The sequence below is a fragment of the Grus americana genome, chromosome 1 (genome assembly GCF_028858705.1).
Source record: "Grus americana isolate bGruAme1 chromosome 1, bGruAme1.mat, whole genome shotgun sequence".
Lineage (NCBI taxonomy): Eukaryota > Metazoa > Chordata > Aves > Gruiformes > Gruidae > Grus > Grus americana.
Window position 1 is genome coordinate 42,880,938 of NC_072852.1, and position 72,089 is coordinate 42,953,026.

The following is a 72,089-nucleotide window of genomic DNA, read 5'->3' on the forward strand; positions in this document are numbered from 1 at the left end:
CATTAGGCCAAGACCCCACAAGTAACTGAGCCCCATCGTGAGGTCCCAGGCAGCTCCCAGGTCATTTGGGTGTCAGGACACATTGAAGGTGTTCAGCTCTCAGCAGGACCAAAGTCACCATCTTCTGCTCTGCCCATCTTCAGCACGGAAGGCACAAAGCAGCGTGTAACAGCTGTGAGGCGTTTCCAGGGTCCTTACTTCACACAGCAAAAATCCCCCAGTGGAAAGAGAGAAAAAACATTATCAAACACCCATAATACTGTTTATAATTTTATAAATTCAAAATAAACTTTTTTTTTTCTTTTAAAGACTTGACAGTCTTCACAACAGTTGACTTAAAAATATGAGTAGGTGAGGGAAGTCATGTAGGCACTTTCTGGGAAGGACTGAGAGGTTCCTGCTCAGAAACAGGCAAAGTAGTAAAGGTTTTGGTTTAGTTCTGAATTGGGTTCAGTTACACAGAAAATTGTTCCATTTCAGCTGTGCTGTGAATTCAATGAAATCGCAAGAAACTTCTCTGGTCTAGATTTCATTTCAGAGGGGAAAGACCACCTTTAGATTGATCATCTTTCATATTTTATTTTGCTCAGAAAACATAGGCATTATTCCATCTTCTTATTACTCCCCCCCCCCCATTTCACTAGCAAAAATGAAAGACCAGAATGTCAGCGTTATCCTAGTCACACACCATTGCTACTGGCACAGATTATGGTCAGAGGTCCTACTTCTGGAAAATGAACTACCTTGGTTTTCTAAACAGAAAAAGACAAGCAGCCATTATTTTTACAAAAGGTTAAAATCTGGTTTAGTCTGAAAAAAAATCTGTTTATTTCAATGGATTTTGAATCAACCCCAGATTTTACCTCTGTACCTCACCCTGGTCCTCAACGTTCAGCATTCTTCCTATCCTACTTTGGATCAGAGAAAACTTTTGAGAAAACCCTATTAAGATAATATTACCCACTAGGAAAACAATGGCCCAGTTTCTAGGACCATTGCATATGTACCACGAATACGTGAGCAGCCTTATTTTATATCCTTAGTCAAAACTTAGAGCAGAGAAATATATTTTCAATGCACCTTTATAAAGATATTGCCATTGATGCCAGAGCAGAAACAACAACAAATTATTGAATTCTTGTTTTACTACATTTATGCTCTTACAGAGATAGTTATTTATCACTGTTATTAAAAGCTCATAAGGGACATCTCTAAAAGCTGTAAGCAACAGTGGGGCCTTGAATAGACAATAAATCCACAGATGCTTAATTGGCTTTTCAAAGCCGCCAAGCACCAGCGCTTGGGAGAGGTCAGCTCTTTAAGCCATCATTTGTGTACCAAATATTAAGTTCAAATGCCTGCATTTCGGATGTTTACTATTGAAAAGAGAACTTGGACTTGTTACAGCAATAGCCTTCTTACGGAAGAGGTTACTGACATCTCTCCAGCAAAGGCAAACAGCACCGCTAAGTCCAGGTCAATACACACACTGTGCCACTAAACTCAACACACTTTTTGAAGGTGCTTAAAAAAATGAGGACCTTCTGCGATACAAATACACCTCAGGGGAGCTCAAGTCATCCGGATGGCTGCAGTGCTGCGGAGACCTCAAAGCAGCAGAAGTCATCACACATTTTTCTTTTCATACTTCACTTCTTTTCACGCAAAGCTAGAAGGGAACGGATCGGCAGATACACCGAATGGTGGAAGTGTTCTTTCTGGACTACTTTCAGGTTACTGGAAATTCAATCACAGTGCTTCAGATACATAAAAAAAAAAAAAAGAGTAACAAGGTACATTTAATGCGTCAGTTTAGATTCCTAATGTCACACAGAGCGAGGCACTCGGGGCTAAAGATTACAAGCCTGAAGTCTCTGTCCCAAAGATCTGTTGTATGTGGACTGTGATGCCAAGCAGAGTATCACTGAAATTAGCAGGACTGTGTGTGGGCACTCACACGTCACGCAGAGCAAGGAGCAAGACTGGGGAGTCCGAGTCTCGTAATTGTGCTATGTATAAAGATTAATTGGAGCATCTAAGTGGGTCTTTCCTTTGGAAGGGGCCTACACAAGTTCAAAGTGCTCCTCTTAGGCCCTTAGATTAAGCTTAAGACATCGAAAAAGCTTAGATCAGGCTTTAATCATAACAGATAGCCCACCAAACAACCATTCCTGCAACATATCGAGAACTCTTTCAATAGATACCTCTTTATTTGAAATGGAATGCATCTTGAAAAATATGAAAAATAAATCACATCTCTCAGAAATCATTTATGAGTCATATTTACACACAATTTTTTTGACGACACTGATATTTCTGCTCACAATAGGATATGCTAGAAAACATTTGGTACATCACTGCAGCTATAATTCAGAAGCTGGCATTTGCATATCATGAACCTTAAAGAAGAGAAATTACTTCAGGATGTCACAGAGACAACATCCACTTGATCTTCCTTTTCCCCCAATTTCTAAATTTTCTTGGTCACCACAGCTTGAATTTTCTTGCTGAATCTGCCCCTTAATTAAAAAAAAAGACATGCAATTTTGACCTCTTTATGAACTTACTGTCCACACTTTCGCTATCTGTACCAAGCATTTGCCTGTGTGTATTTTACTGGCATTTTTTGTTTATTCTCTAATGAATTTACTTTAGACATATGCTGTTGGCCTTTTTTTTTTTTTTTTGTACGGGGAAGGACAACCTGATTTCTTTTCTTGCAGAGCTCCAATAAGATAGAGCATGATCTGCTGGACCTATTCACATAGCCATTGCCTACAAGGCAGCGACAAACAGTATTTAACCAAGTAGCTCCAACAAAGACTCTGCAGTAGCAGAGAGGGAAGCCAAAAAAAGCCCAGAACCACCTCATTTATAACATCAAACAATTTCTTGGTCTAAAAATTACTATCAGTCAAAAAATACCCCGTGGAATTTAGAGCGTGAGAAAGTTGTCGGATAGTCCACGTCAGACAATTTAGCCTTATTTACACTGACATGGCATGAGCCACACGGCCCGACTGTCCCCAGGGGACCCCAGACAATTTGTTCGCAATTCAGTTTGCAAGAGACAGTCCGGAGGCACAAAAGGGAGGTTGGACCCTTACACCCATCCCACCAACTCAGGCTGCAAACACAGGAACGGCTCAAGGTGGATTTTGTGACATGACCATCTCTCACACGAAGAGTTCGGCTGACACCAACATTTTTAAAAAGGTAACACAGCAGGCAACGACAACAGGCAAAATTTTGTTGAACTACATTAACCCAAATGGTTTTGAGAGCATTCTTCAGACCAACTTAAACCAAGAAACGTAACATTGACCTGGAACCGGTGAAAAAGAGCAGCAAATTCAAAATAAAAGCTGTTTTCTTAAACCTTAATATCAATAATATCATTAAAATTGTCACCTTTTTTTTTCAAATTACAAATACTTCCAGAAGAGCAGTAAAATTTCAGCTTTAGACCAGATCCATAGACTTTTGTGGCATTCAGGGACTTCCATTCTCTGAGGACAGGAATATCCACCTCTCCTAGAGAAATATGTGTGTCTCCAATCACACAGGAATTAATTTTCATCAATTACATTTATCCTTCAGTAGGCTAAAAATTTTAGTAGATGAGATATCAGCGATATGTCTGTATATCTGAAAAGGTGGATTAGTTACTCAGTAAACTGTAATTAACGACTCTAAAGAGAGGAGCCAAATTACAAATTACAGCCCATTTTGTGAGTCTTTGACTAGCTCATTAGAGAATCCCCTTGCAGCTCTAACATCCAAGCGTTAGCAGAATGATAATGGCAGATGTACAGAGATGTGGAAATTGGCTATTATGATTGCCAAGACAGCGAATCTAATCCTAGAAGATGCAGGGCACCTTCGATTTCAATTAGTCTCAAAGTAATAACTTTGTTAGGACGGCTGTAATCTACCAGCCCAAGCTCATCACGCAACCTTGTCAAGGGCCAGATCAGAAAGAAGTGCTCAGGAGCAACCACAGAGGACCGGGCTTTAATTCTGCACCATGATGTGTTTTGCACGTCTAAGTATGTAACCCCAACACCTGGGACCAAGGAGTAAAAGAAGAGGGTTAAAACAGATCTCTCCTTACAGGACCGAGCTTAAGCTTAGGGTGCAGAGTAAGTGAAAAAGGGACTGTCATGAGCAGCAGCTGATTCTGCGATTTTTCTTTGAGTATCACATCAATCTTTTGCTTTAAACAGAAACAGCTTGAACCAAGAATGTGGGGCTTTTACAGTCAAGCTACGCCTCAGTTACACAAACAGAAAAGTCCTGGATGTGTGGCTTTAAAAGATTTTGTTTACATTCATGGAACTCATAAAAGGGGCCAAAAGTCGTTTTGCTCACCACGCTAGTTAAAATAAATAGCTCCACGGCGGCAACATTTTACCTTGAACCGGAGATAACGGGCCACATCGCTCCGTCCCGCTTACAACCTCCCCACTCCATTCAAAGGGGAGAACCCGGGCGGTAGCAGCACACAACGTGAAATCACCCATCGCCCGAAGGGCCCTGCCCCAGACAGCGTGCCGGCCCGCGCCCGGCTCCCTCCTGTGCGCCGGGGCAAACGGCTCCAACCAGCTCTCACCAGCATCCTCGGCCAAACTCCCACTGGCTTTTAAGAGGCAGGGGAAGACACACCAGCTGTGCAATTAGCCCTTTGTTTTCCAACTTCATGGCTTCGTCAACATTTTTAGAGGCGAGATCGTACGCCTCTCTCAACATCTGACAGTGCTAAACACCAAAATTAATCTAGTTTATCTCAGCTACAGAGCAACTTTCAGCTTATGAAAACTGTGACCAAAATAATCTGTTTGCACACTAAGACGTAGATAAGATAAGATGGCTTTTAAACTAGGGGCTACTTTAATGCAAGACATTTAAAAACCATCATGAAAATTCAACACCGGTCGAGAGCCCAGACTGCTTACAAACCAACCGTGCAGAGGGAGCCCTGAACTCGGACACTAAGAAGCGTTCAGAAGTGCTTCTCAGCTCCGGCCCTCCAGCCTAGAAGGAACAAGCACATCAAATGGGTAACTGGAACCCAACTGCGACTCCCGCATCACAAAAGTTGGTAAGATTCTCCTCCGCTCATCCATTAAACAGATGTGTTTTAATCTCAGAATGACAATCGACCTTACTTTTTTGAATAACCAAGCATGAATAAATTTTATCATTTCCCACCACACATAATATTTTAAAAGAATAGCATTTAAAACCCAGATTATAATTATTATTCTCAGTAGAGAAAAGAGTTTTCGTACGCAGTATGGGTTTCAGCCAAATTCCAAACCACGCATCCCGCTTTCCGCGTTAGTGTAATACAACGTATTTCGAGTAAAAATTAAAAACCCTTTTGTCAAATTGCACACAGCCAAACAACCCAGACCTTTTTAGTTCCTTTAGGGAGCTAACATACACGTTGTTTTTTCCTTTGCTTTTTTGGATACGGCCTACATTCAGAAATGTCTTGCAAATGAGCCTTTAAAAAAAAAAAAGAACAAAACAAAAACCCCAAACAAACAGCCCTAATAAATAAAATAAAATACATTAAAATAAAGTTACAGTACATCATGACTCCTAGAAGTCCCATCACACCAAAGGATCCTTTCCAAGGTTCATAAATAATAGATTTGAAATGCTTCTCGGCACCGAGGGCGGCAAAGCAGCAGCAGCAGCTAGCTGGGGTTCAGGTTGTTGAGCCGCTTCTCTCCAGTCTACCTGCATCTCTGGCGTTTGCCCAGTTTTTGATCATCTGAAGTACGTCCGCAACGAACGCGCTCAGTCCCGCTTCCCCGAAGCGCTTCGTTAACTTAACCTGCAATAAGACAGCACAGCACAAAGGGGCAACCGGTGAGCCGAAGAAGCGGCGCCCGGAGCAGGTTCTCCGCGCCGGGAGCCGCGCTGCGGGACCGGACCGCCGCCAGCCCGGGGCACCCGCGGGGCTCGGCCGCGCCAGGGGGCAGGAGCGGGTCCCGGGGGCCCTACCTGCGCTAGGCGGAGTTGGAGGCGCTGCGGAGGCGCGGGCCGTGGGGCTGCGCCAGGTGCTGCTGCTTCTGGCGGGTGGAGCGGACGGCGAGGATGGCCTGGCGGTTCTTGTACTGCACCATCTGCAGCGTGATCGCCGCGTTCCAGCCCTGCTCCTGCGCGCACCGAAAGTCGATCTCCTTCCCCTCGGCCATCACCACCGTGAAGTACACGTACTTGCCCTTCCGCTCCACGCAGTCCACCGTCTTCATGTTGGAGAAGTGCAGCTCCTTGATCTTGGCCGCCGGCTCGGCCGGCAGCGACGGCGGCGGCTGCTGCTGCTGCGGCGGCGGTTGCTGCTTGGGGGGGATGAGGAGCAGCCCCTCCTCGGTGAGGATGCAGCGCTTCTTCTTCCAGAGCTGCAGGAGCCCGTCGCTCCTCTTCTCCAGCACTCCCTCCTTCACCGCCTTGCAGCCGCTCTCCAGCATCCTTCTCGCATGGGCCGGCGGGGCCAGGAGCCTCCGCCCGCAGGGGCTGGGGTCGGGGGGCAGCCGGCACCAGCCGATGACTCGCCGCCCCGCGCCGGCTCCGAGGCGGAGGGCCGGGAGCGCCCCGACCCGCAGGAAGCGGAGCGGCTGCCGCCCGTGCCGCGGCGTGGCGGGCGGCGGGCGCGCTGCCGGTGCGGGCGGCTGTGGCGGTGGGCTTTTCCCTCCCCTCGGCTTTTGAACGCGCCTTTCCCACCCCAGAGTGACACCCAGCGGAAAAGGCGGCTCCGCCCGCCGGCAGCGGGGAAGCCCAGCGCCGACGACGGCGCGGCAGCGGTGAGGTGCGGGGCGGTTGCCCCGCCCGGCCCGGCCCGCCCGCGGAGCGGGGGCCTGCGCTCCCCGGCGGCAGCTCGCCCGGCGCGGCCCGGCCCGGCCCGTCCTCCCCCCCGCTCAGCAGCGGGCAGCAGGGGCAGCACCGCCAGCCTCCTGCCCCGCACCCCTCCTCCTGAAGCGCGACGGCAAGGACAGAGCACGAAGAGGGTGCGGGAAGGGTTTCCCCGCTGTATTGAACTACCGGGAGGCTAATACAGGGATTAAGGTAACAATTCAAATGCGCGGTTGCGCTCGTTTGCTTTCACCGGGGTATTCCAGCGGTATTTGTTTGGAACAAATTTCCTCAGCCTTTCCCCGTAGGGAACAACAGCAAAGGGCTCCCTTCTGTGTGTTTTTAGCTCAAGTCCAATAAAACCGGTGCCAATTTTCAGCAACACCCTGATATTTAAACGATCGTCGCTCCATTAAACAAAGGGAACAGCCTGACACACAAGCTAGTACAACAGCTTTATCCCTACGCTTCAGCACTGCTCTTGACTGTGCTGGGGAGAAGCAGCTTCTACTGTGTGTAAAATACATCTTTACTCTATGCAGCAGTTTCGATTAACATCTAAAGAAAACAAGTATCCTTATCACTTCCCCAAGAAAACACTAGAACCTCAGTACCTGGAAATCCAACAGCTAGGACCATTTTTCTTGTTACTCTGCTTTGTTGCCACATATTTGCTTATTGTTTGAATTCTCCCCCCCCCGAGGTTAAGCTTTTGAATTCATTTATATGAGTAGAAAAGTGACCTAAGGTTAATATTAAAATATTTATTTTTAAGTCCTTTGATGTATTAGCTGTAAATCAAAAGCCCACATAACTGAATTTGGCTGACAATGCCAGTATCAGCTTAATGCTGGAAATTTCATATTATGTTTGAGAGCACTGGGTTTTTTTTTTAAACATGTATTTAACATGGCCATAAAAAAACCTCTCCTCACAGTAATCTTGGCAGCTGAGAAGCAGGTCATACTACAGCTAGGTCAGCAGGAACACATGAGGAAAAAAATAATCAGATAAACTACATTAAAGCTAACATCAATACTCTGATAACATTTGAAAAAGGATTTCTTCTTATAATGTTATACTCCAAGTTCAAAGTTAATTTTGATAAATTGTTGAGGTGTGAACAATTAGGGTAATAAAAGCAACTTGCTAGCAACAAACTGAACAAAAAAAAGGAAATTAGTATCTTAAACATCCATTTACCTAAGGAATAGTCCCTTCTCCTTAGAGCTTAATATATATGCTGTAAGATACATCTCATTCTCACAACCATCTTATACCTATTTTAAGAGAGGCATACACTAGTTTCCAAGAAATGTGAACACCATTCATGATTGTCTCAATCTCCAGTGCATTGCCATTTGAACCAGCCTTAGACTTAGGAAGGAGTCCCATGTTATTCTGTAACAAGTATGCATGAATGTCCCTGTCGTCCCCCACACCCCGAAACACTGCACTGTAACACTTAAGGACATTAACACATAATCTGTAGATCAATGTGAGCTTTTTCGCTTGTTCTCAGTGCTAATAGCAATATATAATTAATCAAAGGAAAAAGCGAGATGTGTGTGGAAGGCAAAAGATTTTCATCAAATCTAAATTCATTCTACTTCAGCTTTCCATGGCATAAAGTACTCTGAAGTGTTGAATGTCAGATTTTTAACCCGACTATACATTAGCAGAGTATGTCCACTGGTATTTAGAGACTCACAACAACAGCTGTTTATTGCCAGTGAAATTCACCTAAGCATGTGATCAGAAATAAACATGCAAAAGATCCATTTAAATTTGTACTCTGTAAGCCAACAAATATTAACAGCCATTTAAAATACACTACATTTGACCAAAACCACCAGATCAGTCAAAACCTAGGAGACTAGAAGAAGATGAAGTACCAACGGTTTCATGGTAAAAGACCACAATATCCCAATTTGATTGTGCAGAATTTGGCAGTAAAGGATTACAAGCTTCATTTTCTTAGATGGAAGTAAAAACTGAACTTCCAGAAATGGAATGCATTAGTATTTTGAAAAACCACATTCACCGCAGTTAAGCACACTACATATCCCACTGAGATTTTACTTTCCTTTATGTATTTAAACCATTGCAATTATATCAAATGTTCCATGTCCACTACCTTTACTGAAGTTTCACTGAATACTATGGAGGTTCCGCAATCTGTTCCTCCTGAAATATCTGATGTGCAGATGCCTCCTACTGTCAAACTGGAAATACTGCAACCTGAAAAAACCACTAAATCTGACCCTTGAAAGTCTCTACATCTAAGATCACTTATTCCTCATTGATTTTTTTCCTTTTCCATGGACAAAGTTGATACTGGTGACAGAAATGTTTGTTTCTAAATACACTGGTCTCCTATATCATAAGCTTTCTAACTTAGACTCAAGTAGTTGAAATTTTGTGTATGTAACCTTAATTAAAGAGCTGTTATGGTAAGAGTAATTAAAGTGGTGTTCTTAAACCCTGAGGCAAGTTACACATTGCTTTGGGAAGCCACCATAAAAGAATAAAAAGCCCATAATTTTACCGGTGTTCTCCTAGGCAATAAATCTGCAGACAGCAGCTTGACACCGGCCATCAACTATGAGTTTCAAAGCAATGCTAAACCTATCTGAGTGACAGCCCTTAAACATCATCATTTCTTACATTACTATGAAGTGGCTAAACCAGAAAGGGTTAAGGAAACCTAAAGGAAATATGAGCTGGTCATTGCTAAACAGATTGGGGGGGAGAGAAAAAACAGAGTCAAGGATTGAGAAACACGTGACAAAGATGTGTTGCAGTATGTAATTAAAGCAATTAGACAATAACTGATTACTTCTGAAAGTATTTTCCTGACCTCTACCATCTCCCAGTAACGTCACTGGAACTTGCTGCTAACCAAACACTGAAGCACTGAACTGATCTGAGGGCAGGCTTTTCCTTTTACAAATTCCATCTTCACGAATACAGGTATACGCTCCGCAGTAAACTAGGCATAGTGGTAGATTTACCATATCAATCACATTCCCTGGGCCTTAGCATTCCCTATAACCCATGGCAGTACCAAATGAAGAAACTGTGTGCAATGCACAGACTATTGGCATCACAGCTGCTCCAGCCCAGCTGTTCTAAAGTCCCCTGCACTTCAGAAATAGCAGTCTTCTAAAATATTAAAAAGCACTTAAGCACACATTGTAGAGCAAAGCCAGCCTGTATAAGGTTTTAAATGACCTGATGTTTCTTAGATTTGATCACCTGGTGCTGAGTAAAACATGCTCTAAGCTCAGAACATACTGACTACTCATCAACTGCAGGGTCAACATGCATTTGGGCAGATACAACACTTGAGCGTATAGCAGAGCTCACAACAGCTCAGTTCAGAAGCTAAGCCCCCTCTGCAGCTGGGGGGACAACTTTTGTCAACTGACCACATTTTAGATACCTGGGCAAACAACAAGAGCCCTTCTGCCACACCCCCACACATGGTATACACTAAGCAGACCTAAATGTGGAATAGCTTATCTTTTGCTCAATGTGCTCTGCCTTGCTCTGATTTTCCTACAAAAGCTGAGACACAGGCAGAAGATTACTAGGTCTGAGCAGAAGTCTAACAGGAGGATTTAAAAAGTGATGGGACAATCTTGTCCAACATGCCATGCAGACAAACTTCCAACTCCTCTTGATAGCATATAGAAGTAAAACTTAGTATTTCCGGTAGATAGATTTATGTTCCCTTTAGGTAAGCATTAGCAATTAGAAGTCATTACTTGAACACCCTCTTGAAAACTTGCAAGGAACCAGTGCATCTCAAACAGAAGCGAGCAGTTAAGAAATTAAACTAAAGGTGTGGTACCAACTTCTGACCTGTCATCTATTTGTATATAAATTCCTTATCAATTTCTGAATCAGGTCTACAACAGTGGGCCTGAAAACACAGGGAAAATTTAAGTACCAGCTTGAAGGCAAAGATGAACAAATGCGATTCCTACAGTTTTCTGCTGGGTTTGTTTGGGTTTTTTTTTTTTTCATTGAACAAGTAAAAACATGTCAAATTACAGTATCTGCTATATAGCTTGGGAAATATCAGTTCCAAGAATCCAACTAAGAATCCAGGAATCTTAGCTGTAGGAGACATTACTAAGACATGTTGCTATGCCTAGTGTTTAAATAATCCAAGGTAGCATTTCTAACTGCACCTGACATCACCCTTCTCCACAAAGTAAAGCTTAAGAATGCTAACCTGAAAACAGTATCCTGAAATATAGCAGACAAGATTTAATTTAACATTAACCAGTTATACCAGAAAGGGAAACTCTTCAGTGCTAATGTAATCTAATCAACATTTGCTGAAAGTGCAGGATTACCAAGAAGCATCCCTCTCCATCAAGCATAAGCTCTGAGCCCCCTTCCCCCTTATCCAGTCTCAGTTAATTCTCCTATCTCTTTCCTTACCAACCCCCCATTTTTCCCCCAAGATAATTCTCCCTTCAACACAGCAACCAAAACTGGACAGAAGACACCATTTACACAGATCTTAAATTTTGGTGCAGTACTGCAACAACTGACCAAGAAACCTTACTTCAGTGACACATTTTCCTAGCCTGAACTTGTTAACAAGGTAACTTCTCCTCAAATATTAAGTGAGGTGTTTCTCTACTGCTGGTATAAATCAATCAGAAGTGAAAAGAATGAGTCACAATACTCCAGTCAATGGTGAAAGTTTAATGTTCCTGCTACATACTGCCTTTCAGAATTGCTAAACAGAAGTGTCATTGATCACAAAACTACGTTAAGCACCAAAACAGTTTTTATTTAACCGATGCCATAAGAACTGGCACCTCAATTTGTATGATTATATCCTTCCTTTTGCTGCAGTCTGGAGAGCACAAGAACTGCTGATTTAGAACTAGCAAATCATTCTAGAGAAGCTTACTCAAAATCTGTTGACAGAAATGGATTCATGGTTCCGGATCTTGCAGGCTGCAGGTGAGTTTTGATATCTACCAACTCCTCTTTTCAAATATTGTATCCCATTGTATGACATGAAGATATTAAATGAGAAAGCAATTGAAACACAAGCCAAATTTAAGAACAGTAACTTCCAAAATTCATCAGACAACTTTTAAGAGGGCTTTCTCTTTTTAAGATAACAGTTGCCAGATGCTGTTAGTAAAAATGGGCTAGATCTAAGTAAGGACTTCAGAGACTTCTCATCTCCAAAAGTATGAGCCACAAAGCCCTGTATTAATGACTGCTCACGCTCATAACATACCATCAGTTTGGTCTCCACATACCCTGAAGTTTAAGTTTAAACTCAACCCTGGGAGACATTCAGAGAAGAGACCAAGTGAAACCCAAACACCTGACAGGGTCAGTGCCTCAAAGGATAAGCATATTCTGTCAGGATTTATATCACAAGAACACAACCACATCTACTTTAACACACAGCTACCAGAGAGTGTGATGTTAACCTCTCATTACTGTATTTTTCTATGCTATGATCTATGTGTTACCTAAAAAACACCAAAGAGCACAGCTTTGACCGTACTGTTTTATATACAGCTATAGAGAACAAGAACTGCTTCTCTCACATCCATAAATATCTAGAGAGGAGAAAGATGAAACCTGACAGGGATTCTGAAGTGAAGCAGGGTGATATTTAAACCTTCAAGGAAATTAAAAAAAAATAAAAATCAGTTTAGTCAGAGCACACTAGACCTTCCTCTCAGGGGGGTTGAGGATTCAAAGGGGGCTTGGGATAAGCTTCATTCTATATTACTTACCCTCCAAGCAACAGACATGATAGAGAAACTCTTCCACCAGTCCCATCCTCATGTGGCCAGTGCCTCATGCTTGCCCTGCTCTTTTCAAACCTTTAAGCTTTTATGGCTAAGTCAGTATATCAGTGGCAAGAAAAAAAAAGGAAAAAAAATAGTAGCTACTGCAGAAATAGATCCATGGCTAGCTGGATATATCTTTATAACCCTACAAAGGCCTTTCCATCCCTAAAAAAAAAAAGTTATCTGGGTACCTGCTTACAAGATCAGAACTTCTACAATTATATGAAGGACAAAACTGCACAGAGTACAGTAGCATCTTACTGAAAAAACTCAAATGGAAGATATCAGTTTATAGTCTCTTCAAGCTGAGTGCATTCAAATCCACATCTCAAGAGCACCTCCACTGCTAGGCTAGAGGCAAGGTTAGTATAAGAAAGATCTAGCCCATATGTTTCACCTGACAATGAGCATCCAATATGGACAAAGTATAAGCCAGAACATGCAAACATAAGCATAGCGAACAGAACATGAAGTGAGGAGAGAGGAATTCCTTGGGGTTTGTTTCCTCCTCTGTAGATGATATAATGAGTACAAACTAGAGTACAGCTAAGTGTTCTAGCTCTCCCCTAGGCTGCAGGGCAGATTTTGTTCAGGACAACCTAGCTCTGTCTATGCAGACTGGAAAACCAAGGCACCTTTCCTGGCTCCAGATTTCATACTAATAACCAATGCTTTAGAGTCAGGCACAGCAATACCAAAGTCCTTTATCAGATCTAGCCCCACTTCTAAAAACTTGTCTTCTCCAAAATGGCAGTGTTGACCAATCACCAAAATGTCTCTCTCAATCACAATAATCACACTGCAACTGGAAAGTATGGATCAAACTTCCCAAACTATTGTGTTTGTTTTTTAAAGTGTTATGCAATTTACTTTTCAGTAACTCTCAACTTTTGTTTCTAGTAAAAAGTGAACTGCAGCATGAAAGATATGCCTTACCAGTTTACACATGCAGATACACACATCATAATAAAACAAGACTAGCTTCTGAAAATACTAGGTTTTATTCACACCCCAGTGGTAAACAATAACCTTAATATGATGACTAGGTTTCTTTTGTAGATCACTATGTCACATAAAATACAAAACCCATAGCATAAACAAGCTGACAGTTATGAATGTTTAATGTGGTCTCGTTGAAAATTAAACAAGTTATACTAGTCTTCTCAAGTAGTCAAATTCAAAATGCATCATCATCTCCTAGTTAGTACAAGTCACTGCCATTTCTATAACAAAGTAATGAAGGCACAGCTAGTGCAAGCAGACTTAAACCCGTTCAGACTACTGGGCTGAAAAATACTTTGGTTGGTTCTTCAGGAGAGAGTTTTCTCTAAACAAATATTGGTCTCAGTTAACAGTTCTGATAATCTTCACAGCTGCAGTCTAATAGCTACATGACAAAGACTTCACAAGAACCAAACTATGTAGCAATGAATTAACATTCATGCTTTAAAGGGATTTACTGCATTCTACATATTGGCAGAAAATTATACTGTTAAAATGCTAGGTAGATTGAACCTACATTTTAAACCGGTTCTTATGTGTTTGATTTTTTTTTTAACAAATTGGTTACTTAATTCTACCAAGATACAAAACATAAGGCTGTAAGTAACTAATAGTTGTGTTTAGGCTATTACAGTGCAGGTAATCCTCAAGGCCACATACACACTGCTTCACTGCTGCTTGCATTCTGCTGGGTTTTGATCCTTCTGTTGAGAAAAAAAGAAAATATCAGTTTACAGATATCAGTGTTTCAAAAGAACTATTAATATTGCTAAACGTACTTTCTCAAGTTCCAATATTCAAGTTTTCATCTTTTCCCTTAACCTAATTGCCTAGTATTAGTAATACAGCTGGTTTTGGATGTGACAACATCCACAGTGCATTTATTTTGGCTTAATTAGTGCATATATATGCACTATATATGTATATCATGTATATGATCCAGAACAAAAAAATCTGTTCAGAACTAAGTGTGGTAGGATACTCTGAAAAACACTAGAACTGGAAAAAGGAGGAGGAGAGTTATGGGTAGTAACAAACAACCCAGCTCAGAAAAAGTATCCAGTTCGTCTACACTGAGGCATAAGAGACTTCCTGTGCTAACAAGGGCATGGCCTTACTCCAGAAGCCACTGCAGAGCAAGGTAATGGAACACTACATCATGGTAAATTCTTACCATTCTGGAAACATCTTTTGCAATAATTTCCAGTTGTTAGAAAATTCTAATGTGGAAAATTCCTTCTGTTATATTGAAACAGACAACCAACAATATCTCACTGTAATATGGGAATTTAAGGAAAAGGCTTTTTGGGTGCAGAGTTCAGTTGCAAGTTTTACTCCATTACCTTGGTCTGGATAGCTATTCTAGGACCACAGTGCTTTAATAAATTCAGTTGACTTTCAGCCTGTGATCAGTTTACAACTGTTTATTCTTATGTCAATGCACTATAGTACCACTACTGTCTCTAGCCCTTTGGCAGTTCTGTGAAACTCAGCATACAGTCTTGCCCTTTCTCAGTTCTGTTTAGCCTAGAAAAGCAATCTGAAATGGTAGAAATAAGAAGCCCATCTTGCAGCTGTTTCATTTCCATTCCAAGACATCCTTGAATAGGAAGCAATTTGAATACACTATAGCAGGTGAAACATTACCAACAGGTTGTACATTTTGATTAGTAGTTCTACACCCTACATCTTTCTAGATACAGTGCTAAGAGTATGTAACTCTTTCAATAGTACTTTGTAGCTCAAACCATTCCTACTGAAAAGCGTTGCCTCCTCATTTGAAATTGAAAGCACATTTTGCAGCAGACGTTTGGAGTTCACAGAATTCATTTTCATGACTAACTTTCACCTACCACCATTAGATGCTTTCAGGTGGCCAAATGTGCCTTTCCCTCAGCTAGGAAAAAGCTATGGAGTGGCTCAGAACCACTTTTCCAGCAAACTGAGCCCGAGTAGTCATTTGCCCTTCCCATGGAATAAGAAAGCTGCCAGTTGCTCTTGGCTGTTCACATTTTAGTACTTGGCTGTAGATGTATTCCTGGACCTTGTCTTCTGCTACCTCAAGCAATAAAAGACTTGCTATTATCTACCCTGAAAAAAGCCTCTGTTTTGTACTGCTGGGAAAATCTGTGCCAGAGTCAGTTTGTGACAAGTTCCCCAAAACTCAGCCTGGATTACAAACCAATATAGAACATTTTTATCATTAGCAGCAACCTGCTGCAAGACAAGTTTATAAAAAACCAAGCCTGACTAAATTCAGTGCTCGAAGCCAAAAGTTGCTTTTACAAAACAATTCATGGAGAAAGAACTTTTAAAAAAAAAGTTGCTCTAGCAATAATTAGTCTGTCAGAACTGGGACTGAAACAGCCTCAGCCAAAACATACTCACTAGAGGAACTATTGATTAAATACTTTAAATTAAAAATCAAGATTTAACCTACATAGAATTTTAAGTGTGTGTATGCATATACAAACTACAAACATTCTTTTTAATTCCTTACTTTTGGGTCATAGTCAGGATCATTTTCTTCATCTGCTTCTTCTTCCCCCTCCTGAAAGAAAATATCTGTTTATATTTCTCCAGTTTATCCACATTCAGTTTCCCAAGACATTTTTGAGAAGTTTAAGACTAAATTCTACTCAAATAAATTCATTACTACTTGAAGTTATGCATATTATATTAGTTCACCCTACACAAAGCATATAAACTTTTGACATCAATTGCAACTTAATTTGTACCTTAGGTTTGTCTCGGGTTTTGGTTTTTTTAAATATTCACCCTAGATCCACAAAACAATGCATTGTATCTTCCATTCATAAGTAATACTTAAAACTTAATGTCTGGAACATTCAAAAACTAAAGGAACTCTTATTCCAGATAAAATACAAATGGGAAACCACTTAAATCCAGGCCATCTGTCAACTTACCTCATCATCTGCCTCTTCACCTTCTTCGTCATACTAGGAAAGAAAATAAATGGTTTTGATAGTGTCATAAATGCAGCCATTTATGGCTCAAGTACAGCTAGATAACTCAGTCAGCAGCCACACTGTATTGTGCTCTAAGAGAGCTTCCTATACTTAAAAGATTTAAAAGCGCTTTATGCATCACCATGAACAACGTTCAATCTCTTAAGCTACTCCCTGGCAGAGAAAAGTGTCTATCCTAAGTTCCTTATGTGCAGCACTGGAAGAGCTTATCAGACTGTGATAACACTTGTGGCCAGTAGGCTGTCCCAACACCTAAGGCAAGCTGTACAGCCAGTCACTTTCCTCTTCCACTCCCGCCAGCCAAGGCTTTGGACTAAGCGCTACCATTTTACATTCTATAAATTAATTCTAAGGCAGGACTTATCTTTTGCTAAATCAAACTGCCCTTCTTTGTGCAGGGGCAGGAGAGAGAAGATATTTTACACACATAAAATTCTAGGGGTTTGTGGTTTCTTTTTCAAGCTTAGCTCCTTTAAAGCACTTCATTCAAGCTTTTGCAGAGCTTGCTTTGAATATCTTGGCATGCTTTGAATGTGCTTATCTATCATTTTATAAGAGTGCCCTTCTGAAAGGATCAGGCTTGAATCTCAAGGAACTTGGTAGCCTAGTGTCACTGTAAGCACAAACACCACACTGAGCAGCTAGACTAATTTGTTCTCTGGCAGCTCATTATAGCTCTACCAAAGTATTGGGTACACCAGCCTAGGAATGCCTTATACACAAAATTCAACTCTGACTCTAAATGTTCAGCTTCTACCATTACTTTTGCCACAAAACTCTGAAGTCACTACTCCAAAGATAAATTACTTTTGTTCCACCCTTTACTAAACACTCTAGGAAGCTCAACTGAAACTAATGATACATCCCATTCTAAGGATACCAACATTATAAAAGTCAGAAGTTACCCGAAGTCTTTAAACAACATTATTTCAAAGTTTTTAGCATTTTGGAAGAGCATTATACTTACATCATCATCATCATCTTCAATAGCTTCTCCTGTGAAGTACAATACTGATCGGGGGACTATACGTTCACGCAAGAAATGACCTATTTCAAAGTCTGCAGCAAGGATTGCCTCAGCATCATCATCCTGCATAAAACAACATTATTTCCTAAATCGCAAGTTGATAACTGCTTTTGACACAAAACCACAAGTTGCACAGATTTTGATGTGGCCAAATTTATACAAATCTGATGTACTGACATTTTTGGTTCAGGATTTGCTTTACAGATTTGAAATTGTGGAGTCAAGTTTTACACTTTAAACAACCTACCTGCATTATGCAGTGGGGGTGTGTGCTTCTTCAGTAAGCTTAATTATACAAAATTCTGGAGTTTTAAATTTTATTCTTCCCCCACCAACAACTTGCTTTTGTTCTAAGTAGAAAAATTGTTTAATACCTGCCATAGAGTTTCAGTTCATATGCACATTACTCTTAAGAGCCAAACACTAGCCAGGTGAGCCTATCTAATTAAAGATTTTACAAGCTACTTCTGATTCCTGCAGTGTATTGCCTCCATGATTCCCATTAAGCAAGCCATTGTGAGGCACCTGAACACCTAAAAATGCTCTCCAATCCAAGCCAAGGTTTTCACTCCTTTTGTTTACACACATGTTCTGCTGTCTCCCACCTGACAAGTTATCTAATTGAACATTATGAACATACAGCTTTTGGGGTCCATGCCAACTGGAGTTCTAACCACATGCTTCTGGAGGCTTTAAATCAGATTTCTCACTCAAGTTCCATGATGTATTCAGTACTGTTAAGTGGGGTTTTTTGTAGTTTTCCTCTCTACAAAGAGATGGCTTATTGCCACAGTTTTCTACTAGTGAGCAGACAAAAGAGTGGGCTCTTGCAGTTTTCTACTCTTGTTTTATTATTTTTTCCAAGCGTTAATAGCTTGGGAAACTTTTAACAGCATGAAATACAAACCAGATACATGCAGCCATTAGAGATGATCATCCAAACAATGCCCAAAGGGAGAGATTTACACTACCCATTAGACCAACAGCTAATAATAAAGATCACTATATTTGTAGAACTGCTAACAATTTTCAAGGTAGCTTTCAGGAAGGATAAGCTGTTAAAGTTTACTAAACTGAACTCTACCATCCAACTCAATAAATAGTCCTTCTACTAAAGACAACTCAAATACATACTATCCATCACAAGTATTAAATACAGAAACAGTTGAAGCTGTTTAACAAATTCCCAAATAATTTAAGCACAAACTTTGTATAACACCCTGTTATTTTAAATAAGCCAACTTACCAGGTCTCCACTTTCAGGAACTGTAGAAAAAAAGAGAAGAAACAAGTAAGTGAAGTACATACTACACTTGAAGTTAATGCAGATAAACTGCTGTTCACTTTACCTTCAGGAGGACTAAAGAAGTTGAAGAAGGAGTCATTAGAAACTGTTTTTGTCACTGTTCTAACTGTTCCACGACCCTTATGTTTCTGCTTCTTCTTAATGGTTTTCAAAGTAACATTCTTTCCTTTTTTCCAGTCTATTTGGCAACTGGAGAGGAAAGAAAAAAGAAAAAATCAGCTGCATTAATACCATTTGCCTTGTTACAGGTATCTACTGAAACTATCACAACAGCAAGGGATGCAGTGAATATAAAGTATTAAGGTAGTATTTATTCAGTGCTATCTTTTCATTAGTTTATACTTTTGAGAGCAAAAGTAACAGGTTCATTTTAGGACTGAAGTTTTTTCATCCAACGATTTCTCCTTCCCCGCTCTATCTCTGAAATACTAATTTTCATTTGCTGCCGAGTTCTACCTAGTTTCGTATCAAAGAATGGTGTCACAATTTTCAGTGCTACCTATCCATTACAAAGTAATGCTATATCCAGTCATGCTAGTAATATGCCAAGGTTTTCCACATCTATCATTGTAATCAATAAGCCCTTAAAATAATGCAAACAGGTGTGTAGTTTTTGGTTGGGTTTTAGTTGTTTGTTTGGGGTTTTTTTCATTTTGGGGGTATTTTTGTTTGTTTTAACTCTATCCTGCTAAATCATGCCCACAGACTTGTCTGACACACACAGAGTTCTGGGGATGTGTTGGGTTTGCGTGGCAAGATTTTGGTAGCAGGGGGGGCTACAGGGGTGGCTTCTGTGAGAAGCTGCTAGAAGCTTCCCCTGTGTCTGACAGAGCCAATGCCAGCCGGCTCCAAGACGGGCCTGCCGCTGGCCAAGGCCAAGCCAGTCAGCGCCTCTGTGATAACATATTTAAGAAGGAAAAAAAACAAACCAGTTAGAGAGAGCTTTTGCAGCTGGAGAGAGGAGTGAGAAGATGTAAGAAACTCTGCAGACACCAAGGTCAGTGCAGAAGGAGGGGGAGGAGGTGCTCCAGGTGCCAGAGCAGAGATCCCCCTGCAGCCCATGGTGAAGACCATGGTGAAGCAGGCTGTCCCCCTGCAGCCCATGGAGGAAGGATGAGGGGGTGTAGAGATTCCACCTGCAGCCTGTGGAGGACCCCACACCGGAGCAGGTGGAGACACCTGAAGGAGGCTGTGGCCCCATGGGAAGCCCATGTTGGAGCAAGCTCCTGGCAGGACCTGTGGACCCATGGAGAGAGGAGCCCACGCCAGAGCAGGACTTGTGACCTCGTGGGGGACCCATGCTGGAGCAGTCTGTTCCTGAAGGTCTGCACCCCGTGGGAGAAGTTTGTGAAGGACTGTCTCCCATGAGAGGGACTCCATGTTGGAGCAAGGGAATGATGCAAGGAGTCCTCCCCCTGAGGATGAAGAAGCAGCAGAAACACTGTGTGATGAACTGACCATAACCCCCATTCCCTGCCCCCTGTGCTGCTGAGGCGGGGGACGAAGATTGAAGCCAGGAGTGAAGTTGAGCCCGGGAAGATGGCAGGGGTGGAGGGAGGTGTTTTGAAATTTGATTTTATTTCTCATTCCTCTACTGTTTTGTTTGGTAATAAATTAGATGAATTTCCTCTCTAAGTTCAGTCTGTTTTGCTCATGACGATAATTAGTGAGTGATCTCTCCCTGTCCTTATCTCAACCCATAAGCTTTTCATTATGCTTTTTCTCCCCTGTCTAGTTAAGGAGGGGGAGTGATAGAACAGCTCTGGTGGGCACCTGGCCACCTGTAAATGAAGAAGTCACATGAATAAGACCATCTGCAAGTGCTGAAGTTTCTGATTAGTTTCCTTTAAAGACTCAAAGGAAGGAAGGGAGTTACTTTGGGATAAGAGGTTTCTCTTAGTTTAAACACAAAACAAGGACTAGGAATATATCATTTTCACAGAAGCAGAGAATCATCTTACAGTGACCTCTGCCAGGATTTATGCTTTTCAAAACAGTCCAAACTGGAGAAGACAAAAGAGTTTGATCAAAGCCACTCAAGCACTTACGAATACATCTTACAGGACATTCCAGAAATATATTACATTAAGTGACCGGGAAATGAAGTAGTAAGTCACTCAGTATTAGTAACTGCACAGTAACATAAGGGTAAAACCAACCCTGACTATGCAGCGATAGAGCGATAACTAACTTAGAACCGAAGAGAAGAGACATTAACACAAAAGCAGCTGAACAGCTCATGATGCACAGAACCCTGATGTACCTGTAAGGCTAATCATGTAAGACTCAAGTTTTTCTTGTCCTTCTTCTTGTGACCAGAAGGACATGTACAGAATAAAGAGATTATTTAGTCTAAGGAATAACAGCTAATTTAGAACAAAAGACATCAGAGAAAGGAGTGACAGATCTTTAAAATCATGAGGAACCTGGAGTTAATAGGAGATAACTGTTCTCCATTTCGCAAATAGATCAACTGAAAGACAGTCAGAGGCAAACATTCAACATTTATAAAACAAACTGGACAACTGCAATATAGGAACTGTAACATACTTCCCAAAATGCTGCATGTTAGAAATACAAAAGAATTAAAAGAAGTGATCAAATAAATTTTGAAAAAATATCAAGGCTTAGAAAAAGGTAACACCATCCACCTTCCAATTCAGCTTTAGTGATTGCAGAACAGTATTTCTAGATAAATACTGATTAGAATTTTTTATTTATATGCATATATAATATATATTCTATATATACTTTAAGGACACTTTCCATAGAGGGAAAGACCTCTCAATTACCATGTATAAGAAATCAGGAAAGGAAGGTAAAATGGGGGTACTGGTGGATGAAAAGCTGGACATGATCCAACAATGTGTGCTCACAGACCAGAAAGCCAACCGTGTCCTGGGCTGCGTCAAAAGAAGTGTGACCAGCAGGTCGAAGGAGGTGATGCTGCCCCTCTACTCCACTCTTGTGAGACCCCTCTATAGTACTGTGTCCAGCTTTGAGGTCCTCAGTACAGTAAAGACATGGAGCTGTTGGAGTGGGTCCAGAGGAGGGCCACGAAGATGATCAGAGGGCTGAAACACCTCTCCTATGAGGAAAGGCTGAGAGAGTTGGAATTGTTCAGCCTGGAGAAGAGAAGGCTCCAGGGAGACTTTATTGTGGCCTTTCAATACTTAAAGGGGGCTGATAAGAAAGATGGGGACAGACTTTGTAATAGAGCCTGTAGTGATAGGACAAGAGATAATGGTTTAAACTAAAAGCAGGTAGATTCAGACTAGAGAAGGAAGAAATCTTTTACCATGAGGGTTGCCCAGAAAGGTGGTAGATGCCCTATCCCTAGAAACATTCAGGGTCAGGTTGGACGGGGCTCTGAGCAGCCTGATCTAGTTGAAGATGTCCCCGCTCATTGCAGGGGCATTGGACTAGATGACCTTTAAACATTCCTTCCAGCCCAAACCATTCTATGATTAAATATATAGTTTTATACATTGTATTGAAGTTACTGAAATACACTAAAATACTCAAGTCAAACCCAGCTGTTTACAAGTTATTAGGTAGCAGTATCTTTTCCAGCACCTTCCCAAGATGATGTAAGTCTACAGTTGGATAATGCTAAGGAAGAAACTGTTACATTGCCTTAAAGCTATTTATTAGCACTTACCCTGTACAACCCATGATTTCCGGTCCATCAAAGGAGAAGGGATCAGAATCATCTGGCTCTGACCTCATTCTATACGTCTTTGTCAAGACTTCATTTGTGAAGTAGTCATTTGGTTCAAAATGAAATTCTAATGTGAAACTCTTAAAAAGAATTGCAGAGCAACAACTTTAGCAATTCAGCAACATGTATATTTAACTTTTAAGTGCCTAAAATTCAACCCCAAAAATACACATGCAATGGAACATATCCATCTCTGCCAATATGAAAATGGTGCATACACGTAACTTATTCTGGAATTTGCTGCCAAAGTTGTACAATTAATCTTCAAATGTTTTCATTTACCACGTTGATCTTGTGCTTATTACTTAATATACTGCTTGCAGGTTTGACACAAGATCTCCCAGAGCACAGCTTTCCTAGTGCTAACATACAGAGGTAACTTCTAAATTTGAAATAAAACTTAGCAGACTATCTGGTTTCTGACAAGGAAATTATATCCAATTATAACAGTTACACAACAAGTACTTGAAGGTATCAAAATTTAAAGGTGAAACTTAGTCATCAGATACTAAGGCCAAGTTATTAACTCATCAGAATTTGAAGGTATTTGAAGTTAAATTAAGTATAAATTAATTCATATCATACTGAAAGACTATTACTGGTCCTTGTACTGTTTTTCAGAAGACAAGAAGCAGCTGCATATTTCTCATGATTGCCATAAGACAATTGGCTATCGCAGACCACAGTAATATACAAATAAAAGTCTTAAGATAGCACAAAAGTAATATTGTTTAATAAGTTAAACTAACCATGGGCTGTCCAACTTCTGAAAATTTCACTTTAATATCTTTTAAGTGTTTCAGGATAGGTTCATCATGTTCCTGTAAAGAAAAGAGTTTATTCAATTTTCATAACATTACACTGTACACAGATTTAAGACCCTGCAGAGATAAAAAGACATTTAGAATGAGTTTTACATAGATCAAGAACCTTGTTATAGCACTGAAACATTTTCACAAATGTGACCAGCAGATGGCAACAATGGCTGTACAGTTTCCACTGCAGCACACAACATAAACCCACACAAACATCAAGTACAGTTTTTAGCAATATTTAATACACATCTCATACACACACTCCTACAAACACAGAAAATGTATTAGTAAGGTAAAGTAAGTTCAACAAGTAACACAGAATGTATTTCAGACTGCTCTGCGCTCTCAGTTGAATGAAGTATCAGAGATGACGCTTGAGGTTGGGGTTTTTTCCCCATTTTTGCTCTCCAACAGACACATCAAGTAATGTACTGTTTCTACTCCTTTCTTAAAGACACCTGGATTAAGTACTAACACAACGTTAAACAAGTCTGCACCACCCACCACCTACCTGAACCATATCACTGAGCAAGTCCACATTCTTGAATACTGTCAGCCAAAACTCAGGAATTCCTTTAGGGTCTTCTTTTTCTTCATCTTTTTTTTCCTCTTCAAGCTTGGCTTTCTCTTTCATTTCCTCCTTGATAGAATAAAAATGTTAGTTTTTCTTAATTTTAAGAGTGTCCACAAGGTTCATTAACAGTTTTATGTTGATAACAGTACAGATTTAATACTTAAAGCATGCACATGAAATTTATCATTAAGAATTATCATTATTAGAAGTTATCATTATGCATCCAATTTTTCTTTTTAAACTTTAGTTACTGTATTGAATGTTGTTTCCTAGATGAGATACTGATGAGAACCAATTAAGATACTCACTGAAATTTCTTCTTCAACATCTGCTTTCCATTCACATTCTTCCTCTGTAGGTTCATAAATTGCATTGATGATTTCACTTCGCTGGAAGAATACACCAAGAATATTTTCGTATTTCCTAGTCATTGCAACCAGCAATGCCCTGACCAACAAATTCCTAATCCTAACGTTACACCATTAGTAAATATGTTAACTATTTATCAAAACTTTTTCTTCTGACCCTAGAAGATGACTCAGTACTTATGAGCTTTTCAACACACTAAAGTAAGCACCAAAGTTCCAGAAAAGTTACTGTACTATCTGACATCTTCAATTAAGAAGATGAGGACTGGTAGATTGAAGTGATTTTGGTAACCACGGAACAGTCTGAACCTTCCTCCCCTTTAATCTTAGCTGATATTCACATGGGCAGTAAAACAGTATCAATTTAATTGAATGGGCACATACGAGACCAAAGTAATTCAGAACACGCAAAAGCTTTCAGTTTATATTCCCTTGTGTTTTAGCTAAAGCTTTAAGTACAAGTCAGATTAGCATTAAAATACCTTGTCAAATAAGGGCTGATAGAGAGCAGCATACTTTCTTTCCAGCTCATGAACTTCCTCATAGAACTTCGCTTCTATCTGTGCACACTGAACTTGAAGGTTCTTGAGAGCATTCACACGTCTTTTAACAACTTTAGGCAAGCTGAAAAATTCAGTGACAGAACTGTTACTAACACTGCATTCTAAGTACATACTGACCCCTCCTTAACCAGTCCCCTTGCAAGTTAACCAACTTGCATCAAAACAGATTTTACACTATTTTGAGCTTTAGAAAGCTGTACAGATCAGAACTATGACCCATGTGGATTGAAACTGTTAGCACAGCCTCTTAAACTGAGGCTTAAACTCAGTAGGAACCAGAGTATTCCAAACACCTACGTACATCATGAGCAATAAAACTTCATACTAAAACCAGGTTTGAGCGTAATTAAAAAAGGTCTTATCAGTAATTGACTTAGTTTTATGAAAAAGCTCAAGACAATTGAGTTATTCTTCACCACGGAAGTTAATCTTCAAAATTCACATTTTTGTTTCACTCAGGAAAGCAGCTGGTACTACTGTCTTGTAACATGTTAGCTGTCACTCCCAAAGTGTGCCAGAACTGTTTTGCTAAATAAGCCACTGTATTACACATGTGTGAAAGGAAAACAATTAATGCAATCTTCATTTTAAATACTTGTCAGCTACAACTCTAATACTAGTTTCAGTTCAGTAAAATAGGCTAACATAGACTTTAGGACAAAGTTACCTACATCAAGGCTACTGGTGAGACTCATGGGGCAGATTGCTGACAGCCTCCACTGCCTGTGAGGTAGGCCAAACCCCAGCATATGGCTCCAGAAGATTACTATGTTAACTTCCCATATTTATTTTATTGAAGCAGTTGTGCCACATTATTTAGAACACAGTAGTAAACAACTGCTTTTAATTGTTAGGACCAGCTTCAGGTTAGAGGAAGTAACCAAGAACATATTAGCTTAGTTAAACATGAAGGTTCATATTAATTACTAAAGCTATCTTACCTCTATTAGGTAGGACAAGCACACGTTCCAACATCCTTGTTTGCTTTATAATGCGGAACCCTTCTCCCTGACAGCTTTATACTCAACATGAATATACTATTTCTGGTTACTCAGATAATATGCATATCACCATCAAATCGAGATTTCCCTTAACCTTCCAATTTGGGCAAAAGTACATCTGCTACACAAACTACCGAAAGCACTGAAGTTAGTCATGTATGCTCATAAAGGGTTGATAATACTCTTGTTACTCTGACATTTTTCCAGAAGTCAGACAAGTTAATCATTTGCTGTAATTTTATCTTCAAGTATAATATCAGAACTAACAGCAACTTAAGTAGCAAGTCCAGTTAGTTCAAGAAGAGAAGTGTTAAGGAAGAAAATATGATCACACAGATAAGTCATATAACAATCGCCCACTTAACGCCACACGCATATATCTAGACTAAGAGGTCCTAGCAATTGCATATAAAGCACTATGAAATTTCTAAGAGGTAGTGACGTACATGCAGCATGTCCAACTCCAATATATCAGAGTAAAGATTTCAACCCCTTTATTAGGGAATCTACGGTCTTTTGCACATGTCAAAGCTACATTTCATTACAGTCCATGGCAACTAGTTCAAATTTCACAATCAGTACCTCCCCTACCTTTATAAACTCTGTACTTTTAAAAAAAGGTTATTTCATGAAAGACACAGCTCTTAAAGTAAATCCAAAATGAAGAAGTAGACCAAGAAATCTGAACTGGACTGCACATGTACAGTAATGGCAAGTAAAACCTGTTGTTTTGAATACAAGCCACTAGCAAATATTATGATCACACAAGAATACAACCTCCTGCAAGCAGCTGAGGGCAATTCTACTCTATGAAAGTATGTTTCATTAAAATTATTGTGGCGAAGCACAGGTGAAGAGGTAAGTTATTGGATAGCTGCTAAGCAATTCGCAGATTCGAAGCCTGAGCAGACAGATGTTTTCCTGGAACCTGTTTAGTTTCCTACCAGCTTATGCATCTAGTTCCTTAACAGCCCACATAACAGGCTTTTAGGATCCCAGACTCCTGATGACTTGTGCCATCTCAGTGTCTAGACTCTGTAGATAAATAAGCTCAAAATGATACTTGGGAAGACATCTAAGAGGCACCTGTAAAGCATGGTTAAGTCAGCATGCATATGTTGAGAAACTGCAGACTCAAGTTACACACACTTCTCAGTTATTTTCATATTACAAGTTAGGTAAGCATTTGGTACATTGGCAAAGTTGCAATGCTTCTGTGACAGAGAATGCACTACTGTACTTGGAATTGATGAAGAAATGGTACAGTATCTTAGAGAGCAGATGACTAGCAGGATATCATGTAAATCAACTTTGGTCACTTAAATGAAGAACCTGAAAGATTAGTAGGGGTTAATTAACATCTGTTGAAAAACAGAAGAAAAATATTGGGTATAGAAAGCCTGTAGTGTACAGCTATCTAGAAGAAAAAGAACCTGGGTACCCTTTGACTTCATGCTCTTTCTTGTGCCAGTATTTATTAGGAGACAGCATTAGTTAAATGGGCTTTTTTCCCATGCTATTGTCTAACAGGAAAGTGGTATGAGTAGGAGTAGCAGCAGCAATGCCTGTTACTCAGTAGCTGCTGCAGTCCAAGTCAATAGCAATGTAGGACCCTATTGCAGCAAGACAGTTGTATGCTTTACAAGTCCTGTGGATGTGGTGCAGTGTTCATATACAAGCAGAAGTTACATAAGAGGGACAGAAAATTCTGTTAATACAGTTCAAGTAAAGAAAATTTTAGTACAAGATTGTTTCAAGTTTTGATGCAGAAGGAGACCACACCAAGTAATGATACAACATTCTCAACTAGTTCCTGGTTACACTCTAACCAAAAAATGACTATTAGAGACACTAGGTCTTCAAGTATTTGTTCATACCTAAGATAACTGATGTTTCATGATTAAGGCAAAGCTACAAAAGACATTCCAAGTAGCAGGTAAGCATCTTTCTAAAGTGTGCCATACTGCAACTGCAGGGGACAGGGTTAGCCACTGTAAATATTTTAGCATTCTTGTCATAAAAGCCCAAATGAAAACTCTTCAATTCTGAGATGCACTACAGACAGACTATACTAGTTTTCCTGCTATCTGGGCAGCCATAAACCACTGTGCTATTAATGTTACAGACAATACTATTCAGAAAACAAAAGAACCATTTATACCACTCTGCTCATACTGAACACATGCTGTACCTTTCTATATATCCTGTAGATGTTCCTACCAGACCATCAAGTCTTTCCTGAAGGGCTGCAAGAATCTGAGGATTTTGCATCATCTGCACAGTCAACTGCCGAGCTAAATTAAAAAAGAAAGTTACGTAAGTGGAAAGTGCCTCTTTTAGACTAATTTTGAAAGAAATGTTACTTAAATACTACAAAAGAGCAGTAAGTTTACTACATATACACTTGTAAAAAGAAACATTGGCAAATAAGTATTTCAAACACCTCTCCATTGTGGAAGCATGGACCAAATCCATCCTGTTCTGAATATGGAAACAGCACCTGCATTAAAATGGCCACTATTCAGCAAGCTGAGCTTTTTTGTTAAAAGGAGAGGTTTTATATGATGCCCCTAAAAGCATCAGTTTTGCCTTGACTGCTTTTGAGTTCATTAAGGAAAGGCAAGGTAGAAGAATTTGTGCTTTTACTTTAAGAAGGGAATCAGAACTGGACCCAAACCATTCTATGAATGGGGATTTTAATTCCATTTTAGGTAAACAGAAAGAAACAGTTTCAGACTTGGATTTAAAACTGCTTTATAAATCTATGTTTACCTTATTTTTCCTGCAAAAGAATAAATTATTAATTAGGATAGTGTGACACGCTATTGAATACAGAATATCAGTACTAGGTCCTTGACGTGTATCATCTACAGCATCTTTAGAAAGCACTCTGTCCAAATGGGAAACCAGTTTCGAAATACAAGGTAGAAGAAAATTTAAAAAACAAATTCCTAGCCTAAGTGTTCTCATTATCCATATTAACATCAACCCTTTTGCTTTGCTCCAAATCTGTGCCTCAACCTACAGGAATTAATTTCAAAACTTCATATTTTTTAAATAAGAATTTATAATCAGTTTTTATCATGATGTTTTGCCTTCTTCCTCCATCCTCAATGTCTACAGACAGGCAAATTTTGCATTCCTTATAAGATACAAGGTTTATATAGCATTCTTCCAATACCTTCAAATTAGAGTGAAGTTTTTAATCCTTCCTGACACACAAAGCTCCTGGAAAGAGCACATGATTTTCCACTTCTATGTCCTTCACTACATTAACCACATGTGAATATTCTCTTCTACTTTTACATCCTAGCACTGAAATTACATGCTGAAAAGTTATGTTTCAAGCAACATCCAAAAAAGCAGTCTTGTTTCTCCATAATGATTGCAATCAGTTTACATTTTAGCAGTACAAGCTGTAATCACTTCTTAAAAGTGCTTCTTCACATTAGTCAACACAACTACTCATCTAGGTATCTAGTTTTCTCTGGTCTTATTATTCATTAGTCTTTCCTATACACTTGGAAACCTACCCAATTGTGCCATTTGAGTATGTTACCAGTTATACTTTAATACCAAATCAGTATACACATGGTATGCCAATGCCAACAGCCACATCCCCTCAAATTGAAATCTGACCACATATACTGTTTTGCAAGCTCTTGCATCCATGAACATTTTTTCTTCAAAGAGTTTTTTCTAAAAACACGAGTGCTTTACTTAGCGTCCACAGAAGAACCTTTGACATAATTAAAAATGGAATTATCTAGATTTTTAAAAAGTAAAGCAGTAAAACCTAAGGAAAAATTGTGCCTGAAAAAATACTAGAAAACTAGACAAGCAAGAATTACAGATGCAAAAGAACTGCTCAATACTGTGTCAAGTTTCCCTACTACTAAAACATGTTTCTGATTTATAAAATCTAATTTCCCTCCAAGATTCCTACAGTATGATTTCCCCTCAGATCCTCATCTACGATAGCTGGTATTAATCACTGAAAATACACATTATTCATCTCTAGGTTCTTTTGGGATATCTGAATACTTACCATTTAATTATTGTAAGCTGTTCTTCAGCTGACCAGTGTGTTCCCCAGAATTTTGCAATCCAGTTTTGAAAACACTTTTCAATAGATATAGCAAAGTCTCTAACATCATCTTGAGCAAAATTATCCTACTTTTCTCTAGTGTTATTATTCTGTGCAAGCAATCACATAATGTGGCACTATAAGCAGCAGTAAATAAAATTATTGCAGTGATTATTAGTTCTCTTTTGGCTACTTTCTCTTCAGATTCTGTCTGTGCCTCCAGTCTTTAACTACAAAGCATGAATAAGACACTTCAGCACACACAAAACAACTATTCTGGTACATTTTCAGGTTTTTTGTTGAGGGGAAAAAAAGGATTTATTGATTTTAAGAGTGGTTACACTAAGCATGATTTTTGTTCTGTTCACAATCAAACAACTCAGCAGCAAACTACTAAGCAACTGATCAAAACAGACACACACACATACATATGCACCTGATTTTTCTCTACCCAAAGCTCCACATTTTAAAAAAGGTTTTAACTGTTTTAGTTTTGAAAGAGTCTAGTCACATACCCACGATCCCTCCTTTTTCAATTATACATCCTTACAGGTGGCCAGCACTGCCTGAACTAGTAATAACCATGACCAAAATGAGTGACTGCAGCTAATAAAAATCACACAACTAAAAAAAGCCCTTCCTTTAGAATTTACACAGTTGTGCATCAGTAGTTAATGTTTTACCATTTCCTATTATTTTAAGCAGTAAAATCGTAGAATGGTTTGGGTTGGAAGGGACCTCAAAGATCATCTAGTTCCAACCCCTCTGCTGCGGGCAGGGACACCCTCCACTAGACCACGTTGCCCAAAGCCCCATCCAACCTGGCCTTGAACACTTCCAGGGAGGGGGCATCCACAACCTCTCTGGGCAACCTGTTCCAGTGCCTCACCACTCTAACAGTGAAGAATTTCTTCCTAACATCTAATCTAAACCGACCCTCCTTCAGCTTAAACCCATTACCCCCTGTCCTGTCACTACACTCCCTGACAAACAGTCCCTCACCATCTTTCCTGTAGGCCCCTTCAGGTACTGGTAAGCCGCAATCAGATCTCCCCGGAGCCTTCTCTTCTCCAGGCTGAACAATCCCAACTCTCTCAGCCTGTCCTCATAGGAGAGGGGTTCCAGCCCTCTGATCAGCTTTGTGGCCCTCCTCTCGACTTGCTCCAACAGCTCCATGTCTCTCCTGTACTGGGGCCCCCAGAGCTGGACGCAGTACCCCAGGTGGGGTCTCACAAGAGCGGAGTAGAGGGGCAGGATCACCTCCCTCAACCTGCTGGTCACACTTCTTTGGATGCAGCCCAGGACATGGTTGGCTTTCTGGGCTGCAAGTGCACACTGCTGGCTCATGTTGAGCTTCTCATCAACCAACACCTCCAAGTTGTCCTCCTCCTCAGGGCTGCTTTCAATCCATTCCTCACCCAGCCTATAGTCGTGCTTGGGATTGCACCAACCCACGTGCAGGACATGCAGCCACATGTTGGCCTTACTGAACTTCAATCCTTTTAACACATTAATTAGAAAGTACACATGCAGCTGCTTAGCAACTTTTCTTTTCAACGTTACCTTTGCTGTTGGCATCTTCACCAGTTTCTTCTTCTTCTACTTCTTCAACATCTTCCATATCCTGTTGATCAAGTTCAGACTGCTCTTTGCTATTAGGAATAGTCAATAACAGGATCAAGAAGTTAATTTTATAAAAAATGCTATAATGAGCTTAAAGAGTTCAAGTTAGAGATCACGTGGGTAGAAGCAAACTGCTGCATCAGTTTTGATCTATGAAGACAAATTTGGCTTTGTTTAGCTATTAAGACTGATTCAAGTTTCATATTCAACAATCTCAGAACAGCGTAAAGAACTACCCGCTTTCCAGAACTTAGAAGATTCCTTTTTACAAAAGAATTCCAGTTCATATCAACAAGTCAAGGCTTCCTTCTGCTCTACACATCCTCCTTGTTAAGATGCGCAGGCCCTGAGAACTGAGGGTAGGTTCACCTAAACTATACTTCAAATGCCACAAAATATGAGCATTCAAAGTACAGAAAAAAAACTACATACAGTGAAACAACAGTAATGGGCAGTACTATTGGGTTTTCCCCTCCAGAATTCCAACTAACATAGTAAGTTGACTGGTGCCTTTTCCACTTCTGATTTACTTACAATTAACATCCCAAACCCATTTGGCATGAGCAACTCAAGCTTCCCCCACCCCCCACATGCTAAAACCCTCCCATCTTATCACAGTGCCAAGACCACTACCTAGACCTTGTCCACCAAGTAAGTATCTGGAGATCACAGCCATGTGAGGTACAGCATAGGACACAGTCAGAGCCTCAGTAACCTACAGTTTTTACTTACTTGTCTATGTCTGCCATTCTCTTAGATTTCAAACCCTAGAGGAAAAAAAACCAAGAATGTAAGAACAGCAGCATTAGACTTCACTTACAAGGTCTACAGGCAAGTGCCATAATACTAAAGAGAAGAACGAAACACAAACCATGTCAGCTTTAAGAAATGGGATAAATACCTATTATAGTCTGAAGAGTGGCATATCTCCCATGCACTTTTTGAGCTCTCACTCTAAAGCATACAGAAATACTGAAAGACTTTGTTCTGGTTTAGAACCAATAGATCTAATTACATAAATTTAAGTACCAGCAAAATGCCATGTTGCATTTTCTATCATAGGACCGTACTAATACCAGAGATTGAAAACTAGACCGAAGTATAAAATCAAAATATAACCTGGGAAAAACCAAAGCAAAAAGGGTGCTAGAACCTTTTTGGTAACACTTTACTCATTTCCAGCATGTAACTGCAGACAGAGGATACTTAGAGCTAAATCAGTTTCTTTTAATACTAAAGATGCCTTTTTGTGGATTTACTTTCAATCCTAACTTTACAAAACCAATCCAATTAGTACCTCAGAATACCCAGAGAATTGCAACATTTTTAAAAAAACCCACAACATTTGATGCCAGGTGCCAAGCTATGTAACATGACTAACTTCCATGTCCTGAATGATCAGAATTTTCTTAAGTATCTCAGTATCATCATAAAGACATTACAGACACAGTAATTAGGAACATTATATGTTGAGACTATTGCAAATCTTGCATACCATGAAGCACCCATGTTCTCAAGTTTATTACAAGATTAATAACAATTTCTACCAGCAAAACAGTACTTAGTCTAGTCTCCAAAAAGATGTTTCGGGTAGCTTCAAGTCAGAGACAATACTACACACAAGAAAACACTGTCTCATTACCACTGTCTTAGGTCCAATGGTTCGGGAGACACCAAGAATAATCCACTGGCTCAGAAAGCTTGGAAACCACTACTTTAGAGTCCCCATTTTAGCTGCTGTCCAGTAAGCTAAACAAATACAAGTTTCTTTCAGAAAGTTCAACTCTAAAATCGTCATTGGAATGCATTATAAAGTGTTGGAGGTGTGTGTTCCAGTAAAAAAATGAAAACTGCACTTGATCTGTCCAGAGTGTGCAACCCCAGTAAGATCAGGACATTAATAGTCAGTATGAAAAGACATGTTAAATTCTGAATCTTAGATTCTAACAGCTACATATAATCAAAATACATGTTTCTGGTGTCATAACTACTTTCCAACAATTACATGGGAAGGAAGTATCTAAATGAAGACATTAGGACCACAACTTTTAAATGCCAAGAAAGTATTTAGGAGACTGCACGTAATCAAAAAGTTTAAATTCCCTAGTATGCCGAAAAACAAAGAACCAACTACTTGTCAATCTATTTCAGAAAAATACAGTATTTGCTATCAAATAGAATGGCAGCACTGCTCTGAACCAAAGGCCATCTAACAGTTTAGTAAGAAATTGAGGAGTTCCAGTAACATTTTTGACTCGTTTTGAAGTTTCTTGAAATTCAGATCACATTTGCCTGTCTTGTGACTTCAGGTTTCCACATGGATGCAAGCTGCCTATATAACAATTCCAAAGAGTCTCCTTTGGACACCATTCTCAAAAGATAACACAGACTGAAGACCTATAGCAACCGATATCATACTACAATTACAACTCACATTTAGATGTCCCCATATTTCTTGAGTGACATAACAATTAGCATTATTTCTGATTTGCAAAAGATTTTTTATCCATGCAAAATATACAACTTTTCCTTACACATTTTGTCTTAACTTGTTCTTTTGCATGGTGATACTACCTTGAAAGGCCTTGCATGAAGAACAGTTCACCTGCCTTTCATGCATTTCTATGCAAATGTGACAGACACAGTGATTGCATTCACAAACTGTTATTGCTCCTTGTAGAGGAGACCAACATTTCCTCTCTCCATTCTCCTCATCAAATACAGCTTCACTTTCCATAAAACTAGAGGCAGTTTTTTCAACAAAGGTGTTAGTTACTAGTGACAACACAAGCCCTGTGGTCTCACCAAGCCAGTGGGCTAAATGAAACAGCAGCTGAAACACCTTAAATATAGATTTGCTGAAAGAGACAAGACCAACTACTACAGTTCATTTAAACTTTTTCTAAATGAGGACATGAAATTGGCTATGACCAAGTCCTGCCTAAAAGCTTTCAGAAGTATCCACCCCATCTCCACAATGGCCATTAGCAGATGCCTAGAAAAAAAAAAAGCAATGACATGGCAAGCATTCCCCCAGAAACTCTTCAAGCTTTCAATCACATTCAGAAAAAACACACTAGCTCAGGAAGTGCAGGTATTGAACAACCTCATAATAATTTTTTATTTCATAAACTAACCCTCATCTTCCCTGAAACCATGCAGGCAAGCTGATGTTATCACTCAAGTATCAAAGCACTAAAATCCTGTTTCTGAGTTGCAACATTCAGGTCAGAGATCATAACTAATTCAGATTTTTCTATACTGGGCAACAGTGCAGCAGAGGAAGTTTCAGCAGCAGTCTCTCTGTTCTTGAATTCCTCAGTGGGCCCTTGTTCTCATCATTCTGAACAACTACCTGTCATCAGCAACCTTCATCCTTTCACTGTTCACCCCTCTTTCCAAGATCTCTCTGATCATGCTGAAGGCGTTCATCTCATTGAAGAACCCTGGGGAAGTCCAGCATTTACTTCTCTCTCCTCATCGCAAGGGGCAGTTACCCTCTGCTTCCTGTTGTTTAAACAATCCATGCAAGCACTGTATGTTTTCCAACTATGGAATAAACCCAGTTTAGTCAAAGGCTTTAGATAACATTCTTCAAAGATTTTTTGGAAATTAAAATAGACTGTATCAAGCAGTTGTCAATTTCAGAGCCTCCCTCCAGTGTGTTCCTATCTGCCTCATCCCATTTTTCCTATTCTACTTGCATCAGTCTTTTTCATGTCTCATCCTTTAATCTTCCTTCTACTTTTTACACAATTCAATATCAGAACATTTGCAGTTGGAAGAGTTCTTCTGCAAACTGAGAAGATACTACTGTTTGTCATGACACTGTCATCTGCCAGCTCTAGACAACAGTTCTTGTGCGAGGAGGCTACAAGGCACTATGCCAACAGAACTGCACTGGCAGACATTTAGACTAATCTGTGCAACCCACGAGGAGCATGGATATATAGTTGCATCACATTTAGTTTATTGTCATTTACCTAAACAACCATACGCTTCTCTGCAAACACAGTTCTACTGATAAAAAAGCTGTAGAGGCAGAAAAGCACTGAAAAAATGCATTCCTTAAGAGCAAACAGCCTCCACTATTTTTGCGCAATGCCTAATACAAGGTCCCAGTCCAGTATCCAGAGCTTCAGATACAGTATGTACCACAATCGGTAATACCAAAATACATCACTGCAGTATTTATTTTGCAGTACCTCCCCAAAACTAAATCTTGGTATATAGCACTCATGTCACTCAGCTTTCCACAAGACAGACACAGCCGTCCTTCCCAGTTTCACAGGTGCATTTAGGATTGTGCACAGCAGCTGCACCTTGGCACATGAGCGGCAAGAAGCATTCACTGGTATCACTCCTTGAAGACGTCCCTGGGAGACACCAGTCCACCAGTTGTCAGTACAGGATTATAACAAACCTGGCTACAGCTGCTGTGTTACTTGAAGCCTCAGTGTCTAGGTGATTGCTTTGGGCTGAGATACTACTTAGACTCTAAGCCTCCTGACTGCAAGAAAAGGCTTATGAGTGCCAATAAAGGGTAGCCTCCTTCCCTGTTCAAAAGCCAGCAGGCAAATAACCTCCTTATTTGTAAAAATATTTTCTTTCCCTCTTAAAGAGCTACAACCAGTAGCACTGCATTATGGTGAAATACAAAGGTGCCCAGAGGCTTCACTTAAAATGTTTTGCTACTCACTGTAAAAATACACAGAGGAAAAGAAACAGTTATCTTATCTTTGCAGGGCTTTAAAGACAACACATAGGAAGTTTATGCGACAAAAAGGAAGCAAAAGCACAGAAAAGCAAGCCACAGTGCAAGTTTTCTAAAGGCTTAAGTTTAAAACCTCTTTCATACAGGTTGCTTAAACTCAATCACAAGCCTGCCTGCCATCACAAGGAAAACGTTCTTTTTAAAAATGGAAAGGTTAGGAGACTTAATCCAGCACAAGCTTAGCTAGTTTTGAGTGCATCCTGCAGAAAAACCAAAAATTAGCAGAACTCCCTTAAAAACTTAAACCTTACCAAAACAGTATGGAAATTTGCTATTTTCATGATGTTTAAAGGACACTTCACCTCTTTAGTCTGCCATGGTTTAAGAAAAGTAGTTCGATACATGCCGAAACTAATAATGATACTGCCATGTGTTCACCCTCAAGTTACCCAGTATATAAGTTTTCAGGGGTTATTGTTTCTTTACTAAGAAATTTTGCCCAACTGAAGACAGAAACACAAACTGTAAATGTTCAGCCCTTCCTACTCTTTCCTCTTTACCAGTCTGCCTTTATCCACACAGAAACCAGTCTGAGTTTGCAGAGCAGCACCAGCCATGTTACAGCTGGGACACAAACACTCTGGTGAGAGGCCTTCTTTTTGAAGGTCAGCTTTAAGCATCCCAAGTAAGCATGCCAGTATGAGATTACCCTGACATCCGCTCAGCTTCAGAAGACAGGTCACGGCGAGGTGAATTAGAAGCCAGCTGAGGCAGCAAGGTATTCCTGACACAGTTCCTCCAGCAAAACAGCAGCTTTTTTGCACAAGCCCTACGGCTGGCAGGCCACCAACAGATCTCAGCTGTTCAGCATCTCTGTGGATACCACACCACAGTACCCATTCCCTCCCTTTCACAAAACATCATTTCCCTTTCTCTAGAGGGGAGAAGCTCACACAATTAGCTTGCAACAAGCAAGTAGAAGAAATAAGGTACATAAATGGGCTTTTTGAGGATACTGGACCCAAACTACAGGCAAGCCTTGTTTACTCACATCTTTAAGAGAAATCTACCCCTTTGCCCAAACTAATTTCCTCAGCAGTCAATAATTCAGAGCACTGCAAATAAGTCAGCCTGTCCATAGAATAGCATATCAGGCTCCTCCTGTCTCTTTCAAGCCTTGGCCCACTGAAAGCACTACATTAACAGAAAATACCTAAAACAAATGAGCCCTATGTGGGATTAAGGAGATGCAACATAAGGTAATGAACTAAGTCAGATGTCAATGAAGAAGAGAGGTCCAGCTGGAGGATAGCTAGTTGTACAAAAAAGTATCAGGATTAAGTCCTATAAGCTATTTGCAATGTGTGCAGAAACCAAAGGTGCCAGACGAATGACATCATACCAGCCAAGTTCAACTCTCACTACAGACTGGGAAACTCAAGAGCAATATATTCACTGAAAGTTACTGCCAAATGATGTTCTTGCCTAGCATTCCAAGAGGGCAACTTGTAACATTTTTCTTTACATAATCAGCAGTAAAAAAGAAAACAAAAATTAAAATAGTAGCACAGAGATCCATCAAAAGATGGATTTTTCCTGTAGATGTTAAAAATAATTGTTTGGGGTAGTTTGCTCAATACCAGTGAGAGGTTTGTAACTTTAAAGAGCTCAGATGCTCTGCTTAGTGCAGTTTCATTCACACCAATGGCAGAACTGGGTGAACTGTTTAACAAGCACGCAGTACATGGCATAGAGTTACACACTTCAAAACTTATGGTACTAAAATCTAAAAACTGTATCAATCACTTCACAACTGTTAGCAGAAGCTATGGTACCAACCATCAGCTAGGAAGACTGTTACATAAGAAAGGATCACCCAGTTCAGTAGTAACTAGGAGAGCATTTAGCTCCTCTTCAAAAAGAGGTAATTTAATAGAGTATCAGATTAAAAAATGCAATCTCAAAAGGGAATCAAGCAGAAGACTAAGTGTCTCCTTTTTACTTGTGTGGTTGAATTCATGAAACATCTATTATTATTACCATGGAAACTGGGGGGGGATGAAACAAGGGGATATTGCGCCTATCATTAACATGGCAGATACGCAACATGTTACAAAGATTGTATTATTCATGTTACGGAAAAATATGCCTTCCTAGCAAACCTGAAGGTCAAAAAAAAAAATCAATGTCAATTAAGTGAGCAGGGTAGTCTTATGCTAGAACATCAAGATACTACATCTATTTGATGAAAGACATTATCAGTCACTGAACTCTCCAGAGACAATTTCCTTTTATTAGTGCCTCAAAATTCTTCTGTCAACAAAAGATTTCTGACTGCTAATGCAGGAGGGCAAAAAATGACAAAATCAATTTAAATTTTCAGACCTAGAGTAGATAATTAAGATTGTCTGCCCAAATACAAGCACAGAAAACAAAAGTATGAGATAATAAACAACACAGTACTAACAAAAAGGCTATCAAGGTCTGATAAAGAGACTAAGTGGCCAATGGAAGCAAGGAAACCAGGTTCCTCAATACAGTAACAAGAAGGTGCCACTGGACCCTTGCAGTAACTCAAACCCCTCTGTTTTGTTGCAATTTATTGTGCAACCACCAGCTCATCCACTACATCCAAAAGACATGCACAGTCAACAGCAGAAGTGCTAACTGGCACGGCGCTATATGGGAAACTTTGGCAGAAGCTTGAGTAAGGTCCTCCGGACCAAGCAGAGAAGGGTAAGAAATTCACATGAGTAGTGATGTTTCACAAAACACACTCAGAACTTTTAGCTACGTGCAAGTGCTAAATTAAGCAAGATGGGAAGCACTTAGATCACCACAAGGGAGATATGCCCCCTTCATAAAAGGAACACCAAGTTTCTCTGCTGAACAATCTCCCAGTCAACTAAAGCCAATATAATTGGTAAATGCTGCTGGAAAAGCTTATCATGGGTCTTCCTTAGGTATGCACATCCCTTTCCTTTCATCAACATGTGAACAGCTGTAATGTTAATAAAAGTGCTAGGTATTTCTTTGCAAAGGGCTAGACCTGCGGTTGCATGAGTTAACAGCAGGGTCAAGAGACAGAGGCCACCACAGGCAAGAGAACCTTTCATAACTCATGAATGGGGTTAGGCAAGTTTGAAGTTACTGTGAAACTATGCTACAGCATCTTACCTTGTGATAACATGACAAAATTCAGGATCTGGCTATAGAGAATACAAACCCTTAATCATGGTAGTGCTGAACCAATACAACATTTTTGTGTTGAAACTGTCCTCTCCCCTTCAAGTGGTATTTTTTGCTTTTCCTAATAATTCCTGAGGTAAAGGCACCAACTTCAGCCATTTGCCAATGCAACTATTTCAGTAGTGCTTGCAGGCCTCTGCACAACATGTTATGACATGAAAATGCAGATTTTCCACATTTAAAGTGCTCTCCAACTTACATCAGAATACCAGTTATATGATAGGAAAAACTCAAATTCTCCAAAACAAAACACAGTGATCATATACATAACTCAGTTACTAGTTACCACAGGGCTTGTTTTCATTCATGTGGAAACATTTTTTATAGCTTTCCCCTTAACTAATTTTTAAATCAGGAAATGAAGATTCAGTCAACAAATACTGAACTCCTGTATTTTAGTAGCATTTGTATTGAATTTTAGGTACTGCCTGTTTACTCTTGCAGCAACAAAGAGTCTCCATAAGGAGACGGAAATGGACTACAGAATTACATTTTAAAATCAGGACTGAATTATATCTGCATGTTTGTGTCTGCTACTTATCTGAGCTCCCTGATCATGTTCTAAAAATAGGGTAATTAACACACAATGCAGCCTTTGTCCTGGATGCCACAATGCTGTAGCAGAAAACCTACCAATTTCTATTTAGAACAATCTTTCATTATTAGAAAAGTAATACAGAAATTTAAATTCAAATCTGAAAAACCTTAACAAGGATTTTTTTTTCCTTTTAAACAAACTAATCAGCATAGCTTGTTGCAGTTTCTCCTTTCCATCGCTGGTAATGGGAAAACAACAGCCATCCTCAAAGGCTGAAATCAAAATCTTCATATATAGGAAGATATTTAAAACTTCCTTAGAGAATATTTCTCTATACAATTCATGTTGGTACAAGTATTCGGTTTGTTAAGAAGTGTCACAGTAATACAAAAATAGTGTTTTAACAAAGTACTTCAGGTAACAGGCTGCATTTTAACAGTTTAAATATCAACTTGCACATGCCACAACATCAACCAAAGGAAAGAGTGTCAGTTGACTACTGAGATTGCCACATAATCGAACACAACCATATTGGCAGTTGCACTATCTGCAAGACTCACACACTGCAGCATTAAAGTCTTTTATCCATTTTGACTCTAAAAAACCATCTAAACAACCTTATCTGAAAAGAAAGCTAAAATAAAAACACTGAAAAGAATGCACAGGTTTCAAAAGGGTGAGTTTTTTTCTAAAAAATCTGATGAATACAATATTTTAAATTCGTTTACTCCCCAAGAAGCCACTGAAATTCCTAAAATATATTTAGCAACTTTTTTTTTTTAGCTTCAGTTCAATATTTTTTCCATGGAAACAAAGTCCTTATTGAAGTGCAAACCTTAAAAGATCCAGTTTTCAACTAACAAGCTAGCATTCACCGAAAAAGACCACAATAACAATTTAACTGATACAATTTGAAGGCTGTTAGGGGTGAGACATTACAATTGGTAATAAGACCAAACCCATGGTTTTAGTAAATCATTCTCAAATGAATACAGGTACAGAGTTTAAAAAACATTTGTAAACATATATTACACCTGTAGAGAAGAACTTGAGCCTTATTTCCAAAGTGCTCTTCACAGAGAGCCCGAGATGCCCCAGATGGAGTCTCACAAGAGCAGAGCAGAGGGGCAGGATCACCTCCCTCAACCTGCTGGTCACACTTCCTTGGATGCAGCCCAGGACACGGTTGGCTTTCTGGGCTGCAAGTGCACACTGCCGGCTCATGTTGAGCTTCCCATCAATCAACACCCCCAAGTCCTTCTCCTCGGGGCTGCTTTCAATCCATTCCTCACCCAGCCTATAGTCGTGCTTGGGATTGCGCCGACCCACGTGCAGGACCTTGCACTTGGCCTTGCTGAACTTCATGAGGTTCACATGGGCCCACCTCTCCAGCCTGTCAAGGTCCCTCTGGATGGCATCCCTTCCCTCCAGTGTGTCAACTATACCACACAGTTTGGTGTCGTCAGCAAACTTGCTGAGGGTGCACTCGATCCCATTGTCCATGTCACAGACAAAGATGTTGAACAGTGCCAGTCGCAATAGCAACTCCTGAGGAACACCATTCTTCACTAGTGTCCACTTGGACATCAAGCCATTGACCACAACTCTGAGTGCGACCATCCAGCCAATTCCTTTTCTGTTGAGTGGTCCATCCATCAAATCCATGTCTCTCCAATTTGGAGACAAGGATGTTGTGCGGGACAGTGTCAAATGCTACGTACAAGTCCAGGTAGATGACATCAGTTGCTCTTCCCTTATCCTCCAGTGCTGTAACCCCATCACAGAAGACCACCAAATTCGTCAGGCATGATTTGCCCTTAGTGAAGCCATGTTGGTGGTCATCAATCACCTCCTTATTTTCCTATGTGCCTGAGCATAGTTTCCAGAAGGATCTGCTCCATGATTTTGCTGGGTTCTCACAGAGGTGAGATTGACCAGCCTGTAGTTCCCCAGAACCCCTATTTTTAAAAAAGGTAAAAAAGGAAGATATGTTTCCTCTTTTCCAGTCAGTGGAAACTTCATTGGACTGCCACGACTTCTCAAATATAAAGAATAATGGCTTAGCAACTTTATCTGCCAGTTCCATCAGGACCTGTGGATGCATCTCATCAGGTGCCATGGACTTGTGCACCTTCAGGTTCCTTAGATATTCTCAAACCTCATCTTCTCCTACAGTGGGTGGTTCTTCATTCTGCCTTCTGTCCTGGGCAGCATGGCTAGAGCACTTGCCAGTGAAGAGCAAGGCAAAAAAGTTGAGTACCTCAGCCTTCTCCATATGCCAGGTAACCAGGTCTCCCCTCTCAAGAGACTATGTCATGAAGATCTCACCAGTTCAAAAATAGCAAGCACATTTCTGATGATGCTACCTTGTATACACAACAGAATAAAGCTCTTATAGCAGCTCATAGTTAACCATCCAAAGTCAAGATGAGTAACTTCCAAAACTGGACTATCACAGAATTAAGAACTGCTTAAAAGGTGATCCAAGCGAGGAAAAATAAATAGTACTAAAGTAACATATATTACAAGGAGCAATTCAAACTAATTTAGAATTCAAAAAGTCAAAAAATTGCTGTGCAAAGGCACAGGTATAATTGCATATAGCCCATTGAAGACTTCTACTCAACACGCAGAAATAGTCAAGATCTGAAATGAATGCATGACAACTAAAACACACAATGCAAAATAAGATCATTATACACTTCAGTGATGTATCCTTAACAAAAAAAATGTATTCACTGCTGAACATTGTAGAAGGGAGGAAAGAGATCAGTTCAGGGCCTAGCAACATGAATACCTGAGAAACAAAAGCAGTTTAAATCTGAGATTAATAGTATTTGAGAGGGGAACAATGAGAAGTGACATAAAAATAACTAAATTAAAAGGAAGTTCAAAAAGAACTTATTAAAAATTGTTTTGGATGTAAACAATTGTTTTATTTCATGTCCCTTCCTGTGTTCTCCCCAATTTAACTTTTCAAATGCTCTAGCTTTTAACCAGAGCCAGAACTAAAAGGAAACTTTCCCTCAACAGCCAGTCATCCCACAAAAAATGTGAATGAATTGCCCCTCCTCTGAAACACCACATATTAAACATCTAGAGAAAGCAGATGACTGATCATACTGTAGATAGTCAGAAAAGACAACAAGCATTTATGATTCTAACCTGGGGGTTTGGTCTCATCTACAGATTTCAGGTACCTGCTTAGTCCAATCTCTTAACCAGAATTTCCAACACTTGAAAATGAGAATAATTCCAGGATCTCTCAGGTTTTGGGTGAGAGTTGTTTTGTTGTTTGGTTGTGGTTTGGGGGGGTGGTGGTATTTAAAAAAAAAAAAGCCAAATCAGCAGCTGAACACCACACAGATACAGGTACATCCAGAAACTGAAGTTTTCATATATAGGAAGTTGCTTTCATGTTTCGAAACATAATGTTTCAAAAACAGTATTTATGACATTTTTACTTTTTTTTCATAAAAAGCTACTAAGGATAAACTGGTAGTATTTTGTTCAAAAGTCTGCAAAGATCAGGTGAGATGCAATTGCCTACTCATTACCACAAGTTAAGCTTTAAATTGAGGCATCATCATTATAAATTACTTCTGTGCAGATGTATGCTTAAGCACACATTCAGCCCCCAAATACATTCTGTATTTTCCAATACTAAAATCTAAACAGTTTTCCATCTAGGAAAGATCTCCGACAGTAGTTAAAATGCAGATTATGTTTTGGTAATATGTAAATTCATTAAAAAGATTAATCTTTAGGGAGAACACAAATTACTTCAAATCTTAAATTATTTATATTTTAAAACTAAATATGAAATATCAAAAGTAAATTAGCAAAGTCTCCTTTTCTTTTCTGAATGCAGCTGAAGTTTTAGTTCGCAACATATGTAGTCTTCCTGAAAGCTTAAGGTCAAAGTTACCACTAAATACATGAAGCCATATTTATAATTAAGATTCTTCCATTTGCATTATCTTTATTGAGTGTAGGAATTCCTCAAAAACCTCATGCATTGTTTCTAAATAGCTTAATTTTTTAGAAGGTCATGAAATGAATCCCCAAGCAACTTCTGTGCTGCCTTCCAGGCATGTCTGGTTTTCTAGACAAATACATTGTGACACCAGAAATACTCTCCAGATTAACAAAGTTAGGTGATGAGGAACTGCACTAAACTCTGAGCTGAATGAGGATCAGCTAGATTGAATTAACTGTAATTATAATCACTTTTGAGCTCAAAGTAATTTACAAATGAAAACTGACCTATAAGCATTAATCACAAACATTTCTCAGATTAAACACCACTTGTACAATACTGTTCTGCTCTGTTATTTACTAGCTGGTTTCCTAAGGAGAAGTTAGATGGAATGCAGTTGCCCAGACCAGAAGCTAACTCTGAAGACTCCTCAGCTCTAGTAAAATACAACCAACATTAAGAAGTCTTAGAATCATAGAAAGGTTTTGGTTGGAAGGGACCTTAAAGATCATCTAGTTCCAACCCCCCTGCCATGGGCAGGGACACCCTTCACTAGACCACGTTGCCCAAAGCCCCATCCAACCTGGCCTTCCAGGGAGGGGGCATCCACAAGCTCTCTGGGCAACCTGTTCCAGTGCCTCACCACCCTCACAGTGAAGAATTTCTTCCTAACATCTAATCTAAATATGCTCTCTTTTAGTTTAAACTCATTACCCCTTGTTCTATCCCTACATGCCCTTGTAAATAGTCCCTTTCCAGATTTCTTGCAGGCCCCCATTAGGTACTGGAAGGCTGCTCAAAGGGCTCTCTGGACCCTTCTCTTCTCCAGGCTGAACAACCCTAACTCCCTCAGCCTGTCTTCACAGCAGATGTGCTCCAGTCCCCTGACCATCTTCATGGCCTCCTCTGAACTCACTCCAGCAGCTCCGTGACCTTCTTATGCTGGGGGCCCCAGAGCTGGATGCAGTACTCCAGGTGGGGTCTCATGAGAGCAGAATAGAAGGGCAGAATCACCTTCCTTGACCTGCTGGTCACACTACTTTTGATGCAGCCCAGGACACGGTTGGCTTTCTGGGCTGCAAGCGCACATTGCTCGGTCATGTTGAGCTTCTCATCAGCCAACACCCCCAAGTCCTTCTCCTCAGGGCTGCTCTCAATTCATTCTTTGTCCAGCCCATAGTCGTTCTTGGGATTGCACCAATCCAGGTACAGGACCTTGCACTTGGCCTTGCTGAACTTCATGTTTCTGTCTGCAAAGTATCATCTTCTGTACATATGTCTACAAGTACCACACAAATAGCAAAGCACTATCAGTCCATGGAAAGACCCAGAGCTGAAGTTCCACTAAATATATATACAAATGCAGAAAAAACCCCAGGCATTTAAAGAATATCTGCATCTCCATTTTCTGCAAACTGTCCAGTTCCTGAATTTTCCCAAGGAAATAAGAATTGAACCTTTAGTTCTGAGATACAGCATGTTTGTAGCTGTGTCACAAGAACCTGAAGATTAATTGGGTTACAACCATATTAACAAAAAGGTGTAGATACCATAAACATGTTCATTACACCCATTGGTCTACTGGAACAAACTGTCTTTCATTAAAGGATTCGATCAAAAATTCAAAATAGAAGATGCTTGTCTTACTTGCCCTGAGATTTTTCATTACTGAAATTCAAATCCTCAAGCTATTTTATTCCCCTGAAGGAATACAATCTCTGCCACAATGAGTTAAGTTCTCCTTGCTACAGTTACTTCAACTTTTAGGAGCTAAGTGAATGAACAGAATTCTACCAACGTGACTGACAGTACAGTAAACCAAAGTTTATTTGAAGATCTGGAATTCTGCATTAGAGAACATGGACTCAGCCTGCAAGACTCAGGTCTCACTCAGGATTGTGAAAAGTCTGTTAAAAACCTTCATAACATACATACCTACAATGCCTTGTTTCAGTTTCACTTGTGCACACATGTTTATTGTCGATTATGCAAGAAGCTAAAAAAACAGACCACACATTTCCAGGGTGCTCAGTAAGCAGATCACCATAACAAGTCACCTGCCTGCACCCACGAACAGTTTTTGAGTGAGGCAGGGGCTAGATGAAGCACAAGGATGGCAAGAGCATTACTGTGCTGTACACACACCGCGCTACAGCAGATCCAGCAATTGGGCTGGCTGCATAGATGCAGCTCACTACTTCTGCACACTTCCAGCAGTCCCAACACTCACTTCCTAGTGTTGGGAATGCCAGAGAAAGACTAGGGGCTCTGAAAATCACCAGATCTACCACCTGTGCACAAGATCCCATTCTACAATCCTCTGTCCTCAGAAACTGGAACACATGATATGCAAGGCCAATCACAAAATACAGACAAAGTGGAGGGAGAGGAGATTGTTAATATATACCACTCTCACAGGAGTAAGTAGACCACAAAAACAAAAGCTCAGGTATCAACAGCCTAATCCAAGCGCTTATATCAACGTTTCAGTACCTGAAGCCCTGAGCAGCCTAAACTTTTCTGGTACAGAGGCATCCAAGTCACTCAAATTTCAGTGTATGTAGATTTCAAATTCCATTTTGCCCTAAAAATTGAGATAACTTCTGGATTTATGAGAGGCTGGAAGCCATTCAGCTAGCTTCAATCCAAGTACAGTGCCATTCTCATCCTTTAAGGAGTTTACCATGGTAAAAGGGGCACAGCAAGAAGCTCAGTTAGCTACTAACCAGCTACTAAGCATTTTTGTCAGAAAGTACCTACAGATGTACACAGCTTTAAGCCTTAGCTCAAGTTTTATTTCATGACTGAAATGTAAATAATCAGGCATTATCTCCTGATTAACATAAGGTCCACCAGCAGGAGTTAAATCCCAATGGAGGGGGTGAATGATTTGTCATACCTTGGACACTCAGTGTTCACCTCTCTTACCTTCCTCAAAGGAGTTAGAGCATGAAACGTAAGTATATCTACATAAGGGTTCAAACACCAAATGGACACACACAAAACTGCAATGTGCTTGGAGATAAACTGTGGAAGATGCTGCCGTATTATTACCATATCACAGTCACTTGAAGAAAGGTTTGCATTTTCTTCTGCAAGCAAATGGGGAAGGTTTGGTATTAAACATTGAAACCATCACAAGTACTGACAGTGTAAGTCCCCTAAATATCCAATATGGAGTATATGGAATACGTTTTATATTGAGATAAATAAATATGAATGCCAAACACAAGCCAATACTTCCAATTCTAGTTACTGGATCTTTCAGGTAATTTCTTGGTCTTCCTTGGTGACAGACATCATGTACCTCCTCTACCTGCTGCTGTGGACATCGGACACATCCACCATCAGGAGGAAAGCAAAGGCCTCATTTTGGGTGATATCAGCTAGCAGGCACACAGAGAAGCGACATGCTGAACTCCAGAAAACCGAAAAATGCCCTTTCTGAGGCAGGAAGCAAGAGTTCTCCGTCCCCTGGCTGAATCTCTGGGTCCCCCTGCCAGCAGCGAGCAGCACAGCACACGCTGGACGCGGCTCCCCGCTCGAAAGCGAGAACAAGGCGCGGGAGCCAGCACAAGGCCACAGCGCGCTGCCATCCGCCGTCCCCCCGCGCTGTCCACCCCTCCACCATGTGCGCATCCGCCGCCCGCCCGGCCACCCCCGCCGGCGGCCGTGCCCGCCCGGCACCCAGCCCTCCCCCCCCCCCGCCTCCACCGCGTCCCTCACCGCGGCCGGCCGGACACACACACACACCCGCTACTCCCCGTGCGGCTTTCCGGCCTCGCTGCCCTCCCCCTCCCCGGCAGCGCCCCGCGGCGCCGCCGCTGGCCCCGCTCCGTCCCCACGTGTTGCCAGGCGGACCCGCCTCTCCTCAGCGCCGGCCCGAGCAGCGCGCCCCGGCCTAGTCCGGCCCGGCCCCTCCGCTGGGCGCGGGGGGCGGCGGAGAGACGCGCGGAAGGGGGGGGGGGGCGGCAGGCAGCGCTCCCCGCCGAGGGGCCGGGCGAGCAGCGGCGCTGCTGGCGCCGCCACCCCGTGGGCCGCGAGGGAGAGGTTCGGGGCGGCGCGGGCACCGACGGCCCCCTGCGCCCCGGCGGCCGAGGGGCCCCGCTAGGCCAGGCCGACACCCGCGGCCTCCCCGCGCGGGAGCGGGGGCCAAGCGGCCCCCGCTCGCTCCCCCCCACACGCACCCCCCCCTAGCCCCGGGGGCGGCGGCGGCCCGCGGCGCGGCGCCCCGCCCGGTACCTGCGCGGGCCGGGGCTGGCGGTGACTCAGGAGCGAGGAGGAGGCGCCGCGCGGCTGGCGGTAAAAAGACCCGAGCTCCCGCCGCTCGCGCTCATATAGAATTAACGTCACCACGTAACACACTCCCCCCCTCCCCCGCGCGCCCGGGGTCTCCTGGCAACGCGCGCGCGCGCTCGCTCGCTCTCGCTCGCGCCGGCTGCCTCGGGCGCGCGCCGGCCGCCGGCCCAGGTTGGGGCCTGTCCCGGCGGTCGCCCTTCCCCCACGCGCCCGCTGCCGCCGGGCCGGGAGGCGCGGAGGAAAGGCCCGGGCGTGTCATCCCCCCGGGACGTGGGTCCTCTCACGTACCTCGGGCTGGGCCCTCGTCCACGCCGCTGCCCCACGCCTGGGTGGCACCCCGCCCGCAAACCCACCAGGCGCGGGGGCCGAACCGTGGCACCCAGAGCCGTTCCCCCGCTTGGTGGGGCGCAGCGCGGCGCAGAAAGCACCTCCTCCCCGGCGGGAGGGTGGCGAGGACGGACCTGCCGGGGAGTCGGGACGTAATGCTACCCCGAGCACTTCAGTGCTGCTTTAAACCTGAACTGGGAGGGTTTCTGACGGCACCAGGGCAAAACAGCCGCAGTCTGCCAAGTAGGTGCGGACTTACTCAAAGAGGTAAAACCCTGTTCGCAAAGGCTACAGGTACCACAGAGCCACAGTCAGCGCTGAAAACCATGGTGGTTAAAATGCTGTTTCATCAGTTTCGATCGTTCCCGCCGTGGCCAGCACGGACAGCCAGAGGCAGCAACAGCTTCAGCCCTCCCAATTTAACTTGCCGTACTTGCCTGCTACAAATGCGAGCTCCAAGTGAAGCCTTTCCTAAAACTGATTCCTTCCTAGGGCTTCTTTCCCATGCACGTGGTCTTGAGTAATAGCATGGAGCACACTTGGAGAAGATATCTCTGATCTACACTAAACTTAGAGAAACGTAAAATGTCTTTGAGACTTGTAGCTCCTCTTGGCTGGTGTGAGCCAATGATTTCAAACGTTGTTAGAGGCAGGTGGGATGAACATACACACGGTGTGATGGCATAAGAGCTGTTTACTGAGGGTATATCACCAGATATTTAATCTGTTTTCTCTACATTTTACTAAATTCTTGCATCTACTTGTCTAAAGCAATCTGCAGTCTAAATGTATCTGTTTAAATCATGGAAATGACAGCAGAAAGCAAAAGAAGAAGTGGTGGATCTGCCTAGTATCTGCAATACAATCTATGTTAAGAACAAGCAAAAGATAAAGGATCCTGTTCTTCACTGTGCAGGGCCACACCAGCTTTGTTCCAGTATATGGCAGTAAAATCTCAGCCCCCAAAAGCAGATGTCTTTGTGGTAAGGAAATCCCATCTTCAAGACAAAAGTTAATGGAGAGAACTTAAGGATGCCCTATTCCCCAGCACATTGAATTTGAGGAGGTGGGCTTTATTATAACATGCCATTTAAAATAGCTAGAAACTGCAAAAGTGTGAGGAGGTGTCCTGGTTCAATCCCAGCCAGTACCTAAGCACCATGCAGCTGCTTGCTCACCCCTCCCCGCTAAGGGAATGGGGAGAAGAATGGGAAAAAAACTCATGGGCTGAGATAAAGGCAGTTTAATAGGATAACAAAGGAAGAGAATAATAATAATAGTAATAACAGTCATAATAATAACAAACAGACAAGTGATGCACAAATGCAATTGCTCACCACATGCAGGAAAAAAACCCACCTGATGCCCAGTGTGTTTCTGAGCAGCGATCCCACTTCCCGGCTCGCCTCCCCAGTTACATACGGAGCATGCTGTTCTGTGGCAGGGAATATCCCTCCGGCCAGCCTGGGTCAGCTGTGCTGGCTGTGCTCTCCCAGCTTCTTGTGCACCTGGCAGGGCACAGTGAGAAGCTGAAAAGTCCTTGACTTGGTGTAGACACTACAACTACCCAGCAACAACTAAAACATCGGCATGTTGTCAACATTATTCTCATACTAAATCCAAAACACAGCACTATACCGGCTACTAGAAAGAACATTAATTCTATCTCAGCCAAAATCAGGACAGGAGGCAAAAGAAAGATCCAGGCAAAAGGTTGCAGAGCATAGTCCAAGTGATAAGAATTAGGGAGAAACAGGGATGAATATGTTATGTGATTCTAAAATGAAAGTACCTGTAGCCCCCTTGTAACCCTCAGATTTTAAAATTGTACTAGTTGCTAATTTTTTATTTATCTGAGATGTCTGGTGCTTGGGAGTATGAAGAGAGCAGAGGTATACAGGAGACAATTGATAAAAATGAGCAATCGATTGGTATTTATTGCAACACCAATTATATGCTATTGCAGGCGTTCCCTTTATTCAATCAGCTAAAAGTGGCAATCATCAGTAAACAAGTGATTCACAAGGCGGCGGCTAGCCTTGCTTGTCCTTCTGAGACCTGCCGCCTCGTGACAGGCAGAACCCTGAGGTGAGACCCCGCGGCCCCTGTAGAGGCGTGATGTGCAGAAGAAATGAGATGTGCAGAAGCCAGCAGTGTGGAGTAGAGAGCAAGCTAGTCAACAGCAGGGGTCAAGGTGTCGGGGGCAGGTCCAAACAGGTCTAAGCTGGAAACTTCTAGACTGGAGGGAAATGCCTTTTCATCCAAAATTTTTCATTAAGAAGCAGTTTCTGTGAACAACTACATAGGAGGGGACAAGGTAGAGGCCATACAGACACCACTCCTGCTTCCACATGGCTCCTGCCATCACACGTCTATGGAAAGAGGAAAAGACAAGCCTGTTTCTTACAATACCTGAATTGTATGCACATGCAAGCTTTCTAGTTTGGGTTGTTTTGCTGTCAAAACAGTTCAGCTTATCCTGACGTGTGCAGTCGTGACAATGAAACTAAAGAAACTTTAAAGTTCGACTTGAGTTGAAATTAAACGTATACTTGAGTTTTAATAGCCCATATATTTTTCTTTGCTTTGAATTTTCATCTTCCTCTGTGTTTCCCATGCTTTAGAGCATGCTCTGCAACTTTTAGTTTCAGTCTGGCTGGATAGTTGAAGTGCTGCCTTGGTATTGCACAGAAAGTCAAACTAACGACATTTTTTGAATAATAGGAATCAAATCCTCTGAGAACACATTAGATACTGGCACAGGTATATTTTTCTCATAAACACGTGTTATTTTTCAAAATATTACTACCCGAAGCATTTTTAAAAGCCTTAAAACATGTGTGCAAGAAATGTGCCGGTGTGGTCACTGAATGCGCAGACACAGCATTTTCTCCAAGCTGGAAGAGCTTTGGTAAGCCACGCTAGGAGAACTGCCCTGTGGCATAGAAGCTGGGCCAAGTCTCCTGGGGACAGGGACTTGAGGTCAAATTGCTGCTCCAAATCAGAAGAAGAAGAGTTTGAACCGGGTCCCTCGCATGCTAGTTGAGTGTCTCATGGAGCTATTAAACATCATGGAATCTGACCTCTCCTTTGAGTGCGTAGGCCTTATCAGCTCTGCGCACATTTGAGTCCTTCCCGCCACAGCTGGCTTCGCTGACTTGCACGTTGGCTGTAGACAAAGGCCGTGAGGATGCTCAGGGCTGGAGCACGGGCCTAGGTTTTTACGTGGAGGGGGCTGAAGATGGTCAGGCACCGAAGCCGTTACAGAAGGCTAAGCCAGTGTTTCTGTAATGGCCTGTTGCAACAAATGAGTTTGGCACTTGCATCCAGGCTGAATCTTCCCAAGCACAGCATGCATCCTGTGCTAAGCTAAAGCGACAGTGCTTTAGCTTAGGGAAATGTGTTGGTCATGGAGCTTGGTATGCTTACTTCAGATCAAGAACTCCTCTGTGGCAGGCGATTCACTGAACATTTAAGCTGCTTTCAGTCCCTTTTGTACTAACAGAAAAATGCAAAAGGTCCTTGGTATGGACCTGGATCTGATTACATGAACACCTTCAGGGTACCAGGCACGCTTGGCACTTACCAAAGGCTCAGCTTTACAGGACTCAGGACCTGCTCAGCACTGCAAACCTGCAGTATATGAAAAGCTATGAGCACGCGTTCTCTTCCGGTCATAGCTGATTTCAGCTCACCCCGACTGTTTTCCAAAGTACTGATTGCCCAAGGTTACCGTCTCCTGAAATCTGTTGGCAGTGCTCCTCATGTGAGCACTGAGTTACAACGAGGGATGATATGAGTGCTCCTTGTCTGCGTCTGTCTGAGGTAGCTGGCTGAGTTACAATCACCATGGAAGTTATCATCAGCCACCGAAAATGAGAACACCCTCACTGAACTATTTACAGAATAAAACCCCCAAAGTTCCCCAAGTGCCACAAAGAGATGTCTTTTCCTCAGTACAGCTTCAAACCATGATGAAATCCAGTGCGGAAGTACTAGGTTTACCAGTACACAATGAAAGCAGTGAATCCAGAGTATTCCTTTTAAAAGACTGAATTGCTTTTTTTGTGGCCAAAAAGCAATTCTTTCAACTCTTACTGAATGATTATTTCAAATTACGTGGCTAGCCAATGAATGATACAGAGCAGAGCTGTTAGTTCTTCCATGTATTGTTTACTTTTTGAGGAACTACTTGTTTTCTGAAAGAAAGTACATCACCCCAGAAAGCAAGTCATAGTTTATAAACAGCGCTGCAGATGGCATAGAAAGTTCTGCTGAACTATCACATGGCAAATCATGTAAATCCCTGTGTAGAGCTGAATGAACACCTCTCACAGATTTCTCTTTTACACTTGCTTTTGCTTTTGTGAAACAAGAGCAAATTTTCCCTCAGGGAACACATTTGCAGACAGGGGTAGCAGCAAAATACAGTGTGTGTAACCTTTGAGATACTGTCATAAAAGACAAAGAAAAATGATATGGTTTGGAAAAAGTGAAATGCTGAAATGTGATTATATACTTTTTGACATAATAAACCTTCAACATCTTTCATTTCTCAATATTTTTAACTCTCCAGGGACTAAATTGTGACTCTTGTCTTACATTATAGGGACTGCTCATAGGTAGGGAAGGTATAAACCAAAAGTAACAGGGGAAAAAAAAAAAAAAACCTAGAGGAGAGATGAAGAAAATAGGGATACAGTTTGGAGTGATAAACTGGGGAAAAAAGTGATGCAGTTGTATTGAAATGGATGTACAAGTACTTCAGAGGTAGTACAGAAGTTAAAATCTCAAGTACAGTGCACTTGGTGGTTTTTAGGGTCATTTCCAGGGGCTGGAACTCACTGCAGGGTTTGGTTTTTTTACTGCATTTACTCTGAAATAATTCTATCAGAAAAGCCCAACTGTGCTAACTGAAATATCACTCTAGAACAGCCTTTTTAAAGAAGCTGTATGTAGAAACCGATGAATTATTAAATTATTACATTAGAACAAATCTTTTTATAATGCATATAAATTAGTTAAGTCATAAGAAAAAAAGACATTAAATAGAAGAAGCTGTACCTCTTGTAGTGCCTGCGGTTGGTCTTAATGTATCTAACATGACAGTAAAAATATATACAGAGGGGTCCTTGTTTCTAGTCTTATTGGTTACTTCACGTGATAAAATAAAATGCCACAGAGTAGTCAAGGGTTTTGCAGTGGTCTGTAAGGATGTAAGTAATATATTACCTAAGAGCTGCCCAACTTTTTCATAGCTTCCTTGTACATGCGAGGAGGAAGGTCACTCCCTTAAACTACTCTGGTTCTTTGACCTTCACAGGTTTAATGGTTTGGAGTTTGGTTTGATTTGGTTTGGCTTTTTCACTGTATGAGGGTGCACTAACCACTGCCGGTACTCTCTGTCACTGCTAAAAATGCCCACAGTAGCACCCCCAGCAGGGACAGGATCTATATTCAGCCCCAGAACTGGGCAGGAAATGGTTCTGAGCCATATGAAAAAACAGCATCCCAAATAGGGAGGGAAAGACAATAGCCCATTCTCATGGACTGTAATCCCTCCCTCCCCTTTTCCCCCAAAAAAATCACAGATGGAGCAAATCCTAACATTCCATTTAGATCATCTGCAGTTGTTTTGTTTTGATTTTTACCACTTCACTATGTCTTTACTAGCATTAATTCTAAGTTTGCAATTAAAAATCATGATAAAGCTCAAATCTTGCATTTTATTAGGAAATCCTGACAGTTTTAGAACTTTTTGTCCCATATTCTTTTTGAGCTGAAACATTTGCTAAGACTAACTCTTTTGGACGAGCAATTTAATTTTCAATGAATTGGCCATTACCAATTTAATCTCTGACTTTGGTCTTTAAAAAAGAGTTCTCAGCAGCTGTAGTCAGAGTATGACCTGGCCCAGGAGAGCTAGTTCCTTCCTTCCTTTCAGCCTGATTTCTCAGAAAATGGTGAACCTTCAATAAGCACAGACACGGATGCAGACTACTTGCTTTCCTCAGTACGTTTTTCTAAGTCTTTGGGTTTTTCAGCAACATGGGCAACACTTTTGCCTGAAGGCAGGTGCCTTGGCATCACGTAGCAGTGCAGAATACGGCTGGAAAGAATTGCAGCTACCCAACTTCAGTCAGCAAAGAAATTAATGTCTCAAAATTATAGTTCGAAACACAGCACTTCAAGTGGTTGGCATTCAAAGGCTGATCAGCTGCAACAGCAAAAGCTGTCTGAAGAATGTCAAAATAGGGATATGAACAAGCTTTTTAAAATAAATTTGTTAGAAAAGGTGTATATTTAAAACTTTTTTGTAATGATCATTTTCTGTCTTCACTCCTGTACTGCTTCCTCTGTAGCTTTGGCCTGAGGCTAGAGCTGAGAGGGGAAAAGAGGAAAGGGAAGGATATTCAGCTGAAGATCTTTGAGTTTGGGTCAACAGCTGCAGTATCTCACGTTATCCCTGCACGTTCCCAGATACAGTTTCTTAGGACAGTCTGTCAGGGACTGTTCTGTTCTGTCACAGAGGGTGGCTGGAAGAGTTTGTACTGATGGGATTCAAAGATGCTAAAATCCTGTTTACTGTAAACTTTTGATCAGAAGATCATGCTGGATATTAATGTTGCTGCAACCCTTGGACATGAAGGTCCCCATCTACTGACCTGAACTGCTGTCTAGGGAGGTTTGCTGCTTGCTGGGGGCTCAGATCTGGGATACTATGGAAAGACTGATGTGGCTTGTCCAGCCCCCAGATTGTTAACCCCTGCTGTTCTTCCAGGTGGACACCAATGCTGCTACTAGGGGAGACCTGGAGTGTATTGAGCATGACTACATGACTCTGGGTGAGGGCATGGGAGCCCAAATGATTTTGTCCTTGATCTTGTTGGTGAGGGGGAAGGGCTTGACAGGGAGTGGATGTATCCTTTGGATCAACATCTGTTTGCGCAGCTGGTGTCAATGACAGGGATTTGTTTTTTATGACCATGGGTCCTTTGTGAGGACTGAAGAGTGTTGGGAAGAAATGCAGGTCAAAAACATCTTTGCCAATGGCTGACCAACCTGGTAAAGAGAGATTGAAACTTCAGTGATCGGCGAGGGAAATGTCAACTTACAGTTAAGTGAGGAAGTGGTGGACTGGGTTGGCAATTAAAAGATGCAGGGTGGACAAGAGAAACCTTGAAACCAGCAGTACAGGACTGGAGAGGACCTCAGGCATATACACTCAAATGAGGTAATGCCAAGGGACAATATTACGGGAGAAACTCTCACACTTTTCCTGGAAAATCAGCACAGCTGGGTGCCTCTCTGAAATGCCTGTACACTAACGCATGCAGCATGGGGAGCAAACAGGAGGAATTCAAGCTCCAGGTGCCATTGCTACAATCTCATTGGGGTGCAGAGACATAGCAGGATAGCTCACATGGCTGGAGTGCTGCCACGGAGGGATCCAGGTGCATTGGGTGTCCTTTAAGGAGAGGGAGGAGAGGGAATTGCCCTTTAAGTGAAAGCAGCCAGGATGTGTGGGGCTCTCCCTACAGATGGATGATAAGCTGGGGGGAGAGTTTACCAGTTAGGATGTGAGGACAGACTAACAAGGGCAACATTGTGGGTGTTTGCTGTAGACCACTTGATCAAGAAGAAGTAGATGAGGTACCTTCTTTAAACAACTGGAAGAAACCTCATGTTCACAGGCCCTGGTCCTCACAGGAGACTTCAACTACCCCAATATCTGCTGGAGGCACAGCACAGCAAGGCACAAGCAGTCCAGGTTTCTGGAGTGCATTGATGGTTACTTCCAGACACAGATGATCAAGGAGCCAATGATGGGAGGCACTCTGCTGGACCTCATACTTACAAACAAGGAAGAACTGGTCAGGGGCATGAAGCAACCTTTGGGAACAACCTTGGCTGCAGTGACCATAAGACGGTGGAGTTCAGGATACTGAGGGGATAGAGCAAGGCAAAATCAGGAATCAGGACCCTGAACTGCAGGGCAACAGACTTTGGCCTGCTCAGAGACGTACTTAGAGGAATCCTATAACAGATGGATCTGCAGAGAAGAGAGGTCCAGGCAAGTTTGCTGATTTTTCAAGGACTGTCTCCTCAAAGCTCAAGAGGAGTCTATCTTGTTTTGCAGGAAGTCAAGACAAGGAGCTCCTGACAAAACTCTGACATAAAAAGGAAGTATAACAAGAGGTGGCAGTAGGGGCAGGTGACCTGTGAGGAATATAGAGACACTGTCTGAGCATGCAGGAATAGCATTAGAAAAGCCAAAGCCCACCAGGAGTTGAATCTGATAAGGGACATGAAGGGCCATCAGAAGGGCTTCTACAGGTATCTCAGCAGAAAGGACCCAGTGCTGAATGGGACCAGGAACTGTAACAGATGACACAGAAATGGCCAAGGTAGTAAATTCCTTCTTTGGCTCAATTTTCACAGATAAGATTTGCCTTCAGGAATTCCAGGTCCCTGAAAACAGACAGAAAGTTTGGAGCAAGGAAGACTTACCTTTGGTGGAGGAGGATGAAGTTAGGGAACACTTAAATCGACTGGACACACAGAAGTCCATGGGACCTGACAGAATGTAGCCATGAGTGCTGAGGGAGCAGCTAATCTCATTGCAAGGCCAATCTCAATCATCTTTGAAGGGTCTTGGTAATCAGGAGAGGTTACTGAGGACTGGAAGAAAGCAAATGTCACTCTTATTTTCAGGAAGGGCGAGAAGGATGATGCAGGGAACTATAGGCTGGTTAACCTCACCTTGATCCCCAGGAAGGTAATGGAGCAAATCCTCCTGGGAACCGCTTCCAAACACATGGAAGACAAGAAGGTGATTTGAAGTACTCAGCATGGATTTACAAAGGGGAGATTGTGTCTCACCCTCCACTAGCCTTCTACGATGAAATGACTGGCTTGGAGGATGATGGGACAGCAGTGGATGTTTATTTTTACTTATGTTGAAAGCATGGTTTCAACACTGTCTCCCATAACATCCTCATAGACAAGCTGATGACTAAATTAAGTGGGCAGTGAAGTGGACTAAAAACTGGCTGTGTGGCTGGGCCCAGAGGGTTGTGATCAGCAGCACAAAGTCCAGCTGGAAGCCAGTCACTGGTGGTGTACCCCCGGGGTCAACACTGGGGCCAAGATTGTTTAACATCTTCATTAATGACCTGGATAGTAGGACAGCATGCACCCTCAGCAAGTTTGCAAAACTTGATACAAAACTGGGAGGCCTGGCTGATATACCAGATGCTGCTATTCAGAGAGACCTCCGGAGGCTGGAAAAATGGGCTGACAGGAAACTCATGAAATTCAGCAAAAGGAGATGTAAAGTCCTGCCTCTGAGGAGGAACAACCCCAGGCACCAGGACAAGCTGGAGAATGATAGGCTGGAAAGCAGCTTTGCAGAAAAGGACCTGGGGATCCCAATGGATACCAAGTGGAATACGAGCCAGCAATGTGCCCTCGCCATGAAGAAGACCAACAGCCTTCTGGGTTGCATCAGATCAAGGGAGGTGATCCTTCCCCTCTGCACCACCCTAGTGAGACGTATCTGGAGTGCTGAGTCCAGTCCTGGGCTCTCCAGAAAAGGAGAGATATGGACATACCTATTGGGTCTGGAAAAGAACCATGAAGATGATTAGGGACTGGGACATCTCTGATATGAGGACAGGCTGAGAGCTGGGACTGTTTAGTCTTGAGAGGAGAAGGCTCAAGGGGATCTTATCAATGTTTATGAACACCTGCTAGGGGGTAGGCAAAGAAGACAGAGCCAGACTCTTCTCAACAGTGCAGAGTGAAAAGGGAAGGGGCAATGGGCACAAATTGAAAAATGCAAAATTCCATTTAAACATATGAAAAAAGTTCTTCACTCTGAGGGTGATCAAACATTGGCAGAGGTTGCCCAGAGGGATCATAGATTCTCCATCCTTGGAGATATTCAAACCCCAATTGGATACAGCCCGCAGCAACCTGCTCTAGCTGTTCCTGCTTTGAGCAGGGGTTTGGAGTAGACGATCTCCAGAGGTGCCTTCCAGCCTCAACTATTCTGTGATTCCGTGATATTTACATAAAAGCCTTGTTGACATTTGATGTTCAGGGATGTGAGATTGAAAAGCTGTGAAAAAAAATGCAGCTAAATTTTTCATAACGAAAGAGGCAAAGTCATACTATTAATTTAAAACCACTGGAACAATGGCACAGCATGTCTAACATACACAGCTCTCACATGTCTGTCTGATTAATTCCAAAATGTTCATGTAGAAGGCAGATCAAAATTGTTCTCCATGATTTGCATGGCACGTTTGCATGGGGAAATAAAGCCTTCATACCTGGCGAACTGAAAGTTGGCTATTTTCTCTGCAGTTTATTAGGTCTCTTTCTATAAAGCCATGCTGGGTCTTGGTTATAAATATAGATTTTACCTTTCTGCAGAAGAGCCGACTGCTTCTGCATCATTTAGTCTTATCACCTCTGTGCATTTCAAATCATACCTGTAGTCTAATTTAGGCAGTTTTCTTATGAAACATAACAGTATTTAAAAGCTGAGGGTACTGATAAAACTGCTTTGGAGTTTTTGCTTGTCATATTGTTTTGTTGCTTTATTTTGATGCTTTTACTTTTCATCTTTCTCTGTCTCCCACTGCAATAAGCAGACCTGCCATTCTTAAGAACTTTGTGGTATTGCTACATTAGCTGAAAAAGGATGAAGGACAGAAACTAGGCAAAAAAAACATAAAGGGAAGTTGCAAAGGATGGGAGAAGAGCAAAGGAGAGGAAGTTTGATGAGAGCTGTGGGATTTGCTACGTGAAGTAACCAAAGCTTTTAAAAATAAGGAGTGGAATTAATTCCACCTAACTTCAGATGTTCTCGGCTGCAATATCTCAACTTTCCTGGGTTGCCTTAATAGTGAAGAAAGAGAAGCTCTTGTACAGTGTAATTCACCTGGGCTATTTTAATTGTCTGCTTGAAGGTGGGATGACTTGTGCCCTAGAAATGCCTCTTCCCGTCTACTGGCAATACAAGGCCTAGGGGATGAGCTCAAATGTAAGCATGTGCATTTACTGAATCAGCCTAAATTCTCTAGCGCAATTTTGGACACCTAAAGTGAAGAAAAGTCTGGGCAGCTCGTACCTGCCAAAGCTGGTGGTGCCCCAGAGCACCTGGAACATGAATTGTCCAGTATATTTATTTTGCATGTTTAGTGCTGGTTTTCCTTTCTCTTTTCCACAGCGGTGTCTGGGTCTGAAATGCAGAGAGTATACGTAGGGTCTGGTTGTGTGGCTTCGTTTGGGGCTGGAAGGATGACATCTCCTCCCCAGGTCGCCTGGCTGCCCTCAATGGACTCCTGGATCCCTTCTTTCTCAGATGCTCTGGAATTACTTGCTGGGACTTGATGGTGGCTGCAAAATTTCGGGCGTGGGCAGATGTGCAAATCTTATCAGATGTGTTGCTCCTTTCCATTAGCGCAGCTCTGCTGTTTTGAGGCAGATGTAGTCCTTGTCCTCAGGATACCTCTTCTCATGAATTTGCTGTGCCAGGAAGCCACAATTCTCAGTATTATTGCAAATGCCAGAAGGACAAGAAAGATGGTCAAGATTCCAGAAAGGTCTAGATGATAGCGTAGAGCTGCTATAGTATGTGTCCCTTGAGTGAACAAATCTGCAGTGAGCTAGAAATACCTGGTTATAAAGCAGCATTTCAGCATGGGGGGTTCATCCAAACAAGATGCCGTACAGGTGAAGAGGTAGTCTGATCCAGCAGATCACAGAGAGAAACGACAGAAAGCAGAGTTGTTAATCCAAATGTTCATGTGTTACATTAACAGCTTCCTGAAAAAACATCACTTCGGAATAGTTTTTTTCCAGCTCCAGAGAAGTAATTAATGGTGGATAAAATAACAAGGAAATCAGAAGTGGTGAAAAGTGGCTTTTTGCAAAATCCCTGAAGGTATTTTGAAAGAAACTTTCCCCTTGTGTCAAAGGCCCAAGTGCCGATTCTCTGATTACTTCTTAGTAGCTGATCAGTCAGTCATGAATTCACTGCTAATGGGCAATGAAAAATAATACGATTCAAACATAAATAATTTATAAGCACCAGCCATCACTGGCAATATAGGTGTAGTTAAAATGATTCCTACCTTCAATTTAGGAAGGGACAGGCATAATGAAATTTGTTCTGTAAAAGTGAGATGTCTTAGGTAAATTCAGGATTATATAAATAAATTTTATGACAAGTCTTCAGTAAATTCCAGAATTCATAAAGTTCTAGAGAAGTTTTGTCTGTTTATGAAGTAAATTGTACCTTGGAGCTCTTGTGATTTCTCTACCTAACCAGTGTTACATTTAGGCTAACGTACTATTTTTAAATTATTTGTAGCTATCCAAGAAGTGGCATTTCATGTATCAATATATTAGGTATTATAAAATACTAATATGATCATTTACTGCTATAAACTACTACATTTTATTGTGTGATCTAACAGTAAAGGTTTTTGGGTTTGGGGTTTTTTTTTTTACATTATTCCTTATTAGGTATTCAGACATTAATATCTGCATTAGAATATCATGGTGTTTAGAATATTTTACATGTTGAAGAACAGTTTATAACATTAAAGTGGAATTATTTGTATTAGAGGAATAGTGATACAAATTAAGTCATTTGTAAATGGCATATAAATTCATAGGTGAGCACTGCTCCAAATATTTATGAACGTCTCATGCTCAAAGCTCTAGGTGTTTTTAAATGATAAAATATGAGTTGATGAAATATTGCTTTGCAAATATATGCTCTTGACATTCAATGAACTGGAGGAATCCTGCTTCATTAAATTGAGTCTGCTATTCCTTACTCCAAAAATATCTAAATCTACAGCTCTTCCTCCCAAATCCCACGAGGCAGACGGCGGTAACCAGCCACCTGGATGCTTTTCAGTCTCGTAGGATCTCATTAGATGCTGAGTATACCAGCCACACTTCTGTTCCTTCTGCTCACATTCCTGCTCCTAAATAACCAGTCAGACCCCAGCCCTGCTGGCTCCTTGTCCAGGGCCAAAACGGGCAATACTGACGTGTTGTCCCTCCGAGCTCGGCCTCTGGCCATGGTCTTGCCTTGCTGTCCGGTCTGGCGTGTCACTGGCTGCGTGGCGTTGGTGGCTGAAGCCAGCTCAAGTCCTGCTCCCGCGTGGTTTGCCTTGGTGCTGTACTGCAGCTCGGTGCGCTCGCCATACCTGGCTCCAAACACGGTTCCTGTAATCAGTAACTGTGATTGATAATTGTTATTTAAGGTCAGACTACCTCACTAGCGTTACCCATGTTTGCTTTTTATATTCCTAGCAATGAACTGAACTCATCTGCTGGGTGGTGGCTGGGAAGGCAGGTACAAGGACGTGCATCTGCAGGGACCCGAGGGTTCTGTAAGGAAAGATGTAAAGTTTTACAAATCATTAAAGCAATAATTATGTTCTGTTTGAACTTTGGTACCTTAAGAAAAGGCACCTTAGACATAACTGAGATGGGAGACTAGCTTCTCAGGAGATAAAAATGTGTGTGGTCTCCTGAATTTTAAGTCACTGGCTGCAGCTAATTAACTGATTGTATTGTCTATGTGTATGTGTTCTTTACTCTCAGTAGCTTACTTATCACTGTGTATCTTTTTTTTTTTTCTTTCAGAGTGTTCTAGAAAAGATTTTGAAGCAGAGGCAGTGATAGGTGATCGTGGGGCTAATCTTCGTGCATTACTCAGTAAGAAAAATAAGGAAGCTGGCTCATAGACTGTAAAATGCTGTTCACTTGTTGCTTTGGGCTTGGAGGGATACTGTCAAGACTGGCTGAAGTGTTGGGATAGGTGTCTCTACACTCCAGGGAATCTGTGGAAGAAGCAGGTAGTGAAAGTCCTGCGTAGCCATGGAAAAGGATTAAAAATCCCTCAGGATTAAGGCTCCTCCGTGGGTTTGGGAGCTCAGGGTTGCACTCTCCCACTTGGGCAGTGTGCTCCCACTGACACAGGTACACACATGTGGCACAGGTGTAAGAGCCCAATAATTTTAAAAAGGAGCTTTCCATTTGCTTCATCAGAGGTCAGGGCAAGCAGCAGGCAGAGTATGCATCAGCAAAGGACAGAGTTACGCATCTTTGCTCTGGTCCTTAGAAGCCCTCCTGCGGAGATCCTGAACTGAACAGCTCGGCATCTATCAGTGATACCTAGAATTGCTCCCTGCTTTGATTTTTCATCCTGTTAGTGTGCAGCTTCTCCGCCAGTGGCACATCTGTATTCAGCCTGTGGTTAATGGGATTATTGCCCTGGAACAGTATAATTGAAGTTCTTTCCTTCTTCAGTATAAGCGTGTGTATTTTATCTGTGTCGTCTGAATTAGTCAGGTTTGCTGGGAGTATGTGATCATTAAGTGGGTCATCTGGAGCAGGAATGCGCTGCACCTAACTCAGTGATGGTATCCCATCAACCACACACTTATGGTCCTTCCCAGTTTTCTCCCACACTGGCTGTTTTGATGCATTTACCTTCACGGGTAGGAGATAGCACTGACTACTCTGCACCAATGTTCCTGTCTACCAAAAGACATTATGTATTGTTCTGTACTCTTTCTTATCTTGACAAATTGGTTTCTTCCTGTTGTAAACAGAAATTTCTGCTTGCAGCCCTGCAAACTGCAGCTTGACACTGCTTCTCTTTCTGTTCCCTCCTCCTTTCCACAGGAGCCTGGTGTGCTTCAGAAGTTCCTCACTAGACAGGTGGCAACTAAGGGCCACTGTGTAATTTTAGGGGAAAATTTGAAGTTTGCAGGCTGTGTATCCCTTTCTTAACTTCATGATTATGGCATGCTTTAAGAACACTTTTCGGGATGCTAGACCTTGCATTTAATCTGTACTTTGCATTCAGAATAACCCCTGTCAAGAATAGGTGGCTTTTTGCAGGTGCCATAAATGAAACGTACAGTGGTGAAAAATAAACAAGACAAACTCTAATTTAAGATTTCTTCAGTAAAGCCCCAAAGACATTTTGGGTAGGAAGAATGTAATGTTGGAGGGTTTTCTAAAGGGAAAGGATGAGGCAGCTGGGAAAATGAGACTACCTACTTGTTCTTGCTCTGCATTTGCCCTATCATTCCTTATCCTGCGCTTATCCAGCAACAGACCACTCTCAGTGCAGGTTTTTCTGTTCCCTGCAGAATCAGTCTAGAGGTAGGAGTTCCCTTGTGCAGCACAGTCATTTTCATTAAGACAGCATCCAGCGCAGACCCCTCAGCAGAGGAAGACCACAAGGAGCATCAGCCTTAGCATCTAGCAAGGATTCCCTGGATTATAGCTCAAGCTGACTTTACGTCAAAGATGAAGTTAGCAGATGAACCTAGAGAATAAGATTTTTAACTGCTTGTGGTGGATCTTATTAGAGGGCATGCAAGCATAGTGAAGGGGCTAACCAGGTAGGATTGCTGAAGGAAGCCTGAAGGAAGAAGAAAGCCACGTACAGGGAATGTGTAGTCACTCCTCTTTGATGACTTGCATAGTTCATGGATAAAGTCATGTAAGCATATGTAAGAATACAGATGCTCCCAGCTCCCTAAGTGTAATGAACTTCACAGAACTTCAAAGGAGAAGCACAGGTTGCAGAAAAACTGGAAACTCAGGCAGGCTTTTAATGGCCAGACACCTACTTGCAGTCATAGTATCATCAAACATAATTCCATTTGTTAAAGGATGGTCAGGCCTTTACAAGCAGAAAAGCTCAGGGTTTTGCTCAATGGATGGTGTAAAAAGGATCAAAAAGAGACAAAAATATTATGGGTACGAAATTTCTGACTCTGCTGACTTCATGGATGAGCTCATTAGCACCTTTTCAATTATTAATTGCTCTGGCTGCTGCCGTTATTACTGATCCATATTAATCCTCCAAGGAACAGGAGATGACAACACCAAGTCATGATGACCTTGCCTTTCCATATGCTGTGACTGGTCAGGAATTTTCCAAAGAAATAGCTGTTCACTGGAAAATGCGAATTCTCCAAAATCTTTGGGTTTATCGGAAATATACATATTTCATTGATTCCTGTTGAGGAAGTGCTTTTCAATCTAACGTGGCTTTCCTATAGCTAAAATTCATGAGGAGGGTTTGCCTTGAGCGCATTAGATGAACAGATCCTCTTTCTTCCTGGTAATGCATACAAAGCAAAGGAGAGGAGACTGAGGCACACCTAGCACAGACTGCAGTCTAGGCTGACCCAGCTTCAAGACCAATTTTGCCTACACTGGCCTCACGTAGTGAAAATAGGAAGATCCCATCTTCATGAGGATTTAAAAATTCATGGGATAAGAAAGGCATTTCTTGTTTTTCTGCAATGGGTGCTAAAAAAGAGTAGCAAGTAAAAACAATAACCCCAAACTGTAACAAAACAATAAGGAAGTGGTATCAGCTTTTGTCATATTTTTCTCATGAGTGTTTCACACATTTTGTAAGAGTCACAGCTGGAGGAGAAGGAAACTGGAGAGGTTAACCTTCAGAAACTATCAGTTCAACCAAATATTGAATTAAGTCTATTTTATTTTAAAAGCAACAGATTCTTCTTTTCAAGATACTTTAAAATATATCTTTGCCATTTGGTTCAACATCTTCTTTCCAAAGTCCCACCAAGCTCTAGTAAACCTAGGAACAATACGTAGTACTCCTGTGTGCATTGAAATGCTTTTTAGCATTTTAGCATAGTTAAAGAATTTTTTCCTTTCCTTTTCTTTTTCCATACTCCTGCCTAAGTCAGTGTTCTTTCTGCATATTCAACAGGGCAATGGTTCTGTGCAACAAAAAACTATATGTGATTAATGGTTATATCGAAATGTGCACATTATCCAGCTGGGAAAGTCTGCTGGAAGGTAATCTACTCTCTAAGCCAACAGATCCAAGAAGATATTAACTCAGGCTTTGTTATCATCAAAGTTTTTACTCATCTTTGCACGTGAGATGAGCAGTGGTCCTTGGTAGGTTCCAGAGGAACCAAAGAGTGGTTCTTTCTGGTGTGAAAAGCAAAGATCAGGAACAGCAACTAAATTGCCAGTGTGTGCGTTACAAGGCCAAAGTGGAATGAGGCAAGAAAGTGCTAGGAAAGGAAAGTGAATTGGATAGTAGATTCATGAAAGAGGAAAAAATAGAAGAAAAGTCAGAATAGAAAATGAGTGAAACTAAAAAGAGAAAACTGAAATCTAGTTTTCTAGACTGAAAGATGTCAGACATCATCATCATTTTTATTTATTATCATTATTATTACTATTACTATTATTGCTGTTGTTTCTTTTTCCTTAGAATCATAGAATGGTTTGGGTTGGAGGGGACCTTTAAAGGTCATCTAGTCAAACCCCCCTGCAGTGAGCAGGGACATTTTCAACTAAATCAGGTTGCTCAGAGCCCCATCCAACCTGACCTTGAATGTTTCCAGGGACGGGGCATCTACCACCTCTCTGGGCAACCTGTTCCAATGGCAATAATAGTACTAACAAAAATGTGAGAAGCTAGGACAACAATCCCATAAAAACATGGGGAAGGCTCTAAATGAGGGACAGAAGTCTGTCCAACAGTTATCCATTCTTGTTTTGGGGTAAGATGCCTCCCATTTTCTATTCAAAGATTAGGGGAAAATTAATATTTGTGCAGTGACTTGGAGGCAGGTGTTATCTGAATGATGTAGAACTAGAGCTGATCAAATAAATGTTGGACTTTTTCAAAAGAATTTCCTGCTTTTTACACCTGCCCCCAGACTATTAGCTTTAATAGTTTCCTTTCCATGCAATTATAGCCCCTCTAAGAGAGCTCTGTGGCTTATAATTTTGGTGGAATTACAACTAGTCGAAACAATGTGATAAGCTAAAGTACATATCCTGTCTCTAGTAGCTTAAAATCAGGTTTCTTAGAGATTACAACTGGCTGCTGATCAGAGGCCCTAAAAAACTCATCATTAATCTGCTGATGAGCAAAGGTAAACTAGGTCCAATGCTGCTAGGATAGAAACACATTGTTTATGGAGTTCCTTGAGCCACTAAGCTTTGCTGCAGCAGGTACTCCCAGAGAGGGGAGCCACTCAAGGTATTTATTTTTCCTGATGCAGGAGGGATCCTCAGGGTGGAAATGTTTTATTTGCATTCCCGACTCAGCAGCAGGCATGCTCAGCGGGGGATGTTCACATTCCAAAACTCCCCTTGCTCCCCAAAGCAACACAGCTCTTTGGGAAAGGGTGTTTGTGGCCTGAAAAATTTCTCAGTCCAAAGCCACAGAGAAGTCTGAGGGTCAGTCTGGAGTGAATCCCCTCCCAGGCACATCAGGGAGACAGTGAAAGGATTGAGCTCAAGGCAAAAACATAACTTGCTTTTTGGGAGCAGGAGAAGATGAGTTGCCCTCATTTTTAATTTAAATAGTATTCAGAATGTGGTTTTAATTTAATTTGATTTAAGCAGGGTTTAGAAAGCCAAGCTCTTAAATCCCTTAAATAACTCGGATTTGAATTAAACAGCCGATGACAGGAACAAGGGTGGTAGGAAGGAAACATGATACCTACTTCTGCTCAGAGGAGCATCCTTTCATGGGAAGAATAAGAGAGTCAGAATCCTTCTAAGAACACTGTTGAACTCATGGCAGCTTAGAAGACCTAAAAAAAAAAATAAGAATAAGGATTTGCAATAGAGCTATGTAAGAAAAAAATCTGGAGCAGCTGAAATAATATGGGTGCTTAGTCTTTAAAGTCAGGATACCATCACACCGAGCAGATCCTTCCTTTTAACTCTCACAGGACACTGCTTTTGCTATTCACGCATGTTTCTTCAATTCTCTTTTATTCCCAGTCAATGGGATTGAATAAAGCTCTATTGCATGATTGGCCATGACAGTGTTTTCTGAATGATAAGTACAGGGAAATTTCCTGGACTTCCAGGTTTTGTTTGTGTTCATTTTTCTACAGCTGCCTATCCACATGGGAAAGCACTTCCAGTGCTGGGATCCACATTGCAAGCGGCCTGTACAAGTGGTCCTTCCTTTTAAGAGCAAACGTTAGCAAGCTGAGTTGGTTTAGTAATAATTCTCTAGAGAAGCAACAAATAACCCTAAGCGATAAAGATTTTTGCCTTTAATTTTGTTCACCTTCATAGTTTCTAATGTATTAGAAAGAAAGAAAGAAAGAAAGAAAGAAAGAAAGAAAGAAGGAAGGAAGGAAGGAAGGAAGGAAGGAAGGAAGGAAGGAAAAATATGTTTTTCCCTGATTCATCTGAGTTTCAGATCACACTGAACTTTTCACAGAGATGGTGTGCGGGTAGACGGGATTTTAAGCAGTCAAGCAACTTGTCCAGGCAAGGTTTTTAATCCTCAGTGCTATTTAGCACCACTATTTTCAGGTGAGAGATGCTAAGGAGAGAAGAAATGAGCTATGTGAAAGTATGCTGTGCCATTCATTAGATGCGATATTCATGTGAATTATTTTAAATCTTCATTTGCAAGATCTCAAATGTTAGGGAAATAATCCAGAAAATCTTAGCTGCTTCTCTGAAGGAAATCGTAATTACGAGCTCATGCTTTTTGTCTGCCTGCCTACCAGTCTGTCTCTTGCCTGTGCCATTCCTCCCACTCTACGTTGTAAGCTGCTCGTGGATTGTAGCTAAGTCGAGGAAGAAGTGGAGAACAGAGAAGTAATACCGTTCTTGCCAGCTCTGTAAACCAGACACACGGGCACATAAAGCAAGGCCACAGAAAGAGTCACCTTTTTCTTATGAGGTAACAAAACACTCCAGAAGAGAGTAGAAGAGAGAGCTTAGCAATGGCCCAGTTTTGAGATGGCCTTCAGTGAGCTCACAGTTGCAATGAGTCTACAAAAAACCAAGCTCCTTGAGCTCAATGCTCAACAGCACTGGTTTATATGTCCTCCTTCGATTGCCTTGTCACAAGAAAAAAGGTAATGCACAGTTCTGATCCTGTAATTCTGTACAGTGACAGTGACAGGTATCAGTGTTTTATTCTGGATTCCTGCTCTGTCTCATACTCTTTTCTTTTTCTCCCTTCCTCTTCTCTCTGCTCCATGGCGCACACGCGTTCACACACAGAGATGCCCTACAAAGGTTTTGGCAGAGTTTAGTTGTGGGGTCCTAAAGTTGAGAGTAGCAGAGCTTTTGCAGAGAGAAAGACTGGGCAGATATTTCAGCAATGGGCTGGGACTTAACAGGTTGAGATTTAATTCTGCATGCTCTGCACTTTTGTTCCTTCTCTTTATAATGAGAATAATGAAGTTTCCTTTCTTCCACCTTTTCTTCGTGTAGATTGTAATGGCTGAGGTTTCTCAGTAGGCCTAGCAAAGGTCTGATCCTGTGTGAACATTGGGAAAAACCCTCTCTGGCACAGAGAAGTAGGAAAGTGAATCGCTTCATCTCAGCCAAGGACTCCAAAGCAGACGCCAGCCTGGTTCTGCAGTCCTTATCCAGACGAGGCTCAGACTCAGTGGAAGCACCACCAGCATGAGGGCAATCAAGTAAGAGCCCATCTCCTTTCGCCATGTGCAGGCTTCATATGCCCCTTCTTGTGCTACTATACTATCATATATTGCATGGTGTTGCTATAAATTATTAATTATTTTAAGCAAGAAAACTGTATCTTGCCTTTTTGCTTCATTTCATTCATTCAATGACCAAGGTCAGATGATGCATAACAATCCCATAATTCCAACTTTGAGCAGGCAGTCCTTGAAGCAACTGCATAGATCATTCTGTCCCTGTTCCCTTTTAGATTGTTGTTTCTATATAAACTCCCGAAGAGGAGAAAAGATGTTTGCAATACCTTGATCTGTTTATTTATAACTTGCCAGACCTTTGGCTGCAAGCACAAGGAAAAAAAACCAAAACCAAACAAACAAAAAACAAACCTTATATGGAATGCTATATTTTAATTAAATGGATCCTAGAATTTATTTGCCAGTTTATTGTCTCTCCTGATAAAAAAAAAGACATAAATTATTCTGTTAGTAACAATGTACTTGTCTCTCATAGTTGAAATTACTCTTGAATGGTTCTTACTAAAAAGGATTTAATTTTAGCATTTTGATGGGAAGCAAAGATACCAGTTTTGCATCTAGCTCTCCTCCTCACCACCCCCGTTTACACTTTCAGGGGAATTTAGAGCTCAGAAAAGGTGCCAGGCTGACAGCACTGGAAACTCAGAGTCTCCATTTATCTGCAGGCTGCTGCGTTTTGCACCACTACTGTATGTCAGCTTGATGGGAAAGTTCACAAGTTAGAGGGTACCTCATGCTTTCGAACATTATTTTCTTGGTCTATCAACACTGCCAACAACAGCAAGTTACTGGGCTTGAAACTATTCCCACAGGCAGTGGGGAAGAAGAATATCTTCTGGCAGCGGAGCTGCTGCTTCATCTGACATTTCTGTAGTGCATCTCAAATTAAAGTTCCTGTTGCAAAATCTCTGACCAGCAGTCCCAAAGTGGCATACTGGAGAGGAGATCAAGAAAGTAATAATCCATCCTGAAGCTCCACCCTGAGTCTGAATATTGCTGAGATGTGACAGTGGGCTTCCGAAGTGTGAAGGCATTCAGAGCCATTCATTTTCACCAGGTCTTGGCATTATATATAATGTATGGTTCTCAGCAGGACAAATTAATCTGCGCCAAGTTCCGTGTTGCAGTGGCTAGACTGCTGACTGCTTCCTGCGTGCTTGGTCAGCAGCAGTTCACTAAACCCCTCTGCTCTGCCCCGGGGCCTGCAGGGCTGACACCTGATGTCATTACAGAGCAGCTATGAAAATGATGGAATTTTGTTTTCTCCTCAGCAGCTTGCTTTTGAGAAGGACAAAACTGCCAAAACCAATGCTGTTGTTTCTTATTCTGCACGTGTACAAGAATTAAGTGAGAATGAAAAAGATTAAATGCTCAGTCTGCAACTTGTAGAGGAGCACACTGAGGTGCACAGGAATATCAGCCTGCATGTATCTGGCTGGAATATTTGACACTGTTCCAACATTTCTGCAAAGAAAGAGCCAGTTCAGTTTTCAGAAATACCCCATCTTTTTTTTTTTTATTGTTTCTTTTTAACATAGCATACTGTATATGGAATCTATGTTGCGGCTTACTGTAATCCTTGCTGCGTTAAAGATGCATCTTGCTCTGTTACACATCTGCAGTTCATGATGTGAAACACAATGACACAGCTGGCAGAATGTCACCAGTGTAAACCATGTGATGTCTGTCAGACGCTTGCTCCGACAGCAAAATTTCTGATATAGATCTATGGCAGTGAGTGCAAACAAATACAAGACAGACAAGATGATAAATACTGTGGTTCAGCAGCTCATAAAATGATTTTCAGATATTCTGTGAAGGAAATTTTGTCCAATCTCCCAAACTGTTTCACTGAAGAATAGATTGCAGGGTTTGCGGGGGTGTCTTTTTTTTGATGGAATGTTTTTTCAGATGGCTAAAATGAGGTGATATGAATCACCTTCATGTTCGTCTTGCTTAACTGTTTAATCCAACTTTTGAAAGCTGAATGGACTTCAAAGGTTGGCTGGCCAGAACACTAACACATAAATTGTTAGGAACAATCCTTCAGATCATCATGAAAATCAAATGTAAACTGCCGTTAAGAGCCAGTAATGGTCACAATGCTGTCTTTAACTACTACTTTCTCCTTTTGATATTCTGGGGCTGGGCCTATGGACGCTACGTACAGAAATACAATATGCGAAAATGTAGATAAAGTAGGAATAGAAGATTGCAGTCCGGTTTGGTCAATATGAGTATTTAAATGTCTATTTTTCAGAAATTACTTCTATCCCATAGGAGCAAAATACACTTTGACATGTCAGGAACAGGCAAGAGTATTGCCGTTTTGGGCAGCAGCATAGTGGGCACAGAAAGCCTTAGAGGCAAAGTCTTTTAACAACTAATGTATCCTGGCAAGCAAGCAGATATGAAAGGCAAAGTGTGATAATCTGGGCTGCTCAGAAATGACGACAATTTAGGAACTAGAAGCCTTTTTCTGAAAATATTTGTATGTGGAACCAGCTACTCATCGACCTGAATTCTGAATATCTCCTTTTCCCTGCTATTATCATCTTTTGGCAGGGGAACTCTTACCTTTCTCACCCTGCTGACTGGCCTGTTCAGTGCTGTAGCCCTCAGGTTACACAGAGGAAGATGCTGA

The 72,089-nt window shown here is 41.6% G+C and overlaps 2 protein-coding genes across 5 annotated transcripts; both read right to left on the reverse strand.

Annotated features, from left to right (window-relative positions):
- Positions 1–2,188: 2,188 nt before the first annotated feature.
- PHLDA1 (pleckstrin homology like domain family A member 1) lies at positions 2,189–7,503 on the reverse strand. Its single transcript, XM_054812698.1, has 3 exons — positions 7,479–7,503; positions 6,016–6,928; positions 2,189–5,845 (listed from the first exon to the last, which is right to left on the reverse strand). Exons 1-2 carry the CDS (start codon positions 7,501–7,503, stop codon positions 6,021–6,023), a joined length of 933 nt encoding a protein of 310 aa, XP_054668673.1. The 3' UTR covers positions 2,189–5,845; positions 6,016–6,020.
- Positions 7,504–13,689: 6,186 nt separating this feature from the next.
- Positions 13,690–49,025, reverse strand: NAP1L1 (nucleosome assembly protein 1 like 1). Of its 4 annotated transcripts, none has more exons than XM_054816240.1 (15): positions 48,852–49,025; positions 32,517–32,551; positions 31,725–31,813; positions 28,266–28,368; positions 24,993–25,134; positions 24,451–24,531; positions 24,080–24,205; positions 23,503–23,574; positions 22,694–22,833; positions 19,076–19,221; positions 18,973–18,992; positions 17,667–17,789; positions 16,637–16,669; positions 16,210–16,260; positions 13,690–14,413 (listed from the first exon to the last, which is right to left on the reverse strand). In XM_054816240.1, the coding sequence occupies exons 2-15, from the start codon at positions 32,531–32,533 to the stop codon at positions 14,378–14,380; spliced, it is 1,179 nt and encodes a 392-aa protein (XP_054672215.1). In that variant the 5' UTR covers positions 32,534–32,551; positions 48,852–49,025; the 3' UTR covers positions 13,690–14,377. The 4 variants fall into 4 exon arrangements, with proteins under 4 accessions (XP_054672215.1, XP_054672190.1, XP_054672198.1 ...); XM_054816215.1 differs by having other exon boundaries at positions 24,080–24,208; positions 48,852–48,992; XM_054816223.1 differs by lacking the exon at positions 48,852–49,025 and adding an exon at positions 48,507–48,714 and having other exon boundaries at positions 24,080–24,208.
- Positions 49,026–72,089: the final 23,064 nt, after the last annotated feature.

Bases quoted from the DNA above. Each gene is read 5' to 3' on its own strand.
- PHLDA1 (XM_054812698.1), bottom strand. From the start codon at position 7,503: ATGGTCCTAGCTGTTGGATTTCCAG. The intron at 6,929-7,478 runs GTACTGAGGTTC...CCCGCTGCTGAG, and splicing joins CCTAGCTGTTGGATTTCCAG to CGGGGGGGAGGACGGGCCGG.
- NAP1L1 (XM_054816215.1), bottom strand. The intron at 16,670-17,666 runs GTAAGTATAATG...TTTCTTTCCTAG, and splicing joins TTGAAGATGATGATGATGAT to TATGACGAAGAAGGTGAAGA. The intron at 16,261-16,636 runs GTAAGTTGACAG...ATTTTCTTTCAG, and splicing joins GTGAAGAGGCAGATGATGAG to GAGGGGGAAGAAGAAGCAGA.